Genomic DNA, 72089 nt, shown 5'->3' on the forward strand with positions numbered 1-72089 from the left:
AACCCTCGAAAGGCTGCTCTAGGCTTGGGAAGGAAGGAGAAAGAGATTTCTAGTGAAAGGTTGTTGATAGCTTGCGGATTTCTAGTCAAGATCCACCGTCTCATTGTCCGAAAACCAGGATTGGAGCTACAATCCCTCTACAACTGCTTGGCGCCCAGGAAGGCTAGGTTTATTAATTGAGTAGTCTTAAATCAGTGTTCACTACGTAGTATATTGTTAATTTATGGTAGAATTCATATGTAGGCCTTCGTGCACCGAAAAAGGGATGGTTATACCCGTATTCCTAGTTGTTACATAAGATGTGTACCGTATAAGAAATCCTTGTCCTGTGGACTTAGGGTAGGTGATGGTTTGATTTCTTATTTATGTGACATATGTCGGATAGTGGCCTCATTGTATGCATGTGTAGGTGAATAAAGAATTGAGAATCGAACTCAGTAAAATGACTAAGTATGTATAATTACATTCCATGAACCTGTTGCTAATTGTATGAATACATGCACTATTCATTATGGGTATGATTATGATTGTGGTTGTGCTAACTGGATTGGGTGTTACGTTCTGACACACATATTGGATCGGGTGTCATGTTCTGACACATACATTAGATCGGGTGTCACATTGTGATACATATATTGGATCAGGTGTCATGTTCTGACACATACATATTGGATCAGGTGTCAAATTCTGACACACTAACAGTTTGGGTGTGGGTTCCATGAGAGGTCTATTGTGATTATTACATTCATGGCCATTGTTGTTGATAGTGAGAATAAGTATGGTGCTCCAGAATGATAATTAAGTTGTGTATTCTGTATATGTGAGTTTACTGTGTCGTGTTTAATTTATATATCTCATTGCTGAATGAATGGTGAATGGGCAGGCCTAATCGGGATGTGGTATGGTAAGTGGAGACTAAAGGTCCATGTGTTTCTATGGGTTACTTTAGAAAGGTTGTATGTGTTCTTGAAATTTGAGAAGTGGGGTGGTGTTTGTGTCATAAATATTAAGTAGCTCGGTCTTACCTTGGAAGGGGATTCGTATTGAAGCGATTAGCGAGTCTTTGATAGAATGTATCATGGAGTCAAGGGTTGAGTGGTGATATGAAAGAAGTAAGGGGTATGTCGTGAGTGGTTGGCCAAGTTGGTAGTGGTTACATCCGAAAACTCCTCTAGGAGATAGAATGGTCAAGTTATGATCAAGAACGCAGTGAGTAAGGGTTAAAGTCAAGTGTACTAGTATATTTTTAAAAGTATTCGGGAATGGTAAGGACATGAGTATATAAAGGTGGAGGAATGAATGGTCTTATTGCTTGTTTCCTGCTAGTCGATTCCTTATATTATGCGGTAGGTATCGGGTTGACCAATGACGCCTACCAGTACGTGTGGTTGTACTGATACTACTCTTGCTATGCCTATTTGGCATTTTCTGTTTGCAGGGTTAGTGATATTTCATAGGTGAAGATGAAGACAATCTCCAACAACTCTTATTTATCCTTCCATGTGGTGGGAGCTGTGTCATTTGTTATTATGTTTATACCTTGTAATCTTAGAAGCTTTTGTTCCTGTTTAGACTAGATCTCTGGGGTGTTGTTTATTTATATTGTTGCGTTGGATGTTTTAACAACTCTTATTTTATAAAATTTCATGAATTTCCTTTTATCTACGATTTTCTTAATTTTTCCGCATTTTTAAAACGTTTGGGAATCGAGGGTTCTCCTACTTAGGTGTTAGACTAAGTGCCCGCACGGCCCGGTGGGTTGGGTCGTAACAATTAAACTGAATCGCAAGGAAAAAAATGAGGATACTTAACAATCATGGCTGCTTCTGCTTCCCAAGTAGCTCCCTCTTCGTACTGACTCCTCCACAAAACCTTTATTGAAGTGACTTCCTTATTTCTCAACCTACAATCCTGACGGTCAATAATTTCAACTGGCACCACTTCATAAGTGAGACTATCCTTCATAGCCACACTCTTTAATGGAACTATTGATGTTGGATCACCCACACACTTCTTCAACAAGGAAATATGAAAGACTGAATGAACCGCTGCTTGTTCTGTTGGCAACTCTAACTCATGACCCACATTACCAACCATTTTTAGGATTCTGTAAGGACCTACATATCTAGGATTGATCTTCTCTTTCTTGCCAAATCTCATCACCCCCTCCATAGGTGACACCTTCAAGGAAACCCAATCATCGATTTCAAACTCTAAGTCGCTTCTCCTTACATCTGCATAGGACTTCTGATGACTCAGGTCTGTCTTTAGTCTATCTCTGAAGAGTTGAACTTTCTACATAGCCTCATGACCAAACTTGTCCCAATCAAGGCTGCTTCACCTACTTCGAACCAACCAATCCGAGATCTGCATTTATGCCCATATAATGCCTCATAAGGAGACATCTAAATACTGGAGCGGAAGCTACTATTATAGGCAAACTTTATGAGCGGTAGGTGATAATCCCAACTACCCTTGAAATCGATCAAGCAAGCTCTCAATATGTCCTCTAAGGTCTGAATGGTACGCTCTACCTGACCATCCGTCTGTAGATGAAATGATGTATTGAAGTTTACCTTAGTACCCAGACCTTTTTGAAATTATTTCCAGAAATGAGAGGTAAACTGAGGACCTCTATCTGAGATGTTAGAGAAGGGACCCTATGCAACCTAACTATCTCATTGATGTAGAGTTTGGCGTAGTCCTCTACTGAATCGGTAGTCTTGACAGCTAAGAAGTAAGCAGACTTAGTGACTCTGTCCACTATTACCCAAATGGAGTCATGTTGTCTCCAAGTACGAGGTAAACCCATAATAAAGTCTGTGTTTATCACTTCCCACTTCCATGCAGGAATGTTAATCTCTTGTGTCATACCTCTTAGTTTTTGGTGTTCTACCTTGACAGTTAGGACACTTAGCCACAAAGTTTGTTATGTCCATCTTCATGTCGTTCCACCAAAAGACTTCACGTAGATCACGACACATCTTAGTGGCATATGGATGAATAGAATATCTGGAATTATGGGCTTCTATAAGGATATGTTTCCTCAACTCACCCACATTAGGAACACATTAGTGACCCTGGTAACGAAGCACACTATCTCCCTCTTGGGAGAAAACCTCAACTTTCTGTTGATGAACTGCACCTTTCAACTAAAGTAATATAGGATCGCTATCCTATTTTTCCTTAACCTCCGCTACCAATGAAGATTCGGATCCATTATGAACTATCACACCACCATCTGATGTGTCTGTAAGGAAAACTACTACGCGAGCAAGTCGGTGAACATCTTTGGCTAACTCTTTCTTTTCTTCCTCAACATGTGCTACACTACCCATAGACAGTCTGCTGAGATAATTAGCCATTACATTGGCCTTACCAGGATGGTAAAGCACATTCATGTTATAGTCTTTGAGGAATTCAAACCATCTCCTGTGACGAAGATTCAACTCTTTCTGGATGAACATATTCTAGAGGCTCTTATGATATGTGAACACATCAACATGAACACCACATAATTAGTGTATCCAAATCTTTAGAGCAAATACGNCAAACCATCTCCTGTGACGAATATTCAACTCTTTCTGGGTGAACATATTCTAGAGGCTCTTATGATATGTGAACACATCAACATGAACACCACACAATTAGTGTATCCAAATCTTTAGAGCAAATACGATTGTTGCAAGCTCGAGGTCATGAGTCTGGTATTTCTTCTCATAGACCTTAAGTTGTCTAGAAGCGTAATCTATAACCTTACCTCGTAGCATCAACACACAACCTAGGCCGACCCTGAATGCATCCCAATAAATCACATAACCATCTGAACCATCTGGTAGAGTCAAGTCAAGAGTTGTAGTCAACCTAGTCTTCAGTTCTGAGAAGCTTTTCTCACACCCATCTAACCACTGAAATTTTACCTTCTTTTGAGTCAACTTGGTCAATGGGGAAGCTATGGATGAAAATCCTTCAACAAATCTTCTAGGCCAAACCCAAGAAACTTCTGATATCTATTGGAGAGGTGGGTCTGGGCCAGTGTTGTACTGCCTCAATTTTCTGAGAATCCACTTGGATCTCTTCGCTAAATACCACATGACCAAGGAAAGTGACGGACTGTAGCCAGAATTCAAATTTACTGAACTTAGACAATAGCTGGCGATATTTGAGAGTCTATAGGACAAGTCTCAGATGAGTTGCATGCTCCTCGTCACTCTGAGAATAAATGAGGATATCATCAATAAAAACAATAATGAACAAGTCCAATTACTATTTGACCATACTGTTCATTAAGTCCATGAAAGCTGCAGGAGCATTTGTTAGTCCAAAAGACATAACTACAAATTCATAGTGACCATACCGAGTCTTGAGGCTGTCTTCGGGATGTCACCATCTCTGACTCTGAGCTGATGATAGCCGAATTTAATGTCTATCTTAGAAAAGAAACTATCACCTTGAAGTTGGTCGAACAAGTTATCAATCATGGATATAGGATACTTATTCTTGATTCTGACTTTGTTCAACTGCCAATAGTCAATGCAGATTCTGAGAGAACCATCTTACTTTTTCACGAAAAATGTTGGAGCACCTCATGGAGAGATACTAGGTTTGATGAAGCTCTTATCTAGAAGGTCTTTTAACTACATTTTCAATTCATTAAGCTCGGTTGGAGCCATTGTGTAAGGAGGAATCGAAATAGGCTGGGTATCTAGGAGGATATCTATTCCGAAGTCAATTTCCCTTTCGGGAGGAACTCCGAGAAGATATTCTGGGAACACTTCTGGAAACTCATTACTACCGGGACTGATTCAAGAGTTGGGGGTTTCAGAGTTTGAATCCTTAACCCGAAGAAGATTATAGACATACCCTTTGGAAATCATTTTTCTGCCTTAAATTAAGATATAAATCGACCTATAGGCACTAAGCTACTATCCTTCTACTCTAAGACTGGCTCGTTTGGAAAATGAAACCGAACGATTCTAGTTCTATAATCACTAAGGCATAAATGGATTGTAACCAATCCATGCCTAAAATGATATCAAAATCTAACATTTCTAACTCTACAGGGTCTGCTGAGGTGACTTTCTGAGAGACTGTGACAGGGCAATTTTTTATACTCGTCTAGCTATAACTAGGTCACCAACTAGAGTAGAGACTGAGAAGGGTTCTGAGAGAGTTTCTGGATTGACACCGAGGTTTACTATTATATAGGGAGTTACAAAAGACAGTGTAGCCCATGGATCTAACAATGCATAAACATCTAAATGAAAGACTCATAACGTACCAATGACCACATCAGGAGAATCTACCTTGTCCTGGCGAGCCTGGAGAGCATACAACCTATTCTGGCACAAACCACCATTGGTACCAGACGAAGCACCCTACTGAGTTGGGCGACATGTTGGTGTTGCTGGAGCTGTATACTGAGTCCTATTGTTGTTACCTCCTTTCCCCTACCTGGAAAAAGGGACCTATGGCATAAATGACCACACCCAAAGCACACCTCTCTGCCTACAAGACCCTCGTTCGGATAGTTCTTACCACAGTTTGGACAAGTTGGGAAAGTCCTATTACCTGAAGTACTCCCTAGAGACTTAGGGCCTACTGCCCTACCTTTCTAATCCTATAACCTGGGGGATGGAGCACTAGCTGATGAAGGTGTTGGGGCTGTAGTCCTTTGCTGAAACTGTGAGAGATTCCCACCGCCCGACTTTTGCTATGAGTATTCATAATTTCTTGTTCTAGCCTTCGTGTTGTTCTTAGCCATTTCTCTAAGCTTATCTCCCTCGACCTGTTGAGCATGAGTTATGAGTCTAGAAATATTCATATCCCCTAACAGCATAGCATTTCTACACTCGGTCTTTACCAAATCAGATTCTCCAAACAAGAACTTGTTCATTTGTGCCCTCGAATCAACAACCATATGTGGAGCATAACTGGAGAGTTGACTGAACTTCAGTCTGTATTCTTGGACCAATATTGAACCCTGCTTCAAGTTCATAAACTCTTGTGCCTTAGCATCTCTCAATTCCTTTGGGAAGAACCTATCCAGAAAAGCTCCAGTAAAGCAATCCCAAGTCATATGAACTGCATCTACACCCTTGTTGTCTTCCTACTGAGTGAACCAGATATGAGCCACATCCTTAAGTTGGTAAGATGCCAGTTCTACTCTGTCATTTCCAGTCACTTGCATCACCTCTAGGATCTTCTTGACTTCATCAATGAAGTTTTGTGGGTCCTTACCAACCTGCGAACCTAGAAATTCTGGTGGATTCATACGAACAAAGTCTCGAACCCTAGCTGTGGCTGATCCACCATTAGTGTTTGTTGGAACTGTGGCCTGCTGATTATTCTAATTGGCTACACTCTGAGCTAAGAGTTGGATCTCATTTCAAAATTCTGCATTCTTAACCTCATGGTTCAGGACTAGAGAAACTATGTTAGCATTGTGTGCATTAGCATTTCGTGTGTTAGCTCTACGAGGAGGCATGATCTGAAATGCATTAACGATGGATTAGAAAGGAGAAGTTAAATCATACCTCAAGCACGATAAGAATAGCGAAGGAAAAGAAGTTTTTCTTAAAACACTTCGTAGCTTCCCCCTCATAGATGTGGCGCGCTTCACACCCACGAAGAGACTCTACTTAGTGTGGCCCAGGGGCGTCGTATCCAAACGTTTTGACCCTAAAAATATTTATGAAGACACTAGGGTCACCTCCACTGATTTTAGACTCTAAACAACACATAAAAACATGAACAACATACTAGAACACACCAACACGTAAAAGACTAGTTTCCGAACGTCTTGGTCGTCCCTTATCGTTTGACTTCCAAACTCCTTAAAACTGACTTAAAAGGCTATTCTTCATTATTTTGACAAGTTACTAATGCATAAAACCCATGTGAGGCTCTACTTTATCCTACTTTATTTTGAGGGTCGTTACAGTCATGTCACATCTAGGTTGTAATTTGATTGTAACACTTGTCATTTCCAAATCTCAAACCAAGTCCTACGACTTCCTTCCTATGGCTCGTAGAACTTCCTATGGTTCGTGGATGACTTTCGTAGAACCAACCTCAACAAATTTTCCTTTAATCCGACTTTTCAATTTTTGAGGTGTTACAAAGTCGCTCATAGAGATTTTCCTGCTACAAACTTACTAGGACAAATACTACTATAAATAAGATAAACTCGAGCATATCATCAAACACCCTTGTGCATAGTCTATTTTTGTAACACCCAAAAAAAAATTGAGCTAAGACTCGAACAGTTCTTCGTAGTGAGTGAGATTTTACCAAGGAATTTAAAATTTTCCTAAGTGTTAACGTCACTAGATATAGCACCTTGAGTTCCAAGAAGAAACTAGAGAGAATTCATTGAAGTCCTTCCTAAGTTCTTCTAAGATTTGGGTCAACTTCAAACGACCATAACTCTTCGTACATGATGATTTAGGTGGGCTACAAGATAATATATGAAAGGTCTTTGAATTATCTTTCCAATGCCACTGAGTTTGCTAAGTTTCGAGGTTGGATGAGTGATATATGCCTTTTTAAAGTCAGGTTGTCTGTTAAGGAAAGTTACCCGAAAATAGTAAGGGGTATTTTGGTCTTTTCCTTTCCCAATCAGATTTAATTCATTTTTAGTAAGGTATTAAGGGTCTAATCCTATTAGGTTCAGTTATATAATCCTAATATACGCCTAGGGTTTTAGAAGAGAGTTCAAGAAGAGAAAAGAAGAGAAAAAAGGAGAGAATCAAGGCGTTCATCGAGATTCTTGAGAGTTGTTGCGGATTTTCTCCATGGGTTTGATCCCTAAGATGTATGTAAGCTTCCATAGTGTTGGGTTTGTTCACCCACACGCCAATCATGTAAGTTTCAGCGTTAAGTTCGTTCTAGAAAGTTGAAAGTTTGGTGTTCTTGAATTGTGTTCTTGAAATTGGCTTTTGTTCTTGAGTTTAGATGAGATTTATGAGTTCTTGAGAAAATCGTGTCGATTTTATAGTTGTGTTTGATTAGATTCTTGTGTACATGTATTGGGTATCTGAATCAAAAGAGAAACTGAGAAAAAGAATTAAATTTAGGCAAATTGGGGTTAGAAAACAAAGAAGGAAAAAGTCGAGCAGATATTGGCATGCAAGTCCGCGTCGCGGACTTGCTCCCCCATTGAACAAATTTCCCCTCCGCATCACGGTGAGGACACAGACTCCACTGTTTCAAAACTATTTTCGCAACCAAGTATTTAAATACATCTCCGCATCGCGGACTTGCTTCCAGACAGTGATTTCTTGATCGTTTCTCATGTTTAACTATCTAAAAACACTCCTAAACATCACGAGATCTTTCCTATCACAAATCACAACCTTGAATTCATAAATCAAATTCAAGGTAGAGTTGAGAGTCAAGTTTTGAGTGTTCTTTCGAACATTTTTTAGAAAGTCCCTTTGAGTCTTTTTGAGGTGTCTTCTACAACTTCTAATAACTTGTTTCAAGACTCAAGCAAGTGAGTATGAGAATGAGGAGAATATATTCATGAGTCTACTTTATCATCACAAGATCTTTCATATCATGAACCATAAATCTTGAATTCATAATTCACATTTAAGAGTAGAGTTCAAGAAAGCTTTTCAATTGTGAATCCTTTAAGATCAACTATCGATTTGAACTAAGTTTTGAGAAAGTAAGTATGAGATTGAGAAGATTCATATACAGGAGTTCCATATGGTTATTTAGACCCTCGAGTCGAGTCGTTCATGCCCCATAATTCCGCATGAACTTCATAAATTGAGCATCTTTGAGAGGAGTAGTATCTTCAAGTTCTAAGTCTTGAGTATTGAGTTCCTAATCCCCTTTGAGATTATATTCCTAATCATGGGACTATCACATGTTATCCATGAAGTCATTGAGTTGAGTAGTTCATGCCTATAATTATGCATGAACCCTATGAGTCAAACATTCTTGAGATGAAGTAGTATCATGAAGTCCTTGAGTTCAGATTATTCATGCCCATAATTTCGCATGAAACCCTCTGAGTTGAGTATTTACCATTGAAGTTCTTGAGTTCTGAGATGTTGAGTGTCGAGTATTGAGTTCTATGTATGGTTATTGAAAACCTTGAATTGAGTCGTTCACGTCCATAATTCGGCATGAACTTTATTCTGAGAAGTCTTTTGCAAATTTTTCTTAACTTGTTTTAAGACTTGAGTACTTGAGTTGAGAACGAGTAGAGTCGAGTTTATTTTCTTTAAAATGATAACTGGGAACTAAGTATTCCTAAGTGTAAATGTTTCACATTTAAAAGAGAAGGAAACTGAGATTTCCAAAACAGTTTTCTAAAACATGAATAGTATGACAATCGAGTATGCCATCAATGTATGAGCAGTATGGTATCTAGAGATACCATCAATGTTTATGCAGTATGACTTCCCAAGTCATCAATGATCATATTAATATGATTTTTGAAATGTTTTTGATAAAGAGCAGAGTTGAGTTCATTTTCTTTAAAATGCTATATGAAAACTAAGTATTCCCAAGAGTAAATGTTTTCACATTTAAGATGAAAGGAAACTGAGATTTCCAAGAGAGTCTTTAAGCTAGTTTTTGAGTAATGATCTCAAACCACAGAAAGAGTTATGTTCTTAAACATATGAGCTGAATATATTTTGGGAGTAGTATTGAGCACCGATATGGGGACGAGTTCATAATAACTCAAGTCTCCATAAACCACCCAACGTGGGTAGAAAGGGTCATACTTTTTAGATGATTCCTTAATGCTTTTTAGCATAGACTAGTGGATCCACTTAGTTGAGAGGTCCTATACCTTGGCAAAGTATAGGACAGTTTTGGCAGCATGGGCGAGACGTTGTATCATCACATAGCTCATAGTGATGGTTGTCGGTTAGAGAAACTCTCATAGAGTTATATTGTAATTTTATATGCACACTGAGTATTATTGTATTTTTTTTCAATACATTGAGTTGCTATCTACAGTTTTACAACTTTCCATATATATTGTATCTTTTACTGTTGTTGTATCCTTGAGTATCATGAGTTGAGTATCTTGAGTTGAGTAACTTTGAGTTGAGTACCTTTGGGTTGAGTATCATATCTTTGAGTTGAGTATTTTATTCTTGAGTTGAGTCGAGTAAGTGAGTTGAGAAGAGGTAAGTATGTTTCCTTTTTATTAAGTTCAAGCTTATATTTATGCTTTAGAATTCCCCCTTACATGCTCGTACATTCAACGTACTGAGCCATTTGGCCTGCATCGTTTCATGATGTAGATACAGGTATTCAGGGTCATCAACAGGAGCTTCGTTGATACCACATGGAGTTCAAGTTAACTATGGTGAGCCTCCTTGCTTCCAGAGGGTTCCATTTTTTCTTTGAGTTATACCAGTTGTTAGGATGTCGTGGGTCTTGTCCCGACTTCCATCTTTGTCATTTAGAGGCTTCATAGATAGGCAATATAATTTCTGAAGTCTGTTCATTTATTTTGTTAAATGTTTTAAAGACTTAAGTTGACTATTTTATGGCGAGTTGAATAATTTATTTTTATTAAGAGTTTTTCATTTGAGTTAAAGTTTTGTAATTGAGTTTCATGAATTTTTATTCAGTTTTTAAGCTTTTTATGCTTGAGTTAGTCTTCCGCTTGTAGTCAACCAGGATGAGGATTAGCTTGGGGACCAACAATGGTTCTCGAGTGCCGGCCATCTCCAGGATGTAGGCTCGGATTGGAACAATTTTTAAATTTCAGCCAATTTACTACATTAAATTTTCCATAAGACCATTTAGTTCTGCACCAATTAGTTAATAACAAAGACAAAATTTATCCTAAAGATAATATATATGCAAATCAGGTAAAATAATTTTAGTACTATAAATTAACAATGTATTAAATAACATATTATATAAGATTTGTAAATTAATTAACACAATTCATTTGTGCTACTCATATGAAAGTGTGGAACAAATTTAATAATTAAAAATTAGCCCTAATCATAATTTGGAAGTGAAGCAAATTCTGCGGGGTGAATTTGTGTGGGACGGAGCGGGCCACATTAAAAACACATAAAAATACAATGTAAGGCGAAGCAGAGCAAATTGAAAACTTTGTGGGTTAAAGCTTAACCTACCCTATAATGGGATGGTTAAGGAGTGAGAGTTGGAGTTTGAATGAGGAGGGAAAAAATAATGCACTTAGGGGTCGTTTGGTACAAAGATTAATAACGCAAGAATTAGTAATGCACGGATTAGTAGTGCAGGTATTAGTAATGCAGAGTTTATTTTTATCAAGTGTTTGGTTCATTATTTCCACCTCATCTTGTGTTTGGTTTAAAACTCTATAAAAAGCTTCTTTCCAATTATACCCTTGAATTATTAGGTAATTGAGTCAAGGTAGATAATTGCCGAACAAAATTTTTTTTTATGGCCTTCTAACTAGCTATGAGAAGAACAATTTTGTTATCATGTTTGCTATTTTTTCACTTGAATTATTTGAGGATAAATAATTGTCATCTTAATAAATTGATGACTCACAAAATGTCATTTTTCAATTTAAAAAAGATAAACCAACTACTTTTAAAATTGAAAAGACAGTCAACAATGATAAAATTAATAAATCATCTACATTTACACATAAAAATTGCAAGTTGTAGTTTTAATATGTATGTATGTTTTAAATTCTTCAAAATACAAATAATTAGAAAACCACACAAATATATATATATATATATATATATATATATATAATACATTCAATTAAGATCACAAACGTCATATACTCCCATTTCAAATTTGTATTGATTTGTATTGGATTTATTTAGTAACAAACAACTCTCTCTAAATAATTTGTAAGCTAATTTATTTAAATAAATTTACTAGTACAAATATAAATTATAAAATCAAGAAAATAAACAAAATAATTAAAATGATTTGAGGGATATTTTTGTCTTTACATAGATTTATCCCATGGTATTATATCCTATGTATTACTAATACCTCCAAATGGAAGATATTAGTAATACATCATATAGCACCATGTAAGAGGTATAATTAATTCATGGATTAGTTATACATATGCCAAATTCTTATCAAACATACTACTAAATAATATCTTACCTAATATATGGATTATTTCTTCTAATGCGGCCTACCAAACGATCCCTTAAAATGTCACTTAAATTTTTTTTTTATTAAAAAAAATCATTTTTCTTATTTTAAAACTTATTTTTTTGAAAAGAATATTTTTCTTGATCAATAAAAAAAAAAATACCCTGTATTATGTGTCAAAAGCTTTTCTTAATTTGTGTAAACATCATATCTGTCGGTTTTTTATCTCGGGGGCATCGAATAAAAATAAAAAGGAAAAATCCTGATTGTCGTACACCAAACCCTAGTCCCCCTCTCCCTTTCCTCCATTTCTGAAGGTTAGATCTAAGCTTTAGTTTTCTGTTTATCCACTTTTATTCTACTGTTAATCCAGTTACACTGCCTTTTCTAACTGTCTATTATGGTGCCAGTGAAGTTCTTGATGTGTATTTAAATTACTAATCTTTTTTCCTGGGTAGGGAATTTGATCAAAATAGTTGGCTAGTAACACCTTAAAAATTGAATCTTGTTATTATTTTTCTTAGTTTTTCATTTTTTTGCTAGAAAGCCTTATCTTTTATTTTACTTTTTTTAGTGTGAGTTCATGTTGCAACTACATGTGATTCTTTAGATGTGAAAAAAATTGAGAGAACTACTATAAACAAATTAACCTTTTTGCTAAAGGAATTAGGAATAAGAGGAGAGTAGTCATGTCTACACTTAATTTCATATTGTTGATGCAAAATGTCTTTTTTGTTGTTTTCATAGTTTGAATTTCGTATATATGCCTCTTTGACATGCCATTACTAACAAAATAAGATACAAAAGTTTGGTTGTGTGCTGCAAGTTCTGGTTTCTCTCTTTTTTCCTGAAGCCTTTTTATCCACAGCATTTGTATCTTGTATGTGCTTAATCATTCATCAGCACACTCTGTGATATGTTTTTAGTAGTTTATATATTTCAATTTTTTTTTAATTGTTTTGTTGTGATTCAGGTATAAATGTCTGATCCTTCAAAGGTTGTTCATGTTCGCAATGTGGGGCATGAGATCTCGGAGGTAGATTTGTAGGATCTTTTATACTGATTGGTTGTGCCCCTTATTTTTGTTTGATAGTACTTTGATGTGTGATCAGTGAGCTCCAAATTTTCATAAGCAAGTTGTTTATGTTGTTGGTTAATGCCTTTGTTATTAAGAATTGAATACTTTTAGTGTTTGACATCTTTTTCTTTACATCATTGTAAGCTTAAGTTCCTATGTATTATTAGTATAAATGAAAATGCTTTATACTCTTGATACATAGGGAAGAAAAAACTTGCTTTATACTCTTGATACATAGGGAAGAAAAAACTATGTATAAAACAGACAGTACCTTTTCTCTAATTTTTTGTTTTTTTTGACAAGTGATGTACATTCTCTAATCAAAGAGCAAGGTATCTGATGTAATGGTGTTTTGAAAAAAAAAACATAAAATAGTGAAACAGATGCAGAAAGAAAGTCTCTTTGTCCATTGTTGCAATTCAGTCTGTATGTTCCATACCCCTCTCTGAACTTCTTGAAAAGGTGAATCAGTCAAAATATATTTTGTGGGGTGCGCCCCCGGGGGTGAGTGGGGTGGGAAGTTGAAGTGTCTATAGATCTCTTGAAGATCAAGTTACTGCTGTCTTTTTACCTCTCAGCTCTTAGTTTATGGTGTAGACTGAGTTTTGAAAGTGAATCAGTTTTGAGTGATGTGTCTGTAGTGATAGTGTTTATTCATTTCTTCTGAAAGAGCGGCACTCTTTTTGCTTTAGTTATAGTAAACATTAGATCTGAAAATGGAGAGCATTATTTCCTTTGTGTTGATTAATTTGGGATCAATTAAATCTTCCTCCAACGCCATATACCCAGAAACTACTGATATGATGGAAAATAATTGATTTGTACAGTAATTTGATTTTTGGTTCTTTTCCAGAATGACTTGCTTCAACTATTCCAACCATTTGGCGTAATTACCAAACTTGTGATGCTTAGGGCAAAAAATCAGGTGCTTTTTTCATACGTGCACACTGAATGACACTCATAAATTGAATGACACTCATAAATTTATTAATCTACTGGTTCTAATTTTCTTTTAATAACTTGTGCCTTTAGGCCCTCTTGCAAATGCAAGATGTCCCTTCAGCTGTGAAGGCATTGCAATTCTACTCAAATGTTCAACCCAGCATAAGGTACCTTGTAAGAGAGAAACTAGTATTCTGTTTGGAGAACTCTATGTGAAACTTTTTGAATCATCTGTGTTTTCCAAGCTTTAAGCTTCACAATTCTTATCAGAATGTTCTGTAGGACCTTGATTTGTGACTCATTTTCTTGTCCTATAGGGGGAGGAATGTTTACGTTCAATTCTCATCTCACCAAGAATTGACAACTATGGATCAGAATGCACAAGGCCGTGGAGATGAGGTAAGGGATGTTCCTTTTTGTATGTTGGTTCTTGGATCACTGATATTGAACTCGGTCCTATACAGGACTGGATGATTTACTGACAATTTCTTCCGTCCTCCGTAAGACTAGAATTTGAGCTAACTGTATTTGCATTATTATTCTTTTTAATCCTGATGTGCATTTATCAGCTTCATGGTAAATTGAATTTGTTTTTTTTGTTTTGATAAGAAGAGTTGCTGTAAATTGAATTTGTTTTTTTTTTCGTTTTTGATAAGAAGAGAGTTGCTGTAAATTGTATTTGTTTTTTTGTTTTTGATAAGAAGAGAGTTTCTACTATGATTTGTTCATTCTACAGAAGATCTAAGCAGAAGTTTTCACTCTCTGTCTGTGGTATTGAGTAGTTTAAGGCTAATTTTGTAACTTGACAAATAATTAATGAAATTCATTGGGATGAGAAATGACTATCTCTGTGCATGTGTTGACTATAATGAAAACATGCCCAAATCTTAAGTAGCATACTCAACAATTTTTAAGAAAGAATACTAGAATAATGTGATGGCTAACGCAAGTTTCGGAAATCAATGGAGAAGTAATTGAGATTTAATGATTACACTAATTTGATAGACTAATTAGCTTTGACTTGCCACATTTCACTACATTAAGCTGCTTGAGTGGTTTTTCTCTTGCAAATGTCTTTTAATAGAAATTATGCAATGCGGATAAAAGTGTTCAAGTCTTGCCAACTAGCCAGACAAGCAGAATAGTGGAATGGCTTGTTACTTGCATTGTGCCAAATCTTTGTTTTTTTGGGGTGGGTGTTGCCTGCAGTACACTGTTGCCAAAAACTGACTCTTTCAGTGCAGAACTTCAGTATAAGTCTTTAAAAACTGTGGACTCCCTACAGGCAATGTTTATACCTCTTGATGACTGGAAAGAGAAAACAGGCTATCCATAAGGTAACTGTAATCAGAAGAGGGATAAGGGAAGGATCAGATGACTGTGCTCTATTAAAGCATGTGAGAGCCCACCGTAGCCACCAGTTTTCATACTTCCCAGTATTCTCTACAATCATCATAGTGATCTGGCTGAATATATCCAAAAGCAGGAAGAATCAGCATTGCTTTTCTAAAAATAATCTGTTTGCTTCTTTCAGTTTTACCTGATGCAAAACCTTTCCAGTAAGGCTCAAAAGATTTTCAGGAAGTGTCACTTTGTATGAAATAATTATGAGACATGACACTGATGAAAAGGATCATGCACTGGGCTAACATCTTAAAGTCAATACTTATAACTTTCTGTATTCTCTTGCTTACTGTCTTTGCTCTTTTGTCATTATCTCTTGCTACGTGATCTGTCTTTATGCCTTTCTTTAGTGCTGAACCAAGATGAAGCATTTCTTTTGTGTTCTTCTTTTCTCCTTTCTGTCATCTATTTCTCTCTATTCATTTCTTCTCTTCTCTCTATGCTGCTTTGCTGTTCGGCTCTCTCTGGACTCTCAGCCTAATCGAATTCTCTTAGTCACAATACATCACATGCTATACCCTATAACCGTGGATGTGCTGCATCAAGTGTTTTCTCCACATGGATTTGTAGAGAAGATTGTCACATTTCAGAAGTCGGCTGGTCAGCACCTTCAAGTTTCTCTCTCTCTCTCTATCTATCTCTCTATGTTCTGGTCATGATTTGTTTCTTGTTTTGGATTTAAGACTATCTGGAATATATGGAAGGATCAAGAGAGGAAAAAGGATTTCTTTCTTGTATCATAGGACTTCAATTTATGGATTTAAATCATTTGTTTTTCGTTCTTATTTTAATGTTTCATGGAGGATATTTGAGCTTATAATAATTATGTTTGCATTCTTGGCCATATCTCGCGTAACTCTTGTTTCTTATGATATTTTTAAACGTAGGTTTTCAAGCTTTGATCCAGTATCAAGTACAACAGAGTTCTGTTTCTGCAAGGAACTCACTTCAGGTGTGTTTATGATATATTAAGATCACTTGATTTATATGGACCCTTTCAGGTTGTTTTATCATTTGAGATAAAATAAGCTTTAGTGCATACAATTTTCTTGTAGGGGCGTAATATATATGATGGCTGCTGTCAGCTTGACATACAGTTCTCTAAGTAGGTTTCAGCTCAATCTGAAAGTTATAGTACTCTCATCTCTGCATGCAAATATTTCCATATTTTCTCTCATTTACTGTGATGGATGTCTTAACCATAAACTTATTTATGTTTCAGCCTAGATGAATTGCAAGTGAACTACAATAATGAACGTTCAAGGGACTTCACTAACCCTAATCTACCATCAGAACAGAAGGGCAAATCCTCTCAAGTAGTTTATCTTGTCCTATTATTACTAGGGAAGTGTGTGTTTTCAACATGAGTTTGACTTCATATTTTTCATTGTGTGACAGCAAGGATATGGAGACATGTACTCCTTCCAAGGTTCTGGAGCTCATCCAGGTGCTTACTGCTTATCGCCTTATCATATTGTAGTCAATGCCAAATATTATTCTAGTTTGCTTACTGTAATTTTTCTTCTTGGTTTTCCAGGTGGATTTCCTCAGGTGTGCATCTATCTCATCATCTTTAAAGTATTTAAAAAACTAGTTAGTTTTGGGTTGATGATACCTGACTATCATGTTGTTCCATTTAAATCCTCCCATTTTTATATTTAATATTTTGGATTCTCTTGCACCAACAATTTTCTACTGGCTTTACATCTCTCACAAGACTAAAAGACTCCTAACAAACATTTGTAAACATACTCACATTATTAAAGTTCAATCCCAACTAATTGATCTTGCCTATATGAATTTGTTTCTTCTATTGTTCTCTATTTTTTGCTAAGTCTACATAGATTCCAAGAGTCATAGGTCTACTGAGACAGCTTGCTTGGTCTACCTTATCCTAGTTTAACATCATCAATGACCATGGTTCATAGTTAAATATCGGTGCATCTGGAGATCAACAGAGAACATGGGGAATTATCTTAAGAAACTTTCTCCTGCCTTTTCCATCATATGTGCTACTTGCATCTTCTGTCAAATGTGATGATTTTTAGTCTTGCTTAATCTTGTATGGCCACACTTCTATTCTTTACATTCATATTTTTGTATGTGTTGGATCTTGGAGCCGAACAGTATCTCATATTACATTGTCGATCTTTACAACCGTTCTATCTACATTTCACTTCGATAGGTATTCCCTTGTCATGTAACACTCTAGTAACATTTATTTCAATACTTTGATTTAATGTGTAATAACTTTATTTATCTTACCATTCTACCGGAACAGAGCCTAGATATCTGAATTAAATTTGTTTGTACACCGCAATCCTATCAAATTTCACGTCTACTCATTCTTCTTATGTTGTCTAAATTTGCAATGTATATATTTGTTATTTCCTTTGCTAATCTTAAATTATGATAGTGCCATATGGTATAGCTTAAGTTTCTACCAAGCATAGATGTAGATATTTGAAGTTATCCTCATGATTCAAGTTGACGAACTGATCAAAACAGCCTCCAATATCTCCTTGCTCTCATATCTCTTTAAGACACTTCATCTTGCTTAAGTTCTTGCTCCTCTTCTTTCTTAGGTGCGCTAATTTGTACGTGTATTTCTCCCCTTCCGGCATCCCTAGCTTTTGGTACAAGCCATGAGGGCTTCTCCTTGCGCTATGCTAACCTTCTTAACTTCCCTATTAACTCTCTTATATTTGGTAATTTCCTTGGTACAAGCCATGAAGCACTTCTAAGTTTGTTTTCACATTGTTCAAGTAGATGGGAAATGCAGAAGCAATTGCAGCTGCGTTTGCTGGTGGTTTGCCACCTGGAATTAGCGGGACAAATGACAGATGTACTATTCTTGTTTCTAATTTAAATTCAGATGTAAGCTTCCGTTCTTTATCCGAGTATGAGTACCATAAGATTGTTCTCTTTATAATTTTATTACTTCTAAAAGTCATTCTAGAATCTTGACATTTTCTTCTGATTTTTTTTCCTAATCGCAGAGAATAAATGAGGACAAACTTTTTAACCTGTGCTCTCTTTATGGAAATATTGTCAGCATTAAGATTCTGCGCAATAAACCAGATCATGCTTTGGTTCAGCTGGGTGATGGGTTCCAGGCAGAGCTGGCTGTTCACTTTTTGAAGGTCTGGTTGATATTCTCTTCAGGATCTGTTTTGTTTGGACTTGGGAGGTTATTTTGATTTGTTCCACCTGTTATCAGCTATCTAGATACCTTTTGAAGCATCCAATAACCTCTCTGCTGCTATTTTTCCTTTGCATGAACATCTGAATAATGTTCATGGTTGACTATTCTCAATTGCCTCACTTAACAATACCCCTTATCTTTGCTTACTTTTAGTCTTATGATTATGCATTATACTGAAGTTTCTATCAATTTTCCTCCCTTGGATTTGGATATAGGGTGCTATGTTATTTGAAAAGCGTCTGGAAGTCAACTTCTCAAAGTACCCCAATATTACTACAGGGCCGGACACACATGACTACTCAAATTCAAATCTCAACCGCTTTAACCGTAATGCTGCTAAAAACTATAGGTATTGCTGCTCCCCTACCAAGATGATCCACCTATCCTCCTTGCCCCAGGATGTAACGGAGGCAGAGATTATTGCACATTTGGAGGAGCATGGTCCCATCATCAATAGTAAGCTTTTTGAGATGAATGGCAAACAGCAAGCTCTTGTTCTTTTTGACAAGGAGGAGCAGGCAACTGAGGCACTCGTATGCAAAAATGCTACATCTCTTGGTAGCTCAACCATCCGGATTTCATTTTCTCAGTTACAGAGCATCTGAGAAGTCTTCTGTGATAGGATTGGTAAGAAGTCAATGCCATTGTATAACACAATAATGACAACTATGTAATGTGCTTTCACTGATTTGTGGTTTTAGTTTCTGCTTTCCTTATGTACCCTTTTTTCTCTACTAGTGATTGTACTTGTTTTTTTGTTTCTGCATTGAGCATGTCGGTAGAGCTTGAGCATATTACTTTTCCTCCATCTCTGATTATTGTAATTCAACCTTACTATGTTGTGCTCAGAAGATGAAAGTAGCAGAAATGAGGATGTGGAGATGAATGTATGGGAGGTTAAGATGATTCGGATATGTGAAGAGATATACAAATGTCCTAGTGAGGAGGTGTGAGGTTCATTGTGGTGCGTCTTAGGAGTGGCAGAGGTAGGTTGAAAAAGTTTTGGCGAGTTAATTTGACAAGATATGACCTATAGCTTATTGACGGCTTGATTAAGGTAGAAAGTTGGTGGGTAGTCGAAAATTGTCGAGTTTTTCCTTATCAGTTATTATTAGTGCTCCTATCTTATTCTCTGTTGTTTTCTCTGCTTCAGTTATTGTACTATTTGTTGTTGCTACTGTTCTTTTTTTAAAATCATTTATTTATATGGTTTCTTCAAATGTTATGATTTTTTTCAAAGTAGTGAGTGGGTTTGGTTTGGTTAAATTAAAACGGGTTGGGTTGCAGTTTGCCCATTTTAATTCAGGTAAATTTGGGTTGAATGAAAGACGGGTTTGAACCATTTTATATGGCACAAGAGTATGAGCTAAATTTTTGTATTGCATTCATGCGTATGTCCTCAACTTCTTTTATCTGTTAGAACAATGTTAAATAGCGCGCAAAAAAGTAATAGAAATTCTCTCTACATGTCTTGGGTTTAAAAAAGGGTTAGCGAATTAATGAACAGATTTTGGAATTTTATAAATTAGAACACATAAAAAAGGCATAAGTTATCGATGGTCATTTAAAGTAGTCCACATATTTCATCTTGACATTTCAACTTATCTTTGTACCTAGGTTGGTAATTTCAGTCCTTACAAGTGAAATGAATCCACTTTTTCATACTAAATTAAATGGATAACTCACATTTTGTTAAATGGATAAATATGGACTTAAACCTATTTAAGCTCATATAAATATGAACAAAATGGGTAAACATGAGAATCCATATATACCCATATATCACTCACTTATGACAAAAAATCCTGATTGCACTATTTGTTTTTGAAAATAATAAATAAATAATTGGGTGGAGGTGGTGGGGTGGAGGGGATTTTTTCTTTTAAAAAAATCTTTTTTATAAAATATTTTGTGTGGGGGTGGGAGGTGTCCTGGGTGGGGGTGGGAGGTGTCCTGGGTGGGGATGGAGAGAGGGGTAGGGTTGACAATTTTTATTTTCAAAAAAAATAAGGGAAAATGCATAAGTACCCCCCAGCCTATGCCCGAAATCCCAGAGACACACCTAACCTTTACTAAGGTCCTATTACCCCCCCGAACTTATTTTTTAATTAATTTTCTACCCCTTTTGGTCCTATGTGGCACTATTCTTGTGGGCCCAGCACGTGTTGACAAATTTTTCAAAATAGTGCCACGTAGGACCAAAAGGGGTAGAAAATTAATTAAAAAATAAGTTTGGGGGGGTAATAGGACCTTAGTAAAGGTTAGGTGTGTCTCTAGGATTTTGGGCATAGGTCGGGGGGGTACTTATACATTTTCCCAAAAAATAAATAATTTTGTTTTTATTTAAATTTCTTTTGGGTGTGGGGGAGGTAGGTGGCGGGGGGGGGATGGGGTAGGGTTGGCAATATTTTTTTAAAAACAATATTCCAGGGTGGGTGATGTGTGCGGGGGAGGGGGGGGGGAGATGGGGCTACAGGGTAAAAAAAAATCTTTTTTTTTTGTATGAAAAATTCTTTTTTAAAAAAATAATAATATAGGGGTGGGGTAGGTGGTAGGGGTTGAGGTATTACCAATTTAGTTCTGATTTAATATTTTTTGGCTTTAGGAGATTAAGGTGGGATACAACCATTTTACCCAAATCATATTTGACCAAATCAATATTTACCCATATTTTATATGGGTGAGTGGGAACGACACCAAAAAGAACAAGAAAATCGGGATTTTCAATTAGAGGAAAAGGGGAAATGGGCCAGCTGATCTCTGTAAGTTTTGCTACATCTGAAAATTAGAAGCGGACATCAAGTTGTTGCTACTGTCGTTACCATAAGAATGACGTAGAACAAAGAGCAAAGCAAAAGTTTATATGTATAACCCATTAATTCATTCAAGAAGGGAAGAGGGAAATTGTGAAACTTGAAGTTGCTCAGCAGGGAAAGGACTGTGTTCCAACGTCCTCGATTTCATCATTTTGATCTTGCATACCTTCTGATTCTTGTGCTGCTGCTCCATTGCTAATTTTCTTGAGAGCAACAGATGTGTTTTGAAGGAGATGGAAGAATAAGGAAATATTTCAGAAAGCTACTTCTCATCTTTCAGTCGTTACACTTTTTCTGCTGATCTTCCAGCTACTTCTGAGCAGTGTAGGAGAACTAATGTAATTTCTATTTTATATGGGTGAGTTGTGATCCAATCCATTTTAACTCAATCCATATTCAATCCATCCAAATCCGAACCAATCCACCATTTGCAACCCCTACTTGTACCAATTGAACATCTTGTTTGTTCAAAAGTCATTCATATTAAACACAGCGTGCTGACATGAGAAAAAATGTGTCCACCCTTCTTTAAGCGCATAAAATAATAAAAATAATACTCCATTTGTTCCAATTTATGTTACATTTCATTTTGCGAGAGTTAAAAAGTTTAAGTCTAATCGAGAATTTGCTCATCCACTCTTCATATTTTTAAAAATGAAATTTATATATTTGTAAACTACGTAAAAAGTACTATAATAATTGATAATTCAAAATTTTGAAGATATATGAAAAATATGCGGTCATAAATAAACTTGTTTGAATCTCGAAATCCAAAATGTGTCACATAAATTGAGATAGAGGAAGTAATATTTTTTTTCTCTCTAATTTATACATCTAAATTAATAAAAATAAAAAGGAAAAAGAAGGTAGTCTTCTTCCCCCAACCAGTGTTACCTTTCCTACAACTATTTCCATCTACCATTTTCATCATCTTTTTACACACATACCCACTCTATCCCCTCCACCTCTTTCTTTTTCTCTTGCTCTCTCCAATTTTTCTTTTGATTTTTTCTAAGTCTCAAATATTTTGGTGAAGTTTTATTTATTTTGATGAACAAAATATGAATGAATTTATTTTTGATATAAATTTGTCATTTTTTTGTAACTGTGATAAATAATTGCTAGTTGGAAGAAGATGAAGGCAATGGTTTGATGCTATTAATATGAAAGAGGAACAAATATTTCTCTTAGGTAAGCAAAATATCAACGTAAGTGAAAGGGTTAACACTTGATGGAGAAGAAGATAGAAGTACGATGATAGTTTACTGGCAACAACGCCGACGATGGTGGAAGGGAAAATAAGATTGAAGAAGCAGAAAAATGAGGAGGAAGAAGGAAGAAGGAGGAGGTGGAGGAGGAGGAAGAAGAAGAGGAAGAAGAATAAGGGAAGGGAAGGGGGGAGGGGATAGGTTTATTTAAAGAGAAAAGCACACTACATAAATATTTAAGATTCTATATTACTAGTCATAAATATGTTTTTTCAATAATTATTAAAATAACAATCTAATTATAATTATTAACATATTAAGATTATTTTGTATTAAATTAAATTTTACTTTTTATGTTAATTATCATATTTAGAAGTAAAAATAGGGGAAACTTTTTTCTCTCTCTAATAACTAATATTTAATATATCTATAACTACATTTTAGGAAATTGAGGATACACATCTTTCAATATTTTTCAAAAAGGAAAAGAATTTTTCAAATCTTTCTCCACTTTCTTCTCCAAAAGATTTCATCTGTATTCTCATCGCTCTTATTTTTTACTAATTTCTTGCTCCTTACTCTTACTTTTAATTGAGAAATCTTAATATAATTTTTCAATTTAAAAATTATGTCCAAAAAATAAAAACTTCATACACTCCTCGTAAGAATCTCATAGTAGTTGAAGAAAAGAGCCCTAAATTGAGGAACAAGTTTCAAATTGCATATATTCACTTAAACATCAGTGAAGAATGTGAGTACGACAGAAGAAGGATAACTGATGGTTATATTAAATCTATAAATCAAAAGGAAAAAGATAGTGTAAAATTTTCACGATTTCTTTGACGGATGACTCAAATTTCGACTTCGTACAAAAAAATACAACATAATAGATTGAAGAATATTGTAAATGGGAGTTCTTCACAAGTTAGAAATTCGAAATTCGACAACACTAAAGAATATTGTTAAGAATTCTAAGTTGAAAAAAATCATGAATATTAAAGTGTGTTTGTAACAATTTTGATTCATTTTGATTTTATTGGTTATATTTTTGTTAGAATTTCGTAACAAGTACAAGGTTGTGTACTTATTAACAGCAACGGAATACAACATAATGATAATTGAATCTTGTGAATGAGTTTCTCCAAGTCCGACTTCTAGTCTTAAGAAATCAAAGTTATGTTTCACAAACTAACTGTCATTTTTGTTTTGAAAAAAAGGTCTGAAAAATACTTCAACTTTGACCAAAATTATTGTTACGATACCAAACTTTATGGAGGACCTTTCACCCCCTACACTATTTAATAGTGTATTTTAAAGGTATATATGTGTCCACGTGGACACATTATTATTTATAATGATGCAATATTTATGATGTCCACGTGGGCACATATATACCTTTAAAATACACTATTAAATAGTGCAGAGGGGTAAACTGTCCTTTCCAAAGTTCGATATCGTAACAATAATTTCGGTCAAAGTTCGGATATATTTCTGACCTTTTTTTCCTTTTGTTTTTGTTGATGTTAGTAGAGAAGATAGAATTTTAGTTATTCTATTTCTCCCTTTGTTTTTTCTGTTTTGTGTTATTCACTTTCTTTTCTGAATAAAATAAATATCAACAAAAACAAAAATGACACTTAGCTTGTGAAACATTACTTTGAATTCTTGAGACTCAAAGTTGAACTAGGAGCAACTCTTTCACAATATTCAATTATCATTCTACTACTATTAATAGGTACACAATCCTGTATTTGTTATGAAATTCTAACAATGGTATCAGAGTCATCATTGATTGTACTACTATTTTAAAAAAATCACAATAGTCATGTTGGTGTCTTTATTTTAAAAGTTATACTACTATTTTAAAAGTTATACTAATTCCAGTAAGTTCATGAAAAGTGATGTTATGTTAGTACTATTTTGTGACTATTACTTGGATTATTAATAGTACCTCTTACTTTACAATAAATATATTTGGCATGACTCTTTTGGCACGACTCTATTTTTTGGGGTTATTTTCGTAATTAGAGGTGGCTGATAAGGATGTTGCTGTAAATTAATTTTTCACCCAAAATGTCTTCTAAAGTTAAATCACTAAGAAAAGTCTTAAACGCTAGATGGTTTCAAGAAATTACACTGCCCAATAATTATTTCCTTTCAAATAAAAAACATTTAGGATGTGTTTGGTATGAAGAAAAAATATTTTCTTGGAAAGTTTTCTTAGAAAATAAGTGGATTTCTAACTTAATTTCTCAAGTTTGGTTGGTGAGTAGAAAATATTTTTTAGCGTTTAGTTTGTGAATGAAAAACATTTTTAATCAAATATTTTTTTTCTACTAAAGAGTAGAAAGTAATTTTTGACCCGATAATCAATCTTTTGGACATGACCCCGACACGCGAACTAGGACACAACCCCGACGACACATCTGAAATTTGACCATGAGATTCTGACCTAGGACCTGACCCCAACTTTCAACCCAAGATCTGAAATTCGAATTGAGACCGGATATTCGAGCTAGGACCTGACCCTGACCCCGACACCCAAACCTGAATGTGATTCATCAATCTGAGTTTTGACTTCGACACTTAAATCGAGATCCAACTTTTGTATCAGGATCTGACCACGACAACCAACAATTGATGTAAGACCGAATATTTAACTTTCAAATAAAATTTCGACCCAAACTTTTAAATCAGGACGCAACCACACATGATTCGAGACCTAACTTTCAGTAGGGGGTTGGAGTGGGGTAAGAAAAATAAAAATTTTAAATTTTGAAATTATTTTTTTAAAAATAAACTTTTAAATCATTATTTTTTAGGGAAGATGGTAGGGGGTGGGTAGGGTAGAGTAAAAAATTGAAAATTAAAACTATTTTTTAAAAAACAAACTTGGAGTGGGGGTGGGCGAAAGAAATGAAATTTTAATTTTTTTAAAAAATAAGAATTTTTTAATTTTTTTTTTTGTGGGAAGTTGAGATAGGGATAGTCAGGGATTGAGCGGGGTAAAAGAATCGAAAAATTTTAAATTTAAACTATTTTTCAAAAATAAAATTTTAAGTTGTCTATTACTGGCTATTCTGATTATTGAAATCCATTTTGTTATAATTATATAATTTCTATTTATAAATCGACGAGCAAGTGGATCAAAAACTTAAAATCACAATGAGAGATAAGATGATTAATGAAAGCTAAAATCTGAATGTGAGATAAAATGAGTAAAGTAAAGGGGAAGTAAAGATATCGGAAGAAATTAAAAAATAAATAAAATTCAAAGGTGGTTTTGTTATTTGGAGGGAAATTTAGATGGTTTTGGAGCCAAAAGTGTTAAAGAACATTGTAGTGTTTAAGCTCAATCATGTCATTTGTGTCAAAAAAGTGTCGTGTCAAATAGCAACAATACTTACTTTATTATTTGGGGAATTTTTTTTTTCAAAATAGAGTTTTAGTACTACTCGAAAACTTTTTCGTTTATTTATTTATTGGAAGTATCTAGTACTTATGTTTCTTTCCTCAAAAGTCGTGTGAAACATATTTGAATAAAAGTTTTTTTTATTTATTATTGTGTTTCTTTTGGGAAAATTATATATATATATATATATATATATAATATTGTTTAAATCTATTAGTGGTATCAGAGCCATTGTTAATTGTTCGATGTTTACATAGTATTTTTTGAAATTATGTACTGATTATGTGTTATAAAAAAAAATCTTTGTAAAAAATATTTATATGAAGATTAGTATATTTTTTCTATAAATTTATGGTTAATTCGAACTCCCCTATTAAAAGAAAAAATTGAATTTGATTGTAAAACTAAGAACATACTTTCGATTCTTCAATTTCGTCTTTCTATAAATGAAATTTGTTTTTTTGAGTTGGGAAAAGAAAAGGTGATAAAAAATTATTATTGTTTGAACTGTTTTGGATAGAAAAGAAGAAAAATGTTGAATTTTTTCCATCGTTCTTCTCTTCTGGTAGTGAAGTTACTTTTTCTCGTTCTTTTGGGAATTTTTTTATATCTAGAAATAAGATGAAAAGTTGAATTTGAATAGAGGTGTGAAGTGAAAAGGAGTATTGTGTATATTAAATGATCTTGCACATTTTAATTTATTTATTTTATAGTTGGGTTCTTGCACTTTCTTTACGGGAAAAAGTCAAAGGAAAAGTAAAATGCTTTAAATACAATATCCTTTTAGAATATGAAAACAAGTACATATATATTTATTATAGTACTATAGGGAGCCTTAAACTTTTATGGAAAATGTGATTTACCTTCTTGTTACTAGATATTAATAGTTATTTAAATATTTAATTTGTCATTTGATATGACATTCATTCCTATTTACTTAAGGGAGTAATATTGTACTTGTACAATGGATTGAAATTTTTTTTAAAAAAATCTTATCAAGACATGTGAAATTTATATAATTAAATATATATTTTTTGAATCTGGTCAAAATCTTTTGGGTTGTAGACTTTATATTTATTTATTTTTCACAACCATATATTGATATTTGAGTATATATATTATGGTTTAGATAAAAGAATTATTTGGTCTTGATAAATTTGTTTAGTCATTAAGTTTCTTAAATAATTTTTGTCTTCTACAAATAATAGTGGGCATATGTTGTCACACTGAGTGGTACAACCATTCTTATTATTTTCTTGTTTCTATTTCAGACATGACTGAAAAAGAACAAACTCGAATTACTCCAACTAGAAGAGAAAAATGCTCTCAAAGGTATAAATCATGTATTGAGTCAACTAGAAGAGGGTAACACAACACAACACACAAGGGATCTTGAAGCTTATGAAGCTTGACAAAAAACCTAACTTCACTTCACATGGATTAACATCATGAACATTGGGAAACTTGCAATGCCTTGTTCTATCCTGGATCATGAATATAGTTGCACCGAATCTTCTAAAGGGTATAGTGTATGAATCCAATGCTTATCTTGTGTGGAGGGATTTGAAGGAGAGGTTTGATAAAGTTAATCGCATGCGAATTTTCCAATTACTTAGAGAGATTGCAATGATTTGTCAAGGGACAAACTTTGTATCTGATTACATCACCAAGCTACATGAACTATGGGTGAGTTTGATGTTATGGTTCCATCACCAAATTTTTTTTGTCCAAAGGTGAAAGAGAATGTCGAACACCTTCAACAGCTCTGTCTACACCAATTTCTTAGTGGATTAAGTGATTCATATGACCAAGAAAGATGTCAAATTCTCATGAAGATTTCTGACCCCACGCTCAATAAAGCTTATGCCCTGATTGTTGAGGAGGATGAAAGAAAAAAAATGGTAGATGTGTCCCTAATTATATTGTGGAAGGAATGATATTACAACCTTATGGAGTGCGAGGGGGTCACACCAGAAGTTCAAAAAAACAACTCCAATAATCCCAATTCCAACGAACGCTGTGATTTTTGCAAACTGCAAGGCCATGTTAAGAGGGATGTTTATCGACTTGTTGGTTATCCTGCTAACCGGAAGGGACAGAAATTAGAAGGCATGCCAGGCATTATTGCCAAAATTCATCCTACACCAGCAGTGGCGGATCTATGAAGGGCAATGGGGGTGCCACGCCACCCCCGAACTTCGACGGAAACTCTATATATACATAGGTATATACATATAATATTTATATAAATATAAAGCGTGCCACCCACAGAACAAAATTGGCTTGTGGTGCCACGGTAGGAGGGCAACTTTAGAAGGCTGATGTTGCGGGTTTGAATCCCATTTGTACCTATTTTTTTGAGAAATTTGTTGCATACGTTTTTTAAGGAAAAAAAAAAAAGCTCCAAGCACGTTTTTTTAAGGAAAAATAGCTGGCACAATTTTTTTTTTAATTTTTATAATTGTTATCGACTTAAATTAAATTAATTACATTATTACTCTTTTGACTTTTCTTTTATTTGATTAAATACTCAATAAAAGTGTAATATCTTATTATTTATAGTTTATTGATTGATTTATGATATATATCAAAAAGACGAATAATTCAATCAAATATAAAATTAATTTAATCGATAAGTCTATTTGGCACCCACGGACTCTAAATCCTGGATCCGCCACTGTACACCAGACCACAAGATCAAAAACCTACCAATAATATTCACCAACATCTATAGGGGAATGCAAGTTATGGACATGGGGGTTTACCAGGAACACTTGAGACATTATCCTACTGTTCACATGTTCAACACAACAATGACCCTTTAAATCAAGGTTTTATGGGAATGCAGCCTGGAAACCATGCAGGGGAGGACAACCAATGCTCACACCTACCCAATACAACCATCTTGTACAAATGCTCGACAAGGAGAATGCAAATGAGGGAACAACTGCAGCTACAACCAACACAATAAGTACTATTACAGCCTTTAATGTTAATGAAGTGTTGAATAGGTGAATAGTGGATACATGGGAAACACACCACATGGCATCAGGCCTAGCTATTTTGTACACTGCTTGTGAACAACAACATCAAAGGTATACTTTCCTAATGAGACTAAAGTTCTCATCATACATATTGGTAGTTGTAGGCTATTTTAAGGAGATATACAAAATGTATTGTGTGTTTCAGATTTTAAACACAATCTTCTATCTGTTTCCAAGTTGACAAGGGAACTTATATATTATATGACATTTTCCCCTAACTTCTGTTTGATGCAGGATCTTTTAATTGTGAAGGAGAGAGGGATTGGTAATTAGAATGAGAGTTATACTATTGAGATTACAAGGTGTGAGAGCATTGTGCCTCAGCTTTAGCTTCAATTGTTGTCACCAAACCTGATGCAAAGCTATGGCACAAGAGGATTGGAAATATTCCCAGTAGAGCTCTACAATAAATGTCCATCATAAAATCAACAAGAAGTGCTAATAGAAACTTCCCTTGTTCTATTTTTCCACTTGCAAAGCAAACACGACTTTCTTTCCCAGTTAATGTCAGTAGAGCTAGTAATCTTTTGATTTAGTCCATGGAGATGTTTGAGGTACTTACAAAACTCCCACACATGATGAGAATATATTTTTTCTTACTTTAGTAGATGATTGTAGTAGGATGACTTGGTTGTTCTTATTGAAACTCAAGAGTGATGTTAATATTATGATAAAAAAAGTTCTTGTTGCTAATAAAAATCAGCTTGCTATTTGTCAAAGTTTTCAGAAGTGACAATGAAACTAAATTTTTTAATGCATACTGTAAAGATTTATTCAAGTCTGTAGGAGTTTTTCATCAGAGCTCATGTGTTCACACACCCCAGCAAAATGGGTGGTTGAAAGAAAACATAGACAAATTCTTAAGGTGGAAAGATCTCTTAGATTCCAAGGTCACATACCCTTGATATTCTGGGGGTTATATGTTCAGAATGCAGTATATTTCATCAATAGAATACCTTCCATGACCTTGCTAAACAAATAACCTTTTGAAGTTTTCTATGGAAGAGAGCCAAATATACAATACCTAAGAGTTCTAGGTAGCTTATGTTATGCAACTATCACCAAGGATACTGGTGACAAGTTTGGGCCCGGGGCTGAGAAGGCAGTTCATTTGGGCTATTCTAGCACACGACAAGGTTACCTTCTTTACGGCATTGACAGGAAGCAATTGTTTGTTAATGGAGATGTTGTATTTAAGGAATGTGTCTTTCCTTTCCAAACAATTTCTGGCTCAGATTCATCTACTGACTGACTGTCATTTGGAGGTATCAAATCTCCATAGCATCATAATTTCAAACACTAATTCTCTTTTAAATTTGGACATAGCAGGGGAAGTTGCTTCACATGATGCTGGACTAAAACCTCCAGGTTCACCTCATATAGTAGTACCTCCACCAGAACCTCTGGAACCCAGGAGGACCAAAAGAGTGCCCAAGCCTCCGAATTGGTTGCATAATTTTGTCCATACATCTCTACCTTCTAATACAGAATCTAGATCCAATGCTTGTTTGTCTATATCCCTTATCTGATTATATGTCCTATGTATCCTTAGCTAGCTACATTATATTACCATTCTATATGCAATTATTCAGCAATTAAAGAGCCTACATGTCATATTGAAGTAATGAAGGACACACAATTGTTAGCTGTCATGAAGTTGGAACTTCAAGTTCTCACCTATAACAAACTTGGTGTTTGGTTGATATGCCTACTAATAAAAAGGCTATTGACTGTAGGTGGGTCTTTAAGGTGAAGTATAATGTAGAAAGGAAAGTGGAAAGGTACAAGGCTAGGCTAGATATACACAACAGGAAGGGTTGGATTATCAGGAGATTATTTCAGCAGTTGTAAAAATTATTACAATTAGATCAATTCTTGCTATTATTGCCATGCTGAATTAGGAACTCCATCAGATGGACCTCCTGGCTTTTTAAGAGAAGGGGAGCCCTCCAAGGTTTGCAAACTTCATAAATTCCTATATGGCCTTAAACAGGCATCCAAACAGTGAAATTTGAAATTTTCAAAGGAACTCTTAAGTTTTGGCTTTGTCCAAAGTCATCATGACTACTCCCTGTTCACCAAGAATTCTAGTGGCCACATTGTGATCATCCTTGTTTATGTAGATGATCTCTTAATTATTGGATCTTCTTCTTCTATAGTATTGAACACCAAACGCCTTCTTCAGACACATTTCAAGATCAAGGACCTGTGGAATTGAAGTATTTCCTTTTAGTCTTGAAATTGCTAGAAATAAGGGTATCTCAGTATATCAAAGGAAATTTACTTTGGATTTATATCTCTTATCTTGGTTTTGCATGATCCAAACTTGTCAGCGCACCTCTTGAAGCTAATTCAAGGCTCACCAATGTGTTATATGATGGAAACGCAGAGGTAAGAAGCGGTACATATGGTTTACTACAAGATCCAACAAGCTATAAAAAGCTAGTGAGGAAGTTGCTATATTACAATGACAAGGCATGGCATAGCTTATGCATAACCTATGCAGTACATATCCTCAATCAGTTCATGCACATGCCCGAGAAATACCACACGGAGGCAATATTAAGGGTGGTGAGATACCTTAAAAGTGCTCCTAGTTTAGGGATTCTTTTATCATTTGAGGTATCGAAATAACTAATTGTGCATTGTGATACAAATCGGGCTACTTGTCCTATGACAAAAAAAATAAATTTGTTGCTAATTTTGTACTCCCTCCGTCCCATTTTATGTGGCAACATTTGACCGGGCACGGAGTTTAAGAAATAAATGAAAACTTTGAAATGTTTACCAAATTGCCCTTTAAAAAGTACACTCACTTTTCTCTCTCCTCATAAATGTATTGGAGTATTATTTTAAGATTAAGTGGGACCAACAAGGGTAAAAGAGGAATTGCACCTTTAAATACTTACCATATAAGGAAAGTGACATTCTTTTTGGGACTGACCAAAAAGGAAATGTTGTCACATAAAATGGAACGGAGGGAGTAGTAAAGATAGGAAATTCATTGATATCTTGGAAAGCCAAGAAGCATAACACAATTTTCAGAAGCTCTGTAGAGTCTAAAAGTATGGCTAGTGCAACTGCAGAAATGGTGTGGTTAGTGGGGTTGTTCACATAATTGAATTGGGAATTAAAGCTGCCTGTGAAGATGTATAGTGACTGCAAAATAACAATACAAATAGTGGCTAACCCAATATATAACATAGAAATAGATTGTCATTTCGTCAAGAAAAAGATAGAAGAAGGGGTAATTCAAACCGAACACGCAAGGACTGATTTACAATTAGCAGACATACTGCTGAGCTTGAGGGGAGTGTCAATATATATATATATATATATATTAGTTGTTAAGAATGCCAGCTGGCTACAGCTAAGCAGTTAGTTTATTAAATAAAGTTAGGCCCGTTTGGTTACTGTATAACTTACATTTTATTCCTGTATAAAAAATTGTATCAGTTTTACTTTGTTTGGTAGAAGTTTTGTCTTAGGTAGAAAAGTCAACCTAATCTATACCATGTTTGGTTGGTAGGATTCTAAATATGGTATAAAAATTACGGAAAAGGGTCAAAATTGCCCCCGAACTATATGAAATAGACCATTTATACTCTTCGTTACATTTTGGGATAAAAAATGCCCCTGCTGTTATCCTAAGAGACCACAAATACCCTAAAGAGTTAACACCCCAAAAATTTGTTGACGTGGCAAGCCACGTGGGACTAATCCTTCCACCTAAGCGTTGCCAACTAGGATTCACTACAAAAGAACTAGACCTTTAGCGGCAACAACAGTCGCCACAAAAGCCCAAAAAATCGTCACTAAAAGTTTTTAACATTAAATTCTAAGTTTGTGTTTTTTTCTTCATTGTTTAAAAAACCAAATATGATATCGATTAAGTAGGAGTTTGAAGACACTATATGTTTTATTTTTATGTCATATGTAAATGTATAAAATGTACAATGATGCATTATATATATATATATATATAGTAGGAGATTTGAATCGAGAAGTAATTTTGATTATTTTTCGTAATAATATTGGATGTTTTTAATATGACTATTGCAAGTTATTTATTTTAGAAAATTAGGTCGCAATCGAAAATTAATTATCATATTTTTTTGTTGAAAAAATAGGTTTTACTAGCGAATGATTGTTGGAGCATTAGTCACCACTAAAAATCACTCATAACCTTTAGTGGCAATATTTTGGGATTTTGTGGACTAAAAGTCAAGTTCTTTTGTAGTGAATCTTAGTTGGCAATGCTTAGGTGGAGGGATTAGTCCCATGTGGCTTGCCACGTCACTAAAAAATTGGGGTGTTAACTCTTGAGGGTATTTGTGGTCTCTTGGGATAACTGCGGGGTATTTTTGATCCCAAAATGTAATGGAGGGTATAAGTGATCTATTTCGCATAGTTCAGGGGCAATTTTGACCCTTTTTCGTAAAAATTATTAATGTATTAATTTTATTCGGTGTTTGGTTGTGCTTTTTTGTAGTCCTACGTAATTAATACCAACATAACTCATGAGGAAATCTATGTATAAGTTATGTGGGATAAAAAGTGAAATAAGTTATGTGAGTATTATTATACATGCATTAAAATAATAAATTACACATTTACCCCTATTGATTTATTTTTATGTCTTTTTATTGAGAACATTACCTAACTATATAGATTATTAGCATAGCAATATTGGATTTTTTTTTTTTTAAGTAAGTTGCAAAAAATATTAAATAGGTGATTACTACAGTGATTGCTCTTCAAGAGAAGGTGGCGGTGGTGCTTCAATGGAAACTGGAGGAGTAAGAGTAGTTGTCTTTTGGATTATTTTCGTTTAGAATTTATTTGTGGTTTCGATAAATCAAGAAATTAATTTAAAGTGCTCGTTTGAGTTGAAAAATAAATAAAATAAAATAGCAAAAAAATAAACATAATTCTCATTTAAGTATAAATGGAGAATTCTTTTTTCTTTACTTTTATTCAAAAATAGGGAGAATTTATATTATTTGCTTGCTCATTTGTTGTAAATAATAATATATTATTTTACAACAAATTCAATATTCAATAGCTAATAATTCATGAATGGTAATCTTTGCATAACTAACTAATACCACATAACCAATACCTACATAACTAAATCCTACATAACTAAACCCTGCATAACTCGAACCAATAACCAAACGGTCCCTTAGTTATTAAGCAAGTTAGTTAAAAAGAAAGTTGTGTGTATAAATGATGTAAAGCTATACAGTTCATTTTGAGTCGAAATAATATTATCTCTTTCTCTCTAGAGCTCTCCTCTTTTCTCCATGGGAACTCTTGTATAGTTCTCCATTGATGAAGCTTCATATCACTTAACAGTTACCATTCTTCTTGCCTTTCCCTGATGTTTTCCTACTTGATTTGGGAGATATGTCTGCTTATTTAGATACCTAAGTTATAACATGTGCTACATCTTCTTCATCCCCCTCCAAAACTATATGATTTGTGACTTTAGATTCTTTAACAGTCTTTTGTATAGACTCCATGGAATGAAAAACAATGTCATTGGAGCCATGAAATTGTATTGAAGCTAAACACGGTCAGAAACAGGAGAATAAAAAAGACAATCATATTATCATTACTCAATAACAAAGAGATCAAAAACCAGTACAAACATCTTACTAATATCAGAGAACCATTTCGACTTACTCCAATTAAAAAAGGAGAAGCCAAGTAAAAGGGAAGAGTGGACTCTCGCTATCGCTCAGGCTTCACATATATACCAGAGCTTCCACATTAAATATGTACAAGACCAGATTATACCCAGCAGTAGCCAGTAAATATTTCACATTTCCCTATACTAATATTTAAGTTCCTCCAGACTGCAATCGTCTTATAACACAACAAAGCATAATATATATAGCTGTACAGATATAACCTCTTCAACATCATTTACCACAAATTTTAAAATCATCTACCAGAAGTAGCATATGCTTCTTTCTCTGTATCCCGTTTGGCAGTCTGTGAGCTAGTTGACGTAATGGGGAGAGGAAGAGGAAGTGGTAGAGGGGACTCTATATTTGGAGGAGTTGTATCCTGAACTTCCTTTTGTGAGGTAACAAGGACGGGTGCTTCTTCTGTTTTTGGAGTGTAATTAAAGGAGAGATCCTTGTTAGCTGCCAGTGCTAGTAGCTCTTTCTCCTCCAGCCCTTTAGGCGGCCCAAGGGTGCAACGATCTGTACCATACTTCGCCAGTGCATCTTTGAATTTTTTGATCTGTTACATAGTATGCAACACTGATATTAGACTACAGTTTCAAACAAAGATGACAAATACAACAAAATGAATGCACAGCCAAAAATAGCATTGATGTTATAACATTCGCAGAGAATCTAGCTCGGTATATCAAATCACTGCTTCACATTTCTAAGAAGATCAAGATTCAAGACTAGTATCTTGAAGACATCAAGGAGAAGATCTATCAATTGAAAGTGTTAATTGTGGATAAAACTTAAGGACAGACCTAGACAAGAAAAGCGAGATCCAATGACTTTCACTGAATTCGAAGAAAGCATTGACAGCTATTGGAATCCATCATCAACATTCTTATCCAGAAACACGATAAATTGCTATGGCAGAGCTGTAGAAAAAGCAGGTAATAGGTGCATAAAGAACTAACCGTGGCATTGGTACAGCTAAAGCTGCAAACACGGCCTTCAGCTCCTCTATAGAAACGGAAAAATGGGAGAACATGTACATTAAGAGAGTAACACATCGACTTGTGTTCCTCATAGTTCACCTGTAAAAAATGCACATCTGGATTCATCTCTGCCAGCTGACACAACTGTATTTACCAATTCAATAAAGTCAGTTCAAAACTAATACAAATACAGTTTACAGATCTTATATTGACATTCAAAAACATTCTTAAACAAGAAAAGGAGTTTTTTCTACCTTGGGGTGAAGAGCTTTACAACCTCCACAGCCAGGGGAAAAGAAATCAACAACAACTAATTTGTCCCCTGCACTCAAAAGAGAGTCAACAAGTTCTTGTGCACTGTTCACCTCTTTCATGTTAGGTTGAACCCCTTTCTCCCACCATTTCTGTGCTTTCCTGATTCCAATACTCATCTGTAAGCACACAGAAAACAAGTTGAGAAAATTGAACAAAGGCATCCATTTAGGAAAACATATCATCATACAGCAAAAATGACCTAAACCAATATCAGGCAAATGAACAATATTCAACAAAGTTTGATTTGACCCCAAAATCATGAAAACAAATATGATCCAAAACTACTCATATTCAAGATCTTCAACCACAAACCCTCGAAAACAAAAAAGAAACAAACCTGAGCAGTGATATCAACAACTTGGGAATTTCTTCGGTTGAACTTGGATACGCCTTCATTTATAACCAATCTACGACCATAAAAATCGGTTCTTGGCAAACAAGAAGATGAAAGGTTCAACGAAGGAAGACAAGAAAGATTGACCGATTTATTGGGAAAAGAACAGATCCCAGGTAGATTAAGACGACGATGATGATAAATTTCACCACAATCAGAAGACGAAGGAAACATAAAACCTTTGCTCATCAATTTCGTCATGGCTTTCCTTTTGAAATTATCTCAAATTCTCAAACAAACACCTCAACATAAAAAATAAAAAAAAAACCCAAAAGAGACACAAAATTTGCAATCGACCCTGATGAAGAAACTGGAAATCTGAAAAAGGGTTATTCTCCTTTTCTTTCTTCTGTTCTTAGTTTATCTTGTTAATGGAAATTTCAAGATTGACGTAAAGGGGAAAAAGGCGAGAGACAAAGCGACAGGTGGATCAAATTTGGGAATATTATAATCTTTTTAGAAGGTACAATTTGCTTTATCATAATCCAACGGTTCAAATTGATTCGTTTTGAAATAGATCCGGACCAGAATAAAACGGAACAGATATTTGGATAATGGATAGAGTACGGTTTCGATTATGCCTTGTCAAATATAAGGATAATATTCTCTCCATTTCTATTTTTGTTTTTGAAAAAAAAAATACTTTACTAGTATGTAGTATTTGACCCTAGATTTTAAAAATATTATTTTGAAAAAAATTGAACTTCAAATATTTTAAACACATACTTACCAAATTTCAAATTTGTTCCAACTAAAATGCATGTTCAAATATTATTTTAAATTATAAAAATCATAATTTTCAAAACTTCAATTTTTCAAATTTCAACATTAAAATATATATATTATAATATCTTGTTATTTTATTTTTCAAGTTAGAGTATTATATCATATATGTTTGAGTTTGTAAAATCTATCAAAAAAATTAATTAAATTTTATTTTTTAAAATTAAAATTTACAAGTTTAAATTCTCAATCAATATTATATCTTTTTAGGAGGCTAGAATCTTTAATTGTTATTTTTCTTTCTTTTTTCTAGTTTTGTAAAAATATTGTTGTTACTTTTTTCTAATTCTACAAACTAATACGTAAAATAATATATAACCATAAAATATATTATAAAATTTATTATATAAAAATAGAAAATAAAATTCTTAAATGAAATTTAACCAAGCTTATGAAATATGTTAATTAATTAATAAAAAATATATTGATAAATATGTATATATGAAAAGAATATTGTAGTCTTGAGACAAATAATTTTTTGATTTCGCTGCTTTTTTTAAAAAGCAAAAAACTTTCAACTTCTTTCCAATAATTTTTTTTTTATTTCTACTTCTATTTAAAAGAACTTTTATTGATTGACCAATCTAGTTCATCACTTTTGGTTAAAATGTCAAGATTGTGATTTCACACCAATAATAATCATGTAAAAGAAAAATGATAGTACTTCGGTGGGTGGGTGGATGGGGGAGGGGTTTGTGTGTTGATGACCACTTTTGTGAACTTCTTCGAATCCTCGTTTTTGGTGTGTTGTTCACTTCAAATTTTGCTTTTGATTTTGTTGTGTTTCTCTCATTTGTACTTGGTCGTTAAATGGGTGGTTGAGTTAAAATTAGAAATATTAAAATGAATAAGGATTATAATTAATATAAATTTACATTGGATTCAAATAAATTGAATTCAAATGGGCTAAAAATTGAATTGTGTCATGACTGCTTAATTCAATCTACTTAATTTCAATAATTATAACATATTATAATTTAATTTTTATAATCGCAATTTAAATTTCAATTCAAAAAAATAACAAAAATAAGTTACAAATGGATAGATAAATCCTAGAAAATATAAAATAAATAGAAATTCATACCTTTTATATGAGAACATACATTTCGCTAATGTAAATAAAAAATTTATAACGGGTTAAAATTGAAGATTCTTTAAAAATGGATTAAGGTTTGAATACACTTGAGATTAAATCTAATTCAAATTATCTTTAGTCCTATTAAAAAAATTTAGATGAATTAGATAGATTGCTTTTATTTGGACTCATCTTGACACCTCCCACGTATCATTATTTTCTTAAAGAATTATTCAACCCAAGCATTACTTGATTCTTTTTTCTTCTCTTATCCTTTTGAATGTTATTGTGATTTGAGTCTTTGTTATTCATTGCTCCCTCATCGTATAAGTCAACAAAAGTGTTCTGCAATTGCGACTTCTCCGTCACTTTTTCTTATTAATTTCGTTGTTGAATAAAGATTTGTGTTTACTAAGTAAGTGTTTGGGTATACAATTTTATTTTATGATGTAAAATTAGTATTATTTGGACATGTAATTTTATATTAATTTCATTTCATAATTTGAAATTATGAGATTTTAGATTCTTTAAAAGTCATGATTTGGATATTTCAAATTATGAATTGAGATTTTTCACATTTAAAAACTGACCCATAAATTCATATTTTGTCAAGAAAAAACACATTTAATTTATACATATCTACTAGCTATTAATTTCATATGTAGATAAAATTTATAATTCATATAATTACTTTTTAAACCATTTATATATCATATAACAATTATTCTCGCTAATATAAAATTTATTTTCATTTCAAATCAATTTTTAATTTACCATTTATATTCTCCTAAGTCGTTAATCTTTATCAAATGTAATAAAAATATCATCATTATATTGACTGGACAAGACCACCGTGACATTAATAGAAAAAAGAAAAAATAGTTTGATATACCCCTCAATTTTGTCATTTAGAACTATATACCACTCATTATGAAAGTAGCTTATATATACCCCTATTATTATACAATGACTCATATATACACACTTTTTATCTAATGAAAGTGAAAAAATCAATCATATATTTCTATCGTTATAAAAGTAACTCATATATTATTTATTTAATAAAAGTAACAAAATTTAAGAATTGATTTTTTTTTGTGTTATATTATAATTTATTTTTGTATATGTAAAAATTAATTGAGGTATTTATAAAAACTAATTACAAGAAAATGAGTTAAAATAAATTTGTCAATAAAAATAATAAATTCAAATTATCTGTTGAATCAAAGTAATAAAAAAAATTATATACCCTACACAATTCTTTTTTAAAAAAAACAATGAAAAAAATAAATTTAATTTTTTTTTCATCTTCGTTTATGTAAAGGGTAAATATGGGTCATTCATGTAATAATAAGACTATATATGAATCATATTTTTTTTATCAATTTATATATCAACTTCAAATTACAAAATAAATGGGTATACTATACCCTTTTCTTTTTAAATAATTACACAGTCTATTATTATATAATTCTAAGACTAATAATTTACATCTTTAAACAATAAAAATATAATAGCAAAACATATTTCACACAGAGATATTGCTAGTTGACATCTTAAAAGACTAGAATGACCTATTAATTATCATTCATTTTAAATGTACATTAAAAACTCACTATCATTTCTGCAATTTTAAAATTTCTCCGCTGAATGATATATTCTTCTCGATCAAAACAAGTGGTTCAATTTCTTTTCTAAAAATGACACTTAAATATTTCTTACTTCGTATGACTCAACAATTAATTCTTTTGATGTTTCATTTTGATCGATATCATAAGTAAAATCTAATCAAATCTCTTATGAATCTATCCCAACTTTAGGATTAACCAAAAGATGATTAATAAAGATTAGAAAATGTTTATAGGACAAAAGTCATTAAAGCACATGTGAGTTGAAGTTAGACATCAAATGAAATTAAAACATATTTATTTAAAACATATTTATTGTAAGTAAGTGAAGGTGAATTAAAATAATTATCAAATTGTTATATATTTATCTTTAAGTTATTACTACTGTTCATAAGCACTCAAAAATAGGTAGCCATTTGTCGTTGGGTCTTATATCTTTTTTTTGGGTCTTATATCTAGATGATGGTAGTTTTAGAAAAACTTTAATTTTTTTAATATGATATATATTTTAAAAATTATGAATAAATTATTATAAATAATAATAATCAATAATTTAAAATATATAAAAAATACAGAAAAATTCAATTAATTCTAAAAATTACATATATGCCACATAAATTAGTGTATAAAATATATTTAAAATATTAAAAATTATAATAATTAATAAATTAAAATATTGTATTATATTTATTTGACTCCAAGTTTAGTTGACGTCACACAAATTAAAATAGAAAAAATTACCTATATTACACAGCGAACACTGAGAGCCTGTTTCACATTGCTGCTAAAAACTGCTTATTTTTTGAAATAATTTTTTTAAAAATTTCTTTTTAGAAAAATGCTTTTGAAAAAAAGAACAATTTGTGTTTGGCTAATTCATTTGAAAAGTGCTTTTTATAAGCAAATCGTGTTTGACTAATTCTTTTTAAAAAAATACTTTTGAGAGTTAAATTATGATTAAGTGCAAGTATTACTGTACTTTTAATTAAAATTATTTTATAGAAAAAAACTAATTTAAACATCTATTAGAATAAATTAAATTAAATTTTTATTTTTATTAAATTAAATTGTTCATATTCAAATTTTCAACCAAGTCTTATACATTTTTTGAAAGGTTGAAATATGTAATTGTTATTTTTTCTTCCTTTTTTCTAATCTTACAATTAATGTTATTGTTACCTTTTTCTTGTTTTCTAATTATGTAAAATAATACGTAAAATAATAAATTAAATAATAATACGTAAACGTAAAATAAAATATTAAATTTATCATATAAAAATAAAAAATATAATTATTAAATGGAACTTAATCAAATATATGAGATATGTTAATTACACTAATAAGATATATATATTAGTCTTGAAAAAAAATAATTTTCTATTTTGCTTCTTTTTTTTAAAAAAAGCAGAATTTTTTAGCTTCTTCGCAACAACAGAAAAACTGTCTGCTTTTATTTAAAACCAGTTTTACAGGTTTGCCAAACACTTATTTTTTTTAAAAAATATGTTTTTTCTCAAAATAAGTGTTTTTGAGCTCCCAATAGCAATATAAAAAAGGCTCTAAAAATAGTACTCCCTCTATCTCTAATTACTTGCCCACCTTTGAATTGACACACCTATTAAAAAAATAATAATTGACATAGTGAGTTTACCATTTTACCCCTATTAATTATGAAGTGGATGAATTAAATACTTAAGATTTTTAAGAAGTTCTATATTTTTCAAAGTAATTAATTGAGGATATAATAGGTAACAAAATTGTCCTTTCTTGATTTGTCAAAATGGATAAATAATTAGGAATAACTAAAAAATAAAATGTGGACAAGTAATTAGGGATAAATGAAGTATTGTCGTTGTAGAAAAATTTTAAAAATATCTAAAAATAGATATGGAAAAAATTTTTAGTCCATTAGACAACAAATGGCACGGAGGAGTGCACGTAAACAGACGTAATTTAAACCACGTGGATTGCAAACAAGAAGATACTTACCATCAGAAGAAATTAAAAAAGAGTGGATAATTTAGAAATCCTTTGTGTTGTTGCCATGTGCCTGGTTGATGCAATCAATCAACTAATTAGTGCCACCTGTTGTCACATGCATGATGATAAGTCTTCTTTGAGTAAAATATTCATGGCCGTTCTATTTTGGTTGGTCAAGTGTGATTTAATGATGTAATATGTCGGTACGAAGAAAAATATTTTTTTAAAAAATAAGTTGATTTTTAAATTATTTTCTCATCTTTAATTAATAAGTGAAAAATACTTACTTGAAAATATTTTCTAAGTTAAGTTGGTGAATGAAAAATATTTTTTAATTTGGAATCTAGCCTTGAGACCTGACTCAGGACCCAGGATCAGTATCTAACTTCCAAATTGGGATTCGAAGCAGACACTTAATGAACAATTCAGGACATGACTTCGACACTCGATTTGAGGCTCGATCCCGACTCGAGACCTATGGGTGACAATTGGACGGGTTAGGTCAAATTTGGAGGGGTCATAATTTGTTAAGACAATCATAGGGTCAAGACCCAATCCAACCCAAATTTGCTTGAATCAAAACAGGTTGAGTCAAAATAGATTAGGTAATGAGTTACATTACGGGTCAAGACCAAACCCAACCCAACTTTTACTAAGCTTAATTATTTTATTTGTTCTTTTAAACTATTTTAGTACCTAATATTTTTTTATTATTATAACTATACACAACATACCAAATTGAAAAAATATTTTTACAAGATTTTTCATGAGCCAATTCGGATTACATATTGACCCAATTTCTAATGGGTTGAAATGAGTTGAGCTAATGAATGAGCAGGTTAATAATCCGCCTATTTTAAATGGACTGGGCTGGTTGAATGGATTGAGTTTGATTTTGCCACCTCTATCGAGACCCGACTCCGACACGAGATCCGACCCCACCTTTCAATCCTAACATCCAACTTGGGATCTGATCAATACACCCAACCCAAGACCCAAGATCTGATCGTGCTTCGACCTCGACTCCCGCCCCCAAGATCTAACTTAGGATCCAATTTTGAATCAGGATCAAACTTGAGACCTGACCTGACTCCGACCCCAAATCCAACTCAAAATTCAACTTTTGATTCATGACCCGCGATCTAACCCTGATTCGAGACCCAACTCGACTCCATATCTGACCCTAACTCACGGATCTTGGATGTATCAACCACATCCTGTCGATTCTCTCTTTGTGGCCCAGCTTGGTTGGTCACCACTTGACTCAGCATCCGGATAGCATCCCAGAACTTAGGATTAGTGACCTCTCCTTGGGGTTGCACTTTTGGTGCATTGCGGATCCCTTGATCCTGGGGATCAACATTCCTCCTAGCAGGACGACCTCAGAGAGCTCTTCGTGGAGACATGATCTAAAAGATACGTGCAAGTATGAATTAGAAAGAAACTTTATAGAGTTAAACTCTATCGCACGAAAAGAGTATGATAGACGTGAGATAGTTCCTAAATGTTGCAGCCTTCTAATTATAGATGTGGTGTGCTTCATACCGATAACTAAGACTCTATAGACACGACTTCACAGACACCCTAGGACTCTTGAACTCTATGCTCTGATACCAAGTTTGTCACGCCTCGAACCTACACCCTGGACGTGGCCAGCACTCGAGAACCATTACTGGCCCCAAGCGAACCTTGACCTGGCTGAACTCTCAGCGGAAGACTTACTCAACATTAGTTAAACTCAAATATAAAGTTTTAACTCAAATGTCTTAAATACTTAACTTAGAACATTTCAAAATATCCAAATTGGCCACAAGGGCAACTCAAGTCTAGAACATTAACAATAGAAAATGAAACAGACTTCTCATCTACTACTGTCTATGAAGCCTCTAATACTATGAGGGATGTCGGGACAAGATCCCCGATCATCCTAACAAAATTGAAATAAATGAAAGTAAATGAGGGATCCTATGGAAGCAAGTAGGCTCACCAAAGCTAACTTGAACTGCTATAGTATCAACGAAGCACCTGTTGATGACCTTGATCTCCTGTATCTGCATCATGAAACGATAGAAGCCAAATGACATCAATGCATTGAATGTACGAGCATGTATGGGGAACATTGAACATAACATAAAATCTTGAACTTGGAAGGAAACATACCGTAACACCTCGGTATTTGAAAGAGTTAAATATAAGAAGAACTAATTTGGAAAGAGCCAAATTTGAAATTTTATAAGTTATTCTTAAGTTGTGAATTTTGGGTCAACTTCAAACGACTATAACTTTCAGTACAAGATGTGTTAGGTGGCCCACAAGATATCAAATGAAAGGTCTTGGAATTCTCTTTCCAATGCCACCGAGTTTGCCAAAGTTCGAGCTCGTATGAGGGAGATATGCCTATTTGAAGTCAGACTTTTCAGTTAAGGAAAGTTACCCGACAATATGAGGGGTATTTTGGTCTTTTCCTTACCCCATCAACTTAAAACTAATTATGGTAATATTTAGGGGTCTAAACTGATTAGGTTCAGTTTTTACAATCTTAATTTACGCTAGGGTTTTAGAAAAAAGTTCAAGAAAAGAAAAGAGGAGAAGGGAGGGAAGAATCAAGGCGATTATCAGATTTTATTGCGGATCGAAGATTGTTTCGTCAAGGGTTTGATCCCTAAGAGGTATGTGAGTTATCATAGTGTTGGGTTCGTTCATCCACACGCCAATCATGTTATTTTTATGCAATTTCGTTCTCAAAGTTGAAGGATTTGAGTTCTTGATAAGTTTTCTTGAAATTCCTTTCGTAATCTTGATTGTTGGGATTTTGATGAGTTCTTGAGATAAAAGTTAGTGATTTGAGGGTTGTTTTGAGTATATTACCGTGTACTTATGTTGGGTATTCAAATTTAAGTGATTGGGGAAGAAACCATTTGATTCTAGGCAAATTAGGGTAAAACAATGAGAAAGAAAATTTGTTAGAAAAATCTGGGAAGAGGCTGGCGCTCTGTGCGTGCGCCAGAAAAGGGCTTTTGTAGTTTGGCGCCTGGCGCCCTGTGCAAGCCATTGCGCTCCAACTACTAGTATGTAGGATAAAGGCTGGCACCCTGCGCACTCAATGCGTCAAGGTCGTCTGCCCCCACCCGTTCTCTATCGTTTTGCCCGTCTGAGTTCTTTCAGAGGGTACCTTTACTCCCCTTTGATTCTAACTACTCTAAACTACTTCTAAACATCTAGAAATCATTCATAACACGAATCTTAACCTTGAACTCATAATTCAAATTCAAGGTAAAGTTAAGAGTCAAGTCTTGAGAGTTCTTCGAGTCATTTTAAGAAGTCTTTCTACAACCTTTTAAACTTGTTTTAAGACTCAAGCATTTGAGTTTGAGGAAGAGTAGAGTTGAGTTCATTTTCTTTAAAATGATATATGAGAAATATGTATTCCCAAGAGAAATGTTTTTACATTTAATAAAAGAGGAAACACCGATTTCCAAAAGAGTTCATGAGGAGTTTTGAGAACTATCCTTTTTAAGAGAAACCTTTTGAGTAATAATCTCAAAGTTGAGGAAAAGGAAATATTTTTTTAAAAAAACATATGAGCTAAGTTATATTTTGGGAGTAGTATTGAGAATCGATATGGGGGAGAGTTCTAACAACTCATAATCCCCATAAACTATGTAGCCAACGTGGGTAGAAAGGGCCATACTTTTTAGATGATTCCTTATTAATATTTAGCATAGACTAGTGGATACACTTATTTGAGGAGTTCTATATCCCGGCAAGGTATAGGACAGTTCTGGCAGCGTGGGTGAGACATTGTATCATGACATAGCTCATAGTGATGGTTGTCGGTTACAGAATCTCTCAAACAGAGTTATTTTGTGTTTTTGCATACAAACTGAATTATATTGTATTTTCCAATACATTGAGTTGCTATTTACTATTTTAAAAGCTTTTCTTTATTTTGCATTATTGTTATTGCTTTATATGGAATTGAGTTGAGGTTGAGTTGAGTTGAGACGAGGTAAGTTGTTTCTTCAGTTCCAGTTCAAGCTTATGTCATGTTTTAGATTTCCCCTCACATACTTGTACATTTAATGTACTTACACCATTTGGCCTAGATCATTTTATGATGCAGATACAGGTAACCAGGATTATCAACCATCGCTTTGTTGATCCAGTTGAGTTCCAAAGTTATTTGGTGAGCCTCCTTGCTTTCGGAGGATCCTTTCTTTATTTTCAGTTATTTCAGTTGTTAGGATGATTGATTGAATAACACTATGAAAGACACTTAATCTAGTTCTAAGAGTCAACGATCGTTAGTCAGTATATAACCCAACTAAATGAGTTGGGGTCGAATCCCACAGGGAGTGGTACCTGTTTAAGATACAGTAAGAAAATATGAATATGTTCAAATCAACCATAAAAATAGACATTTACGATTAACAACATAATGTAAATCAGGGGGTTGACACGAATGTCAAATAACAGGGGGTTTTGGTTTTAATTATCAACTACAATAGCAACAAATAATACGAATTAACAAATATTGAGACGGGTTCTTGGGATGTGATTCGATTATAGGCTAATATAGACAAATGGGTAATTGCAACTGTTAGTAAATAGCTGTAAATCAGTGAATATTCTAGACTTTAGTGGGGATAAACTTTCTCTCAAACAATTTACCCCGAATCAAGTTGGTTTCTCTCGAACACCAACAAACAAGCAAATAAGAACAACCAACACCTTAGTCCATTCACTCTCTCGAGCTGAATGTGTGGAAAAAGGTTTAGGGTTCACTCTCTCGAGCTGAACCCATGACAACCCAATACCCACAGACCATTAATTAGGTAATCTTGGTTTTAAAACCTCTCTCTCGAGCAAGCAAAAAATACGAAGGTAGAAATGCATTTGCAACTACAATCCTTTAATTCTAACCACAATTACATATTGAAATCACTTCTAAACAACATTTAGACTAACAATTAGCAATACCCATAAGCTAAATCAGCCCATAATCACATAATCACACCCCAAGAATTGGGGTTTTAGTTAGACATCATAAAAAGATAGAAATCGCTACCAAATTGTGTTTCCATCAACTGGTAAGATTAATTTCGTCTTTACAAAGGTTTGATTCGAAGAATCTCAAAGACCCACTTCCAATTTCTCAAAAATGGAAAACTTCAATTCTTCAAAGCTAAGGAAAAGTTGTCTCAAAACTTAGAGTTCAAACTCAAAAATTACTCTAATGAATGTTCAGAATAAAATTTGATACTAAACATACTGTTTGCAAATGTATTTATGGTCACCAAAAATATGCTGCGAAGGGCCATTCGGCGCAGTAAGTCGGGCTCGCCGATCAACTCGGCGATCCGCCCTTTGGTCAGTTCCATCGCCTTTTTGCTTTGACCTTCAGCATCCTCAAGTTCTGTAACTTTGGGCGATCACACTGCATCGTGGAACCACTCGGCGACACGCCGACTGCTCTTTTCTCTTGCCAAATTGATTTTCTCCTTCAGGGCTTGGCACACTGGAACTTTAGGCGAGGTAATGGCCATTCAACGACTCGCCAAAGGGACTTGGAGATCACCAAACCTTCATTTCTTCGCTCTTTCAGCTTGCTTTGTTCCTTTTTGCAAATTAGTGTCCATGCTTTGTTCCTCAATCCAAATACCTGGAAATCAAGGGTTTTACATCAGTTATTGGCACAAAACAAGCATCTAAGGACACAAAATCTATCCAAATAAAGCCCTAAATGAGTCCAAATCGTGGACTCATCAATGATCGGGGGTCTTGTCCCGATATCCCTCATAGTATTAGATGCTTCATAGAAGAAAGATAGTAGTTCATGAGTCTTTTCATTTTTCAATTGTTTATGTTGAGAATTGAGTTGCCTCATTGGCTAGTTGAATGTTTTATTTCTAAAATATTCTGAGTATTTCTTTAAGACATTGAGTAAAGTTGTGCTTTTGAGTTCATCTTGTTTATGAGTAAGTCTTCCGCTAATAGTTAAGCTAGGCCAAGGGTTCGCTTGAGGCCAACAATGGTTCTCGAGTACCGGTCAAGTCCAGGGTGTAGGCTCGCGGCATGACACATACTCACCTCACCTCAACTCAACTCAATCTCAACTCATGGATACTCAACTCAATATAATATAAAAACAACAATAAAGATGCATTTTATATAAAGCATTTAAAATAGTAGATTACAACTCAATGTATTTAAAAATACAATAATAACTCAGTTTGTATGTAAAGATACAAAATAACTCAATTTGGGAGATTCTCTAACCGACAACCATCACTATGAGCTATGTGATGATACAACGTCTCGCTCACACTACCAAAACTGTCCTATACCTTGCCAGAGTATAAGACATCCTCAACTAAGTGGATCCACCAAGCTATGCTTAAAAAGCAATAAGGAATCATCTAAAAAGTATGACCCTTTCTACCCACGTTGGCTATATGGTTTATGAGGACTTTGAGTTGTATGAACTCGTCCCCATATTAGTGCTCAATACTACTCCCAAAAATATAACTCAGCTCATATGTTTAAAAAAATTTCCTCATCCTCAAGCTTTGAGATTATTACTCAAAAGGTTCTCTTAAAAGAGATTATACTCAAAAATTCCTCATGAACTCATTTGAAAATCGATATTTCCTCTCATTTTAAATGTGAAAACATTTACTCTTGGGGATACTTAGTCCCTATATATTCATTTTGAAAAATGAAACTCAACTCTCCTCATCCTCATACTCAAGTACTCAAGTCTTAAAACAAGTTTTAAAAGATTGTAAAAGACTTCTCAAAATGACTCGAAAGAACTCTCAAGACTTTTCACTTAACTCTACTTGAATTTGAGTTATGAATTCAAGGATTATGATTCATGTTATGAAGGATCTCTTGATGTTTAAATGTAGTTTAGAGTAGTTAGAATCAGAAGAGAGTGTAGATACACTTTAAGAGGACTCAAACGGAGCAAACGACGGAAAAAAGGTGGGGGCAGGTGACCCTGGTGCACTTCTGGCGTGGGGCGCCAACCCATAAACTTCAAAGACCCAAATGTGGCGCACTGCTGGGGCGCCGCCCCATCCCCCTTGGAGCATCTGGGGCGCGCCACCCAAACCTCTCCCCAGAATATTTCGACGAATTTTCTTCTTCGATTTTTGGCCCTAATTCTCCTAGAATCGAATGGTTTCTTCTCAACTCACTTAGATTTGAATTCCCAACACAAGTACATGGAAATGTACTCAAAACAACCCTCAAACTCCTAACATTCATCTAAAGAACTCATCAAACTCATCATTAACGATTTAAGACTGAAACTTCAAGAAACTGATCAAGAGCTCAAATCATTCAACTTCAAGAATGATATTACGGATCTAAAATTACATGATTGGCATGTGGGTGAACGAACCCAACATTGTGAGAGTTTACATACCTCTGAGGGATTAACCCTTGGCGAATTCCTCGACAAATCTTAAGAACCTTGACGAACACCTTGAACTTTCCTCTTTTTTTTCACTTAAACTCTTCTCAAAACCCTAAGCGTATTTTGGATTGTGAAAACTGACCCAAATCAGTCTTGACCCCTAAAATATTACTAAAAACGTTTAAAGTTGACAGGGTAAGGAAAATACCAAAATTCCCCTCATTAATTCAGGTAAATTTCCTTAATTGGGTAGGTTGACCTCAAACAGGCATATCTCCCTCATTCGAACACAAAACTTAGCAAACTTGGTGGCGTTGGAAAGAGGATTCAAAGACCTTTCATTTGATATCTTATGGGCCACCTAAATCATCATGTACTGAAAGTTATGGTCGTTTGAAGTTGACCCATAACTCACAACATTAACTTAATTTGAACAAATCTCAATTAGCTCTTTCCAACTTAGTTCTTTCTAAATTTAGCTCTTTCTAAGGCGGGATGTTACAAATATTCAAAAAAAGTAATGATCGAGTTGATTGAGATATGGGGATAATAAATCCTGATTGTAGCCCATTTCCTGTAGCAGATTTTGGGTGCTCTGTAGGGGAAAACACATGTCTTGCAGTTCAAAATATCATTGTATAAATCAAATAAACAAGACTAAGAACCTGTTTGGCATTGCTGTTGAGAGGCCAAAAGTGTTTGTTTTATTTAGAAAAATACACTTTTTTTTAATGAAAAATCAAGTGTTTGGCAAACCCTCAAAAGTGCTTTTAAATAAAAGCAGAAATAATTTTTCTGCTGTTGGGAAGTAGTTGAAAATTTCTGCTTCTTAAAAAAAGAAGAAGCAGAAAATTATTTTTATGGAGACTAAAATATCCCTTACATATTTACATATTTACCAATATATCTCTTATTAATTAATTAACATATTTTATAAGTTTTGTTAAGTTTCATTCAAGAATTTTTTATTTTTATTTTTATATGATAAACTTTTTATTTTATTTATGTTTATATATTATTATTATTTTTTATATTTTATAAATTTGACACTCAGGTTCATCTTGTTACAAGTACTATGACTATACATAATTTCATATGACGACATTCTACCACTGATAAAAGACTTCAACTATTTGCAAATGAAGACATTACTACAGAAATCGAAGAAGAAAATGGGGAGCCTTCAGAGATACCTTCAGAAATACAAGGCAGATCGTCTACTACTATAGAAAATTTGCATGATAAAATTAGGGATGAAATCATTGAAAAAAATTGTGATGTATGAAGAACTTTATTTATTTTTGTGGTAAGTTTTTCCGTATGTACTGATTTTATTTGTGGAATAGTTTTTAAATTTATTTTACTTGATATCTTTAATTATATTTAATTCATCATGTCAACATTATATTAATATTTTATTTATTTATTTATTGCCACGACTCAGACCATCGTGATTGACACCCACACTAACCCTCCGGTGGGAGAACCACTACTACAACCCAAACCAAACAACTAAGCCAAAAATACTAAAACATTTAAGTTACTAAATAGCTAAAGTTTCAAGTTCCCATAAACTTCCAAAAGATCTAACAACTAAACAATGCGGAAATTACACCTAGAACCTGAAAGTCAATGTACCAAAACATCTAAAGTTCAACAAGTCTAAACAAGAAGGGATACAACCCCAAACTAATGAACTAATAACTAACTAGAAAGTCTGAGTCCGAAATGTGGACATAGACAGAAAGAGAACTCATGGATGCCTGGAAGAACTGGCTCACCCTTGAATTCGAACGATCACTGATCTTCTAAGCAAGGTCTGTCAATAGCCGCTTGAAGATTCCCTGTACTCAACAAAGAAAGAGCAAATGCAGTATCAGTACACAACCACAGTGTAATGGTAGGATCACGCGGCTATACCACTAAGTGTAACATATATAAGTCAATACAACAATATAATCATAAGCATATATCGAACATATACAATATCATCATCATTTACGAACCACGAACAATTTCACATTTCTCAAGATACACAATTATGACAAGTCATTGGTCCTCTCATGGAACCCAAACCCAAACAATTAACATACCGGAATGTAGTACCCGATCCAATAATTATGTCGAAATGTGGCAACAGATCCCATATTTATGCCGAAACGTGGCAACCGATCCAAGTTAGTGTGTCGGAATGCAACACCCGATCCATTCAACAATCCACAATCACAATCACAAAGTACATTCTCATAATCATACAATCAAGTCATGATTCATGTCATTGTTCATTCATATATCCTCATTTACAACAAGTGTGATCAATAATGCAACATTCACATACATACATGTATCATAATGAAGCAAAGACAAACATACATCACACAATCATAGAATCACAACCATCACCTACATAAAAAAAAGCTTGAAACCCTAAAAAACTTGATCCTTCCCTTTCCGAATTCGTTCCGCTTGTTCTTGGTCTACAAACAATCAATATAATATGGAAATCAATAAACAATCACTAATTACCCGAATTACGAACAATTCTAACAACCCTAGATAATACCCATGATCCCAAGTATCCAAATTAGGGCTTTTTTCCACCATAGTTTTTAGATCAAAACCCTCCCCCATCGATAATTACCCATTCGATTACGTTTTACGGATTAAAAAATGGATTCGGGGAGTTAAAATCTTACCTTTAGCCTCAAGAATGGTGGAAAGCTTCAAGAAAATCCCCGGGTTCGTTCCTTAGCTCTCAAATTCAAAAATTGTAGAATAAAATATTTTTGGGGTTTATTTACGACTTTAAGTCGCGTCTAGCCCGCCACTGCGGTCCTTTCCCCGCTACAGCAGTCCCGCCCTGGCGACCGAAATCACCACCAAAGAGGCTTGCACGAAACAATGAGCTATTTTAATAATTCAAATACCCCAATTTCACAATACGCCTTCAACCAACGACACTTAGAAACTACCCGTTCACGCTAAGATCAATTTCGGGAGTTCTACTCACCCGAATTCAATTTCGTAAAGTCGTACGAATTCCTTAACGATTTATATAACTACTTATGTATTCAAAAACATAATTAGATCACCCAATTGCTACCAAATTTCCTTGGAAGTCAATGACTCTGATTTCATCCAAATCTGGACTAGGTTGGGAAATTCCAAGTTACTACGAAAATATTTTTTGGCCCAAAATTTTTCACCATTGGCTTTGCTATAACGACGGAACCCGGTCGTTACAATAGATACCAATTTACCCATCACTCGTCCCCGAGTGACAAAACTTTAGAAAAACAAGCTAAAGAAGGAATGAAGTAGTATCTGAATCGACGAACAATTGGGGATACTTGTCTCGCATGTGCCTCTCGATTTCCCAATTAGCTTTCTCAACTGGATGATGCTTCCATTGAACTTTCACGGACTTAATCTCTTTAATGAATATGACCCTCACTTCAATGCTAGCTAACACTCCACCTCTCTCTGAGATGCCCAACTGTATGAATTTAGACTCCAAGGTCTGAATTTCCTTAGCCAAAAGGTTGCTTGGTTACACTTAAGAAAGATAAACTACCCATACTCACCGCTTTCTGACTCAAAGCATCTTCCACTACATTAGCCTTGCCCGAATGGTATTGAATGGTTACATCATAATCCTTGAGTAACTCCATCCACCTTCTCTGTCTCAAATTCAGATCCTTTTGATTAAACACATGCAACAAACTATGATGATCAGTAAATACCTCACACTTAACACCATACAGGTAATGCTGCCAGATCTTAAGAGAAAATAATATCGCTGCCAACTCCAAACCATGTGTTGGGTAATTCCTCTCATGTACCTTCAATTGATGCGATGCATAAGCTATAACGTTCTTATCCTGCATCAACACAACACCTAAACCAAAATGTGAAACATCACAATAAACAATGAAATCTTTACCCTCAATCGGTAATGCTAGATTAGGTGTGGTGGTCAAAAGAGTCTTGAGCTTTTGAAAGCTCTCCTCACATTTTCAATCCATTCAAATGGTATCTTTTTTTTGGTCAAATTGGTCAAGTGAGTGACAATAGAAGCAAAGTTCTTCACAAACCGATGATAGTAGCTAGCGAGCCCTACAAAACTCCTAACTTCCGTTAGAGAGCTAGGCTGAACCCAATTCTTAAACGCCTCAATCTTTTGAGGATCTACCATTACCCCTTCTTTTGACACTACATGTCCCAAAAATGCAACAGAAGTCAACCAAAATTCACACTTAGAAAATTTCGCATACAACCTTTGTTTTCCAAGAACACCCAGAACAATACGAAGATGGTCGGCATGCTCTTCCTCACTTTTCAAATAGACCAAAATGTCATCAATAAAGACTATAACAAACGAGTCAAGAAATGGCTTGAACACCCAATTTATCAAACTCATGGAAGCTGTAGACGCATTAGTCAAACCAAAAGACATAACCAGAAATTCATAGTGCCCTTAATGGGTTCTAAACGCCGTCTTGGGCACATCCTCAGGCCTAATTTTCAACTGATGGTAACCCGACCTTAGATCAATCTTAGAGAACACTGATGCACCTTGCAATTGATTAAAAAGATCATCTATTCGAGGCAAATGATATTTGTTTCGAATAGTGACCCTATTCAATTGCCGGTAATCTATACACATTCTCATACTACCATCCTTTTTCTTAACAAACAAAACTGGAGCACCCTATAGGGAAGCACTAGGGCGAATAAATCCCTTATCAAGAAGTTCTTGGATTTGAGCCTTAGGATCTCTTAATTCTGTTGGGGCTATGCGATATGGAGGGATGGAAATTGGACGATTACCAGGTTCTAAATCAATGCAGAAGTCTATATCTCTATCTGGAGGCATACCATGTAAATCATTAGGAAACATTTCTGTAAATTCTGACACCACGTGAATAAACTCAATAGATGGAGACTCAACCTCAACATCCCGAATATGATCCAAATAAGCCAAACAACCATGCTCTACCAGTTTACTAGCCCGAATAGAGGATATGATCTTAGCTTGCTTAGGTTTGTACACCCCTTCCCATTCTAACTTTTCCCTTCTCGAAATTTCTAGAGTTATACACTTAGTATTACAATTAAGCACAACATAATAGGGGGACAACCAAGTCATGCCTAAGATTATATCAAAGTCAGTCATATCCAAAATCACTAGATCAGCCCTAGTCTGAAAGTCCTTAAACAAAATAGGACAAGCACGATAGACATGGGTAACTATGATACACTTTCCAACTAGGTAGAAACATGGATGAGGGCATAAAGTATATCACAAATCATAGCAAATTCTGAAGCAAATCGCACGGATACATATGAATTAGTAGAACCCGGATCAAATAACACATTAGCCATCCGGTCACAGACAAGAATAGTACCTGTGATCACTGCGTCAGGTGCCTCTGCCTTATTCTTGCCCAAAAAGGTGTAACATTGAGCCCTATCATCGTGACAAGCGACTTCCCTGCCTGGCTGCACATTACCTCTACCTACGTTACCATTTCCTTTACCTCCACAGCCTCGCTGATTACCTCCTCGCCCACCTTGTGAACGTCCTCTACCATTATTACTATTTCTCGTGGGTACCAGTGCTCTAGTTTGCTGCTGTGCGAAATCTAACACTCGTAGGTGAGGACAATCTCTCCTCATATGCCTAGGTTCTCCACAATTGTACCAAGTACGATAAAAAATGGCCTACCGCCCATCGAAGGTGCGTCTCCCTGGCTATCCTGAATCAAATTATGAGGTGGAGTTCCTGAGTAGTTACTTGTAGAGGGGGGCATATCGAATTGAATTGGCTTGGCTGCAAGCGTTGGCCTTCCGGACCCCCTGGAGTAAGAACCTTGAAAGTTACTCGAGTTCTTGGCCCTTTTAGCCAATGTCTTAGCCTGACCGTCTCGCCTTACCCCCTCCACTTTCTTCACAAAATCTGTTACCTCATTAAAGCTTCTCCTTGTAGAGGTCATATGAGCGGATAATACCTGCAACTCATAATTCAGTCCCCTAATAAATAAACGGATCCTCTCTTCCTTAGTAGTCACCAATTGAGTAGCATATCTAGACAAAGCATATAACTTGGTCTCATAAGTAGCCACAAACATACTACCTTGGTCCAAAGCGATGACCTCATCCTTCTTGCGGTCTCTGAAAGTCCTAGGCACATATTTCTCTTAAAGCAGAGCATGAAATTGGGTCCAAGTGAGTGGAGGTAAAACTAAATATCTGCATTCCATATAAGCTCTCCACTACTACTTAGCTTCACCTTGAAGCTGAAAAGTCACAAAATCAACCCTATGCTGGTGGACAATTCCTAACTTATGTAGCCTCTCATAGCAATCTAAAACAAACTCATAAGCATCTTCACTCTCAGAACCATGAAATACAGGAGGCTTTAGATTCAAAAACTTAGTCAACATCTCATGCTCATTACCAATCATAACAGAACCCAACAAAGGACGGAAGAGAGCATCATTACCTCCAGTCCCACCCACCTTGAGCGCAGTGTTAGCAACAAGGGGATTAGTAGGATCTTGAGTTGCTTGAGCAGAAGGAATCACTCCAGGACCAACCAACCCTTTCAGGAATGACATGATCTGTTGAGCTAACAACACCGGTAGTCTCAGCCTGGACCTCTTCCTCTTTTCCAACCTCCTCAACATTTTCAACCTTAATATCCTCTTTTATCTCTTCATGATGCACGAGAGGGGCCTTATTTTGGGGAGCATTTTCGACCAGTACCCCATCTCTAGTAGGCGCCACTCTTCCTTGGCCTCTACCCTTAGCCCTTCCACTACCCCTGCCTCGACCGCGACCTCTCGCTGCAGATTCCTCAACTGGAGTATTGACGAGAGCTACGGGCCTGACGTCATTGAATCTAGTATTAACTATCTGCAGTCAGAAGAGTGAAGGAGGTTAAATACCAATTTGAATAGCCAGATACCAATTGGAATCAAGTTATAGTATGAAAGGAGACAAGAGAAAATAGAGAGATTTCCAAAAGTCCTATAGCCTCTCGAAGAAAAGTAAAGGCGTCCCCGTACCATACCGCAAGACTCTACTAGACTTGTTTTGGTACATTGAGATCAAAGAACCTGGTCTTTGATACCAACTTTGTCATGACCCAGACCATTGTGATTGACACCCACACTAATCTTCCGGTGGGAGAACCACTACTACAACCCAAACCAAACAACTAAGCCAAAAATACTGAAACATTTAAGTTACTAAATAGCTAAAGTCTCAAGTTCCCATAAACTTCCAAAAGATCTAACAACTAAACAATGCGAAAAATACACCTAGAACCTGAAAGTCAATGTACCAAAACATCTAAAGTTCAACAAGTCTAAACAAGAAGGGATACAACCCCAAACTAATGAACTAATAACTAACTAGAAAGTCTGAGTCCGAAATATGGACATAGACAAAAAGAGAACTCATGGCAGCCCGGAAGAACTGGCTCACCCTTGAATTTGAACGATCACTAATCTTCTAAGCGTGGTCTGTCAATAGCTGCCTGAAGATGCCCTATACTCAACAAAGAAAGAGCAAGTGCAATATCAGGACACAACCACAATGTACTGGTAGAATCACACGGCTATCCCACTAATTGTAACATATATAAGTCAGTACAACAATATAATCACAAGCATATATCGAACATATACAATATCTTCATCATTTACGAACCACAAACAATTTCACATTTCTCAAGATACATAATTATGACAAGTCATTGGTCCTGTCATGGAACCCAAACCCAAATAATTAGTATACCGAAACGTGGTACCCAATCCAATGATTATGCCAGAACATGGCAACTGATTCCATAATTACGCCAAAACGTAGGAACCGATTCAAGTTAGTGTGTTGGAACGCAACACCCGATCCATTCAACAATCCACAATCACAATCACAAAGTACATTTTCATAATCATACAATTAAGTCATTATTCATGACATTGTTCATTCATATATCCTCATTTACAACAAGTGTGATCAATAATGCAACATTTGCATACATACATATATCGTTATGAAGCAAAAACAAGCATACATCACACAATCATAGAATCACAATCATCATCCACCTCGAAACAAGCTTGAAACCCTAAGAAACTTGATCCTTCCCTTTCCGGATTCATTACGCTTATTCTTGGTATACAAACCCTAAGAAACTTGATCCTTCCTTTTTTGGATTCGTTACGCTTATTCTTGGTCTACAAACGATCAATATAATACGGGAATCAATAAACAATCACTAATTACCCGGATTACTAATAATTCTAACAACCCTAGATCATACCCATGTTCCCAAGTATCCAAATTAGGGCTATTTTCACCATAGTTTCTAGATCAAAACCCTCCCCCATCGATAATTACCCATTCGATTATGTTCTACATATCAAAAGGATTCGGGGATTTAAAATCTTACCTTTAGCCCCAAGAATGATGGACAATTGTCAATAAAAACCCTGGGTTCGTTCCTTAGCTCTCAAATTCAAAAATTGTCGAATAAAATATTTTGGGGGTTTATTTATCACTTTAAGTCGCGTCTGGCCTGCCATAGGGGTCCCCTCCCCGCTACAACGCCCCCTGGCAACTGAAATCACCGCCAAAGCCGCTTGCACGAAACAATGAGCTATTTTAATAATTCCAATACCCTTATTTCACAACATGCCTTCAACCAACGACACTCAGAAACTACTCGTTCACGCTAAGATCAATTTCGCGAGTTTTACTTACCCGTATTCAATTTCTTAAAGTCGTACGGATTCCTTAACGACTTATCTAACTACTCATGTAATCAAAAACATAATTAGACCACTTAATTGCTACTAGATTTCCCTGGACCTCAATGACTCCGATTTCGTCCAAATCTGGACTAGGTTGGGAAATTTCAAGTTACTACGAAAAAGTTTTTCGGCCTAAAATTTTCCCCCGTTGACTTTTCTCTAACGACGAAACCCGGTCGTTATATTTATCTATGTATAATATTGATTAATAATTTGAATATGTACATTTTAATTTGATTAAAATAAAAATTTAATCAAAGTTATGTATTAGAAATATAAAATAGTTTCTCTCTAGAAAATAATCTTAAAAGCACATTGATACTTTCCCTTTTTCGTATTTTGCCTCTCAAAAACACTTTTTTAAAAAAGATAGCCAAACACAAATTGCTTATCAAAAGCACTTTTAAAATAAATTTGCCAAACACAAATTACTTTTTTTGAGAAGCACTTTTCAGAAAAGATTTTAAAAAAACACTTCTAGAAATTAGAAGTTTTTAGCAGCAATGCCAAACAATCTCTAAGAGAACCCATAACCAGAATTCCTTGTGTTCTTTAATGATGTAGTCCAAAACAATTTCAACATTCTCTTCAATTACATCCATAATAACAAACCCAACTACTTCAGTGTAGGAGTCCTTGTGAGAGTAAGTGTAGGGCCTAACTTACACCCAAAAGCTAGCTCAAAGGGAGGATGATTGTTCAAGCTTTATAAGGAATTCACCTATCTCATTAACCATTAATGTGGGACTTTTGTTATTTTTTAACATCCCAACTCACGCCTAGTGCTTAACATCTGGTGCGTGGATAATTTTTGATTTTTAGGGGTCCATCATTGGGTGAGATGGGTCATACTCTGATACCATGTGAAATTAGGTCTTAGGCCTAAGACCTAAATTCACAGTCCCATGTGTATAATAGGATCAAGGATTTATAGTGAAATATGACCCCTATGATTATTGGACTTTTTTCTCACGTTCTATTAGAAACAATCTATCTACCTTTGAGTTAGAGATAAGGTTTGCGTACACTATTCTAGTAGGTGTCAAAAGTATTTCTTTTCTTCTACACGCAGTCAATCAACAACTGTCATTTATATGGAAAGGAAATAAGATCAAAGGTTTAATGTTGTTGGATTTGAGTAGTAGTTAATTGTTATCTACTAATGTGTAGGTTCTTTACACGGACGAGTATTTCCAAAGGTGTTCCTCCATTTTGCTCACAACACGATGACACTTTTATATCTGTCTAGAATTCCAGAGGAAGTGTTAAACAGAAAGTCAACAACTGTAATAAGGGAAGAATTCATTACAGTTGCAAGGGAGCAGCAGAAGAAGTAGAGGTGCCATGTGCAAATCATGTTATATATGTGCATTTTGTATTATTTCTGCATATGAATAAGTAGTTCGAACCGAAAACAATAAGTTCTGTTGAACTCACTTATCTATCTTTGCTTTTCTGTATAATGAAGGAAGATAATACCCTATAGCATTGAAAATTTTATATGGCAATTCCAACTCTTCTGGAATTACTAGAGGATGGCAAGCCCGTGCAAACACCGGCATTATGTAAATAAAGATAATTACAATTCAATTAATTTAAATTATATTTATTAAATACAATTTATTTGATTCAAATATGATTTGTTATAATTCTATAATTTCGAGTTTAGGTCAATGGGTTGATGAATGCTTGATCTTCCATAAAATGAAGGGTTCAAATTTTAGTATTGTTTTATCCTTAACATTAATTACTTATTCCCTTAATTATTTTCCAAGAATTAATACTTGTTAGAAAAAATAATAGGAAATATAAGTGACGAAGAAGATATGTTTGAGGCGTGTAAAATCACTTTCTTTAAAAAGATATTGCCCGTATACATATTGGAAAATACAAACAAATCCCTATGGTATACAAAAAAGTCCTTTATTTATACATGCACATTTTTCTCAGACTACTTAAAGACAGTCTTTATATTTATAGAACTTAAGAGATGACTTTTCATAAGAGTCATATTTTTTCATGAACATATGACTTTTCATAATTGTCGTGTTCTTTCATGATCAGATGACTTTCATAAGAATCATATTCTTTCATGAAAAGATGTGTCTATTTAATTTAACTATTCTATATATTACAAAATATCCAACAATACTAACATCAATTATTTGGGTTAATGTGGTAAAATAGTCATGTCAATCATTATTTTCTTAATGGATATGTCAAGTTCAAATGTGATAAGTAAAAAGTAAACGAAAAAGTATTAAAAAGAATTAAAAGGTAAATTAGGAAAAATACTCTTCAATAGTCATGTCAATCATTATTTTCTCAATAGATATGTCAAGTTCAAATGTGATAAGTAGAAAGTAAACGAAAAAGTATTAAAAGAGTTAAAAGGTAAATTAGTAAAAACACTCTTTTTGTTTATGATTTTTTATAAAGTGTGTAAATAAAAATATGAACAAATAATATGAAGGAATAGATTCATTAATAATTGTGCATAGATAATTTTTCTCTTAATATTATGCATATGGAATAAACCAAAGAAAAGTAAAAAAATAAATAACAACTAATCATGAAATGACAAAGCACACATGTTGATACCTCAAAGTTAAATTCACTCTTCTATAATAGTAGAAAAATAGAAAAAACTGATACCAAACTGAGTATGTAATGTTTGGAGAATTTATTTGTCTTACTTTTTAAGAAAACTGATACCAAACATCTTTTTGGAAATCTATTTGTCTTACTTTTTTTAGTTTGTTATATATTCGAAATGACATAAAAAGTATTAGCATGCTCAACAACTTAGAATATTTTAAAAACAAATAAAAAAAGTTGATCAATTCAAATTTTCATTTAGGCCATATAAATTGAAACATAAAAAGTAACACATGGGCTCATATTGGCACAAACTTTGTATCTAGTTCAAATTATGAGTGTTGAAACTGAATTTATATATATAACTAGGGATGACAAAATGGGTAATTTATATGGGTACCCATTCAAATTACCCATATTACCCAACTCATTTAAAATGGGTAAAAAATGAGTCACACTCATATTATTCATTTAAAAGTGGGTAGTTAAATGAGTAAAATAGACTCATTTATAAAAGAAAGAATAGTGACATTAATATTTTTTTTAAGGTGTAGATGGTCAGGGTTTGGATTGGTGGGATATGGAAAAAATGCATTTTTTTTAAAACAATTTTTTTTGGGGAAGGGGCTGAGGGGAGGGGATGGTAGGGGGTTGAAGTAGTACAAATTTAATTTAATTTTTTAGGCGTTGGGTGTGGGGGGATGGGGGGTATTGGAGTTGGGGGTGGTGTTGGGTGGGGTGGGGGGGAGGAGTCAGAGTAGTGAAAGAAAAATTAGTTTTAGAGGCATTGGAGTTGAGGGTGGGGTGAGGTGGGCAGGTTAAATTTAAAAAGGTTTAAGTATTTTTTATTGTGGGGAATATGGGGGTGTAGAGTGGGGAAGAGATCTTGCTTTTGAATCTCTTAACATGATCTGTATAATAATATGGGTAAATATGGATACCCATATTATCCATTGGGTAACTCATTTTTATCCATTTAAAATATGAGTCGAGTCGAGTATTTTACCCATTTTTATTTAACTCGTTTTTGATCGACCCATATTCGACTCGATCCGCTCGTTTGCCACTCCTATATATAACCAGTCACATATTTGGATAACAATGTTAAAATGACTTATATTTTCGAATGTCTTTTTTTTCTCAAGAATTACAAATTTAAAAGTATCTTTATAAAGAAAAGGAGGAATAAACAATATGTGTGAAGAGCAAATTCAAATTTATTTATGCAAAAGGTATTTTAAGAATTAAATTAGAAAAAAACAATTAAGAATAGAATATTTTTTTAAAAAAAATGGTTAAAATAAAAATAAGTTGAGGTAGTAACGTAACCACAATTTCTATTGAGTGGTTAAAAATATGAAAAATGAACACACAAAAAAGTCAAAGATGGTCTCTCTCTCTCTCTCTATATATATATGGCCTAGTATGAACACATCTATAAATATTTGTACAAAAAGCAACAGAAAATGTACTTTTAGCAAGGAAGCACATTGCATTGCATTATTGTACTAAAAATAATGTGTGTACGGTCAACATGAACAACACGTACTTTTAGCAATAAAGGCTGGGACGAACACAACAATAGGCTGTTGTAAAAAAAGTTACATGAATTGTACAATTGATGATTTTTATTTAGCCTCACACTTGTATTGCACTTAAATTGCAGCCCACAATTTTTCTATTCCTAGGACCACCTGTCTCCCTTTTCACTATTTGGGATCTGGCTTCAATTCACTTCTACTTCCATTCTTCTTCTTTCTTTAGGCCTCTTTGTTCTTATATCTCGTTCTTTGTTCCTGATTTTCCTCTACAAATTGTTTGCCCCAAATTGATCTGCTACCAAGATTCATGCTATCTAGGGTCAATATTGGCTAGATTTTTCTTCATCTAATCTGGTGTATTTGTAAGTGTTCAGTCCTTTTGAATATAATTTTGTACTTTAATTTTTATATATATGTTTGTAATTGTACATGATTTACACATGTATCATGTTTCTTTGATGAATTTTGTCTTCGTTTTCAACTAATTAGTGAATAATTAAACCACCTTATGAACATATTTGCGCTGTCAAAGTTCATTGAATTTTAGTAGTGGATTGTGCACCCAAGGTATTTAATGGTATGAATGAGACATCATATTTTGACTATTCCATTGTCTTTGTCCTTTTTGTGTTGCATTAGTGAAATTTCTGGGAGCTAATGAGCAAAGACTCTTCTTAACTTGTTTCACAATTCTACTTACTATCATATTCCACATGCTAAAGATGCAAGGTATGATTGTTAATTACTTGTTACATATACTATCCTTGCTTTATTTTGATCAACAATGAGATCTTGAGTATTGTTTAGTGGTACTATTATTTTTTTAATTTTGATGCTCGATATATTGTTCTACTTTCTCTTTAAATTGAGAATTAGTAGAACTGCAAGAATAGTCTACTATAGGCTGATTTTTGCATTTAAAAATTCTTAGGAACTAATTCAATTTATCCATCAACATTATTAGTCCCCTTTTCTTAATTCTTTTAGACCTAAAAGAAAATATAGTGGGATAACTAATAGTGCATTGATATTGATAATATTACTGAATATAAATTATATACACAACTTTTAAGTTATAAATTATATAGACAAATTTTCTTATCCTTTTTGTGTCACGACCCGAGTCTTCACCCTGGACGTGACCGGCACTCAAGAATCATTGCTGGTCACCAAGGGAACCCTCATCCTGATTGACTACAAGTGGAAGACTAACTTAAGCATACAAAAGCTTAAAACAGAATTAAATTTCATTAAACTCAAATACTCAACCTTTGAAAAAGTCTGTACAATACTCAAAAGAAAGTAAATACAGAAAACTCATCAACTCTGTCTATCTATGAAGCCTCTACTATTACAGAAAGATATTAGGACAACACCCACGACATCTCAAAACTACTAACTGTAAGGTAAAGGTGAAGTCCTCCAGAATATAAGAAGGCTCACCAAAGCTGAGGAATATCACATGACCTCAATGAAATGCCTGTTGATGATCCTGAGTATCCGTATCTGCAACATAGCAGGCCAAATGATGTCAGTACATGGAATGTACGAGCATGTAAAGGGAACTTTGCAACATAAGTATAAGCTCGAACTGATAATAAGGAAGACATACTCACCTCGTCTTAACTCAACATGACTCAAGAATAATTAACTAGACTCAGGAATTCTTAACTCAATTCAAGGACACACAACTCAACTCAAGGATGCTCAACTCAACTCAGAATATTCAACTCAACTCATAATGAAAGCAACATTAAAAGATGCTATATACATGAAACTTTTAAAACAGTAGATAATAACTCAAATGTATATGCAAATACAATAATAACTCTTTACTCTTAGTTGGGAGATTCTATAACCGACAACCATCACTATGAGATATATGATGATACACCGTCTCGCCCATGCTGCCAGAACTTTCCTATACCTTGTCGGAGTATAGGACATCCTCAACTAAGTGGATCCACTAAGCTATGCTTAAAAAGTAATAAAGAATCATTTAAAAAAGTATGACCCTTTACTCATGTTGGCATATATGGTTTATGAGGACTTTGAGTTGTCTGAACTCGCCCTCATATCGGTGGTTAGTACTACTCCCAATAATATAACTCATGCTCATACATTTAAAAACATTTCCTCATCCTCAAACTTTGAGATTATTACTCAAATGGTTCTCTTAAAAGAGATAGTGCTCAAAACTCCTCATGAACTCATTTGGAAATCGAAGTTTCCTCTCATTTTAAATGTAAAAAACATTTACTCTTGGGAATACTTAGTCCCCGTATATTCATTTTAAATAAAATGAAACTCAACTCTCCTCTTCCTCATACTCATTTACTCAAGTCTTTAAACAAATTATAAATAATTGTAAAAGACTTCTCAAAATAGAGTTCATTCTTAATTTATCGACGGGAACAACTCAATTCAAGGGTTTCAATAACCATATATAAATTCAATACTCGAAACTCAATAACTTCAGAACTCAAGGACTCAATGATACTACTCATCTCAAGAATGCTTGACTTATAGGATTCATGCGGAATTATGGGCATGAAAGACTCAACTCAAGAACCTTTATGAATAACATATGGTAGTCCCATAATTAGGAATATAATCTCAAAAGGGTTAGTGACTCAATACTCAAGAACTTAGAACTTAAATATACTACTCCTCTCAAAGATACTAAATTTATGGAGTTCATGCATAATTTTGGGCATGAACGACTCAACTCAAGGATCTCAATGATAATGTAGACTCATGAATACACTCTACTCATTCTCATGCTCACTTACTCGAGTCTTGAAACAAATTATAAGTAATTGTAGAAGACTCCTCGAAATGACTCAAATGGACTTTCTCTAAAACTCTACCTCGAATTTGAAGAATGAATTCAAGGATTATGATTAGGATATTGGATCTCTCAATGATTGAATGAAGTTTAGATAGTTGAAAATAAGAAACGAGCGAAGACACAAATTGGAGGTCACTGGCGCCACGCGGAAGATGAGTTAAATTTTTGGTTATGAAATAATTTTTGAGGCAGAGTACTCTGTATCCTCTCTGCGTTGCGAAGAGGGGGTGACTATCTCAAGACTGAAAATCTGAAGCGTCTCTACGACGCAGACCTGGGTGCAATTATTTGCTCGATCTTTTCTTCTTTTCCCAACTCGATTCAATTCATACCCTACGCAATTCTATGGTCCCATTCACAAATTTTCATAAACCCAAATTTTTTTTATTGAATCCCACACAAAACTCATTAAGAATAACATTCATTTGCAAAACCCTCACCTCAAGAACTCAACAACACTCAATTAATAAAGTGTGAAGCTAAACCTCAAGAATTCATCAAGAATCTTAATCAATCAACTTTAAAACAAATTCATGGATGAAATTTTACAGGATTGGCATGAGGGTGAACAAACCCAACACTATGAAAGCTTACATACCTGGAAGAACAATCTTCTTGAAGAAACTTGAAGGAAAATCTTAGAAGACGAACCCTAGCCTTAGCATTTCTTGAATTTCTTGAGCGTAGTAGTTTAGGAGTGAATGAGAGAGTTTGATTTATGAAAACTGATTTTCTACATGTTTAGGGTAATTTAGATGACCTCCTAAGGGGTTTTAAGACTAAAATACCCTTAAAGAAATAAATAAAATGAGCTTGGAGTCGGAAATTTTTTCGGGGCTTGCTAGCGTAACCCTTTCTCCCGGTGTATGTGAAAAAGAGTGACAAACTCATTTTTCTTCGGTCATAGGTTGGTCCAAAGAACGAGAGTGGGCTTCCAACATTAAGTCCGTTGTTCCTCAGTAGCTCAGTGGTAGACGCTGACGGTGACGAAGGTTACCGACTTTCGATGGATGCGGAGCTAACGAGTTCGGTCGAACAGCGTAACGAGTTGAATTCAGACAGAAGCAGTAACCATCTTGCGGTCAAAGAGGACTTGAAGACATTTAATTTGATAGGTCTTCGGCCACCTAACTTTTTGTGTGCTAAAAGACATGGTTGTTTGAAGTTGACCTAAAACTTAAGAAAATGATGGGTGACTTGAAGGAACTTCTCTTTAATTCTTTTTTTTTTTTGAACTAGAGGTAATACATCTAATGACCTTAACACCTAAGAAAGTTTAAAATCACTCGAAAAAATTCTGTTCACAATGAAGAAGGGTTCAAGTCTTAGCTAAAAATAATTTGGGGTGTTATAATATCTCCCTCTTGGGATCATTCATCCTCGAATGACAGTTGGATTGGGAATGGAATGGGGTTAATCAAACTATCTCTTCTGACTCATGAACTCTCCTACTAACATAGGCTGAACTGATTCATCGTAAGAGTTGGGACTCTCTATAGCACCTAAGTCAAGAACGATGCTGTTGTGAACTTAGTCACGTTCTCTCTAAAGTTACCTTATTTGAAACAAAGGAATTCTGGGCATGAAGTAAGTCTAGGAATACCTTGCCCGGGGTAATGTGACGGCTAGTTGTTAAGCTTAACAACACTCCTCAACTACACTCTTCTTTCTTTGTTACCATACCTTATTGGCTGCAACTCATAGCTTCCACAAGGGTACATGACTTCTCTTACCAAGGTTTGAGTCTAATGGAATTCTTTTACTATATTCAATATTAACCCAAATCCTATGGTTCAGGTTCTATACCTCTCTATAAGGAATCTCATCCCAAGGATATTGCTCCTGACCACCACAATTAACCAACATTGAGCTCATATCAAGTGTCACGACCCGAGTATACACCCTGGACGTGGTCGACACTCCAATCTTAGCAAACTCGGTGGCGTTGGAAAGATAATTGAAGGAACTTTCATTGAATATCTTATGGGCCACCTAACACATCCTGTACTGAAGGTTATGTTCATTTTAAGTTGACCCAAAACTTATAAGAACCTAGGAATGACTTGAATGAACTCTCTTCAATTCTTTTTGGAACTCAAGGTGCATCTAGTGACCTTAACACTTAAGAAATTTTAAATTCCTTGGTAAAATTCTACTCATAACGAAGGATGGTTTGAATCTTAGCTTAGAATTTTTTCAGGGTGTTACAATATCTCCCCCGTCGGATCATTCATCCTCGAATGACGACTGGACTGGGTATGGAATGGGCTACTCTTACTAAGGTCTGTGTCTAATGGTATGCTCTTACTGCATTCACGCTTAACCCAAATCCTTAGGTTTAGGTTCTATACCTCTCTTTAGGGAATCTCATCCCAAGACTAATAATCTTTACCACCACATTGGGCTCATATGAAGAACCACCTAATGTTTAACAGCACCACCTTCAAGCTTAGTACTCTAACAACTCCATTACTTACATGACCTCTGAAAAGACATCTCCCATATTCTCTGGAACTCATTACTATCTTATTCTCAAACACTTTACTTAATTTCTCATCTTGTCATCTCCCTCTTAGGTCTAACACTGACACTTGAAATCGATGGACCTATTCCATTATCATTAACTGGTCTACATCCTCTTTTACTCTAACACTCGGGAGAAGTTTGTCTAATGACTACCGAACTCTTCATAAGTAGGTACTAAGACCTCTTTCTAAGGTGTTTCTCTCAACCTTTTATGATTACATACCCTCTCGGTACACCTTTTAATGCTCTTGTTACTCTTATGACTTAGCCACACTTCACTGCTCTTATCTAAGGGTTGGGGTCTCTCACTTGTACCACTTATATTTACTGCAGCTAATCACCTCAATTCCTCACCTACTCTATGCCAAGTCTTCTAGATCAAATCTCAAGACTAACATCATCACCCTTATGTTTCCATCCTTTTGATCAAGATACCCATTTCAAATTCAATCTTAATGTTTATTACTAAACTCGAATATCCATACTACTGCTCGCCTACTATACTATGCCTCATTACTTGATCAGTTCTATAACCTTCTGAACATCATGAACCTCTCAAAAAAATCATAACCCTAGCTTAGATCTATCACTTTATGAATACCTTTGCTCTTCTATTCGACACTTACACTTGGTCATTTCCTACACAATGACATTTCATCACAATCTTCTTCTAGCTAAAATATGCTCTACCTCATATGATGTGATCTTCACAACTCATCATTTCCTAGTCTACCTATAAGGGAAAACTCCTCATTAATAACTTACTAGGTGCATGACTATAATAACATAATCTGCCCCATTACTATCTCTCTTTCATAGATTACTTTAACTCTGCATACTTTCCTCTAACTCTGGGCACTTTCACTATTATTGCTTATGATCTCGTAACTTATGCTACCTTTTCGGGTGAAAATACTACCCAAGCTCTAAACATACTTTCTCATAAGGATCTTAGCTGAAACAAGGCTTAAGGAAAAGAGTACAACTCACTTTTAAGCTCAAATGTACGATTCACATGAATATTAGTGGATTCCTCTAAAACTCAACACTTAACTCACTCATGGGCTTCTCTCAAGCCCCTCTGGAGTCTCATGATTTCCTCAAGATTTTGCTAAGAGTAACTCATCGATAAGGGACTGACTTTTCTTTTCAACCTCTCTAGTATGATGGGTAGTTAAATGAATCTGAGAACCGCATGAGTATGAATAAATCTCTATGACATAGCTCTATTGCACGATTAAGAGTACTAAAGATCGGAAAATCTTCTTAAATGTCTGTAGTCCCTCATTTATAGGAGTGGGGTCCTCACAACGATAAACAAGACCCTACTTAACACGACTTCATAGACACCCTAGGACTCTTGAACTCTGTGCTCTGATACTAAGTTTGTCACGACCCAAGTCTACACCCTGGACGTGGCCGGCACTCGAAACTAAGTTTGTCATGACCCAAGTCTCAGTTAACTATTCCTCATAGTAAAACCTCATCCTCCTATTCCTCGTCATTTGGAACCTTAGATGGAATTATCACACCATCATCATCACGATAAGATCATTAACCTTCCCCTTCTAAAATCACGCCACTACTAAAATGATCTTTGAAAATATATCTCCCATACTCTTTTGAACTCATTACTATCTTATTCTTAACACTTGACTTGATTTCTCATCTTATCATCCCCACTTAGGTCTAAAGCTGACACTTGACATCTATGGACATATTCCCTCGTCTCTAAACTGGTCTACATCCCCCTTTACTCTAACACTCGGGAAAGGTTTATCTCATGACAACCAAACTCTCCATAAGCAGGTACTAAGCCCTATTTCTAAGATGTTTTTCTTGCCTCTTCTCATTAGATCCCAAGGCTGCTTCATCTAACTCTTTTAGAAAATTATAGTTGCACCAGCCTATCCCATATTAGCAGCTCAATTATACAACCTAGGCACAAAAAAAAATTATAACCTCAATTGGGACCTCGTCTGGCTACATACCATCTAGGGTATACCTTTTACTACTCTACCTTCATTTCTCTCATTTATGGGTCACAATACCACATTTTCATTCCAAAGTACCACTTTGATTTCCTCACCTATTTCAGGTCAAACCTACTAGATCAGATCTCTAAACTAACACCTTCACCCTGATGTTGCAATATTTTGATCACGATGCTCATCTCAAATTCAAGCTTAATGTTTATTACTAAACATGGATATCAATATGATTGCTCGCTTACAATACTAACTTACAACTACTAGATAAAAATTAAGAAACACTCGCACACTAAAACCTTATGACAGGTAGTCAATCTTTATCTCTGAGTCTTCATACTTATAATTTACCGTCACACTTCCTTTCTCAACGTAAGTACTATTTACCGATTCGCTATACATCATTGCCTAGTTAGTTCTATAACCCTTTGAATATTATGGGCTTCCCCTTAAAAAATCATGAACCTAATTTAGAGCTATCACCTCATGAATAGCCCTGCTCTTCAATTCAGCACCTACACTTGGTCGTTACCAACACAATGAAACCTCATTATAAACTCCTTTCTAGTTAAAATATACTCTTACTCATCCTAACTTGTAACTGTTCTTCTACCTTATATCATGAACTCTAAACAAGATTAGTATCCCTTAATCTACTCATAAAAGAAAACTCATCATTAATAACTTGCTGGGTGCATGACTATAATAACATAACTTGCCTCATCACTACCTCCCTTTCTTAGATAACTTAATCTCTGCATGCATTCTTCTAATTTAAGGGAACTTTCACTACTATTGCTCATAATCTCGTAACTCATACTACCTTTTTGGCTGAAAATACTACCTAAGCTCTAAGACGCACTTCCTCATAAGGATCTCAGCTGAAACAAGGTTTAGAGAAGAGAGTACATCTTGCCTTTAGCTTGAACGCATGATACATATGAATATCACTCATGGGCTTCTCTCAAACCCCTTCTGCAGTCTCATGACTTCTTTAAGACTTTTGTAGAGAGCAACTCATCGATAAAGAACTGACTTTACTTTTCAACCACCTCTAGTATGAGGGGTAGTCAAATGAATCTGAGAAACGCATGAGTTTGAATAAGCTCCTTACGACATAGTTCTATTGCACGATTTAGAGTGGGAAAAAAGGGAAACTTTTTCTAAATGTCTGTAGTCCTTCATTTATAGAAGTGGAGCCCCCACAACCATAAATAGGATCCTACTGAAACTGCTTCATAGACACCCTAGGACAGTTGAACCGTGCTCTAATACCATGTTTTTCACGACCCGAGTCTACACCCTGAACGTGGTTGACACTCAAGAACCATTGTTGGTCCGTAAGCGAACCCTCATCCTGGATGACTATAAGCAGAAGACTAACTCAAGCATACAAAACCTTAAAACTAAATTAAATTTCATTGAACTCAAATACTAAACCTTTTAAAAAGGTTGTAAAATACTCAAAAGAAAGTAAATACAGAAAACTTCTCAACTCTGTCAATCTATGAAGCCTCTACTATTAGAAGGATATCGGGACAAGACCCACGACATCTCAAAACTAGTAATTGTCAGGTAAAGGTGAAGTCCTCTGGAATACTAGAAGGCTTACCAAAGCTGACTGAAATATCACATGACCTCATGTGTAGTATATGGTAGTCCCATAATTAGTAATATAATCTCAAAAGGGTTAGTGATTTGATACTCAAGAACTTAGAACTCAATGATACTACTCATCTCAAAGATACTCAATTTATGGAGTTTATGCGGAATTCTGGGCATGAACGACTAGACTCAAGGATCTCAATGATAATGTAGACTCATGATTACACTCTCTCATTCTCATGCTCACTTACTCGAGTCTTGAAACAAATTATAAGTAAATGTAGAAGACTCTCAAATGGACTTTCTCCAACTTTACTCTTAACATTACCTTAAATTTAAAGTATGAATTCAAGGATTATGATTAGGATATAGGATCTCTAAATGATTAAATGAAGTTTATATAGTTGATAACAAGAAACGAGCGAAGAGACAAACTGGAGGTCACTAACGCGATGCGGATGATGAATTAAATTTTTGGTCACGAAATAATTTTTGAGGCAGAGGACTCCGTATCCTCTCTGCAACGCGGAGAGGGGGTGACTAGATGAAGACTGACAATATTAAGCGTCTCCGCAAAATAGACTTGGGTGCAATTATTTTCCCGATCTTTTCTTCCTCTCCCAACTCGATTTAATTCATACCTTATGCAATTCTATGGTCCCAATTCATG

The 72089-nt window shown here is 34.5% G+C and overlaps 2 protein-coding genes across 2 annotated transcripts; one reads left to right on the plus strand and one right to left on the minus strand.

The window, feature by feature from the left end:
• Positions 1 to 12302: 12302 nt before the first annotated feature.
• LOC125861777 (polypyrimidine tract-binding protein homolog 3-like) lies at positions 12303 to 19419 on the plus strand. Its single transcript, XM_049541643.1, has 14 exons — positions 12303 to 12419; positions 13076 to 13138; positions 14034 to 14105; positions 14213 to 14289; positions 14440 to 14521; positions 16003 to 16126; positions 16414 to 16478; positions 16582 to 16631; positions 16749 to 16842; positions 16925 to 16973; positions 17064 to 17077; positions 18296 to 18403; positions 18526 to 18669; positions 18947 to 19419. The coding sequence occupies exons 2-14, from the start codon at positions 13082 to 13084 to the stop codon at positions 19334 to 19336; spliced, it is 1326 nt and encodes a 441-aa protein (XP_049397600.1). The 5' UTR covers positions 12303 to 12419; positions 13076 to 13081; the 3' UTR covers positions 19337 to 19419.
• A 15386-nt stretch (positions 19420 to 34805) lies between these two features.
• LOC125861784 (thioredoxin-like 1-1, chloroplastic) lies at positions 34806 to 37048 on the minus strand. Its single transcript, XM_049541648.1, has 4 exons — positions 36543 to 37048; positions 36145 to 36321; positions 35870 to 36034; positions 34806 to 35466 (listed from the first exon to the last, which is right to left on the minus strand). The coding sequence occupies exons 1-4, from the start codon at positions 36798 to 36800 to the stop codon at positions 35161 to 35163; spliced, it is 906 nt and encodes a 301-aa protein (XP_049397605.1). The 5' UTR covers positions 36801 to 37048; the 3' UTR covers positions 34806 to 35160.
• Between the last annotated feature and the right edge of the window lie 35041 nt (positions 37049 to 72089).

This window comes from Solanum stenotomum, chromosome 4, assembly GCF_019186545.1.
Source record: "Solanum stenotomum isolate F172 chromosome 4, ASM1918654v1, whole genome shotgun sequence".
NCBI lineage: Eukaryota > Viridiplantae > Streptophyta > Magnoliopsida > Solanales > Solanaceae > Solanum > Solanum stenotomum.

Excerpts from the sequence above, each read along its gene's own strand:
- LOC125861777 (XM_049541643.1), top strand. The coding sequence starts at position 13,082 with ATGTCTGATCCTTCAAAGGTTGTTCATGTTCGCAATGTGGGGCATGAG. Across the intron at positions 14,106-14,212 it reads TGCTTAGGGCAAAAAATCAG|GCCCTCTTGCAAATGCAAGA; the intron begins GTGCTTTTTTCA and ends TTGTGCCTTTAG. Across the intron at positions 18,670-18,946 it reads TGGCTGTTCACTTTTTGAAG|GGTGCTATGTTATTTGAAAA; the intron begins GTCTGGTTGATA and ends ATTTGGATATAG.
- LOC125861784 (XM_049541648.1), bottom strand. The coding sequence starts at position 36,800 with ATGACGAAATTGATGAGCAAAGGTTTTATGTTTCCTTCGTCTTCTGAT. Across the intron at positions 36,035-36,144 it reads GTAAAGCTCTTCACCCCAAG|TTGTGTCAGCTGGCAGAGAT; the intron begins GTAGAAAAAACT and ends TGGTAAATACAG. Across the intron at positions 35,467-35,869 it reads TTAGCTGTACCAATGCCACG|ATCAAAAAATTCAAAGATGC; the intron begins GTTAGTTCTTTA and ends ACTATGTAACAG.